This window comes from Aethalodelphis obliquidens, unplaced genomic scaffold (assembly GCF_003676395.1).
Source record: "Aethalodelphis obliquidens isolate GAN/ISIS:26980383/991018 unplaced genomic scaffold, ASM367639v1 scaffold8, whole genome shotgun sequence".
NCBI lineage: Eukaryota > Metazoa > Chordata > Mammalia > Artiodactyla > Delphinidae > Aethalodelphis > Aethalodelphis obliquidens.
Window position 1 is genome coordinate 5,402,468 of NW_020837952.1, and position 69,690 is coordinate 5,472,157.

The window sequence follows — 69,690 nt, forward strand, 5'->3', positions numbered from 1 at the left end:
CTGCAGGGGACCCTTCTACCCCCCGGGCTCATCCCCACTGCTAAACCACCACATCCTCCTCCTTCCTTCCTCCCCACCTTTCGAATCCAGCTTGTTACTTGACGACAAGGGCAGCGTCCACGGGTGAGGCAGGAGGGGAGAGGATCAAGACTCAAAAGCAGGCCAGCAGCTGGGCGGCAGGGAAATCAATAAGGGAGATAGAGTAAAGACAGGTTTCTCTCCCTTTTTTTCCGGCTGGCTCAGGGTCCCTGCCCCAGCTCCTAAAAGCAGGTGGAGGACAGAGGCCCTGGCCTCTCTCTGCCCTTCTAACTCAAACAGGTTCCTAATCCCTGGGTAGAGGGTAAACAGTCTCCGAGCACGGCCAGGATTAACCGCAGAAATGCTGCTAAGGTATTTTGGGCACAGTTCCCTACCCCCGCTCCCACCCCATGTTACTAATTAGCCCAACAGCTTGGGGGAGTAGCTAGGAATGCCTTTGTGCAGCCCCGCAAGCCCAGGGCTGAGCTCTGGACACTATCTCTGGTGCTGCACCAGCTGAGGGGGGCAGAGGGATTCCCACCCCCTCCCCACTCACTGACTCCCAGATCACGCAGGGCAGACAGCGGATTTCTCCTCTGCACCCTCCCCGAATCCCCCGGCTTCCCCTTGGCTCTTCACAGCTGGGAGGCAGGTGGGGGACAAGAGGGAGAGTGGAATCGGCTCCGGAAATCAAACGACCCAATAAAAAATTAATTGTCTAATTAAAACCATGAGGAAGCCCCTTGCCAGAGTCTGGCTCTGAGTCGTCAGGGCTGTAAAGGGTGGGAAATGAGTCTCAGCTCCTAATAAATTCCTGATTTGCAGCTTGGTCTGTCAGCGAAGGAGTAGGAGAGCTGAGCGTCCTGCCGCACTAGGGCCTCCTAGAGGTCATGCCATCCCTCCCTGTGCCCCCAGCCCCGGTGATCACACCCACACCACCACACACACCCGGCTCGAGACCAGAGACGGGAGCCTCTCCCAAAGGACAGAGAGGCCACCGCCCAAGGCGGGCAAGTATTCCCGAGACTGACCCTCAGGCTCCCCAGTCCAGGGCTCACCCCCTTCTTCCAGGTCTTTCCTCAGGAAAGCAAACATCCAGGAAACTTCTGCAACTGGAGAGTTCTTCATGTAGGTTAACCGATCGTTGTTAGAAACAGGTTGCTGTGTGGGTGCGTTTTGACCTCATCCCCTCCACTTCTGTGAAAAATAACATTTTTACATAAGTCACGAACCAACAGCTTCCCTCTCTTAAACTTGTGCTGATTTTTGCACGAATGACAGGGAACCATGCTAAGAAATGAATCCCTCTCCCCTAAAAAAGGGCTCTGCCCAGTTGGCCAAGTCCCCTGGAAGAATGAACACAGAGCTAGTCCAGAAAGGAGTGCAGAGTTAGGCAACTCTCGAGGGTAGACGGCGATCCGAACCTTTGCCCTGGATAATTGTACCAATTCTTCACTTGGGTCAGCCCCGCCTCTATTCCCCTTGTCCCTCAGCAAAAGCAAGGGCACTGTCCTCAGAGGCATTAAGTCATGATAGCAGGAGGAGGGGGAAGCAGCTAGCATACAGCCGTCAACATCCTAATACATTCTTTGATTATACAGAATACAGTACGGGATGTACACCTGTGATTAGCTTCTCTAAACAAACACGGAAGAACAAACAAGGGTTGTCCTCCAGAACAGTCACCTTAGGAGGAAATAACGCTTATCCCATCTGTACCTCTCTTGATTAAACCATTTCTGCAAAGACTGCTTTAAAATGGACTTTCTAGCCATTTTACAAAATACTCAAGAAAACCATGACTAGCTACAAATTGTTTTTTGACTGATTCCAGAGAAGCAAATGATAAAGATCTTTCACCAATAAGGACATTTAAAGACTGAGCCACAGGGCTTCCCTGGTGGCGCAGTGGTTGAGAGTCCGCCTGCCGATGCAGGGGTTGCGGGTTCATGCCCTGGTCCGGGAAGATCCCACATGCCGCAGAGCGGTTGGACCCATGAGCCATGGCTGCTGAGCCTGTGCGTCCAGAGCCTGTGCTCTGCAACGGGAGAGGCCACAACAGTGAGAGGCCCTCGTACTGCCAAAAAAAAAAAAAAAAAAAGACTGAGCCACATACCCTGAAGACAATTCCCAAAGAAGAGTTACAGAACTTTTGTCATCGTGGCCTTGTTGGGAGAAGGGGGTCGCCCCAACGTGACTACTTGGAGGCGGTGGTGCTTTCAGTTGCATTTCTCTCCGGCCACATCTGGAGTGTATTATTTATCATTCCTGATAATCATTCTTTTGCTCATCTGGTTGTCATTTTTCATCCTAAACAGTGAACTAAGAAGGAGAAAAAGGGAAGGAAACAAATTCCTGACCCCCATCTGGGTCAGGATCTCATTTCAGATTTCAGCAAATTCCCATGCACAAGTGTCACCAGGGTGGCTAGGCCTTTCTGCTTCCAAGAACCCTGAACCTAGAGGCTGGAATGTCAGCACTGATTCTGGTTCACCTCATGGTAACTGCAGACCTACTAAGTGTCACTGGGTCTTTACACGTGGGTTATTCTTTTCAATCCGGGGGTGAAAGACAGTTTTCCTTCCCCGATGGATGGAGTTTGTCATTTCTTTTCCCTGCTACTTGGCCTCAGACTGCACCCTGCTTTGTGGACCTGTTGTCTGGGAGACACTCTGGTTTCCCGGTGCCCACGTCTCATGAGGACATGACTTTGGAGACTATTTTGTCCGTCTCTCTGTCCTCGGGCAAAGCCTCATGAATATTCCTGGTCCTCAGGTTAACTAGCTTAGACTGGTAAACAGAACCCTGCCTCAAAAAGGGCACGATGGTGGCCCACCATCACCGCGCGACCTTGGGCAGCGGGGAATGCGGCGACCGTACACGTCAAATTCTATGTGAATGGCTCCACCTGGAGTTGTGCTCCAGGAGTGCGGTGAGTGGTTGGTCCCTGGAGCTGAGCAGTGCTGCCACCCAGCAGCCCAGAGATGCTGGCAATTCGGTCAGCTTCGCGCCGCATTCACAGATGAGAAACGTCAGTTCTGACAACTAAAGTGTCAACACCTCAGCCCCCCGAAAAAGGGCTCAAAGTGGAGATCCCCTCCCCTCACGGATGTCTGGGAGATCTAGGCTCAGGCGACAGCTCACCAATCTTCTCTCCAGCAACTTCAAAGGCAGCTCCAGCCCCAGGGAGGACCGCGAGGGTACAGAGCAAAGCTGATCCACCCCGAGCTCGGTGTCAGGTGATGTCGCGGGAGCACAGGTCAGCCTGGGCCTAGAAATGGCGGTGAGAGGTAGGATCCCTCCTGGCCTAGAGTTTGGGGAGGGATGGGAGCGGGTTGTGGAGCCGTGGTCACAGTCCTCACAGTGTAGAGGGAATGTTTACAATTGCCCAAGCCCCTCCCTCCTGGGCCCTCACCTGCAGGCAGAGCCGCCTTAGCCTCCTCACCCACGGCCAAGCCTATCCCACCCGGATATCCTCCTGCAACCTCTGCCAGCCCTGCCCTTCTCTCCTTCCAACCTCTTTCATACGTTCCTTGCCCAAAGAGTTTTTCTGAATAGAGCCCACCGACCTTGGTCATTTTCGCAACATTCCCGCTCAAGCATTCTCTCGACCTGCAGGGTCATTCAGGCCTCACCTCACTGGGACCGGGCTCCTTCACGTGTGTGTCCAATTCACCCGATTACGCCAAGACATCCCGACTCAGCAGTTCCCGACGCTCAGCCATCAGAGCCCCAGAGGAGCCACCACATCAAAAGCTTAGACACTAGGACTTGGAGGCGTTAGCTAGTCGACAGCCAGCCTGTCCTGAGGAGACTCCATGCTGGGCACTGCGGTCCCAAAGAGCCTCGGGTCTCACACAACCAAGAAAGACACATCCATCCCAGATTAGTAAATAACAATAATAGCCCTTACCATGAAGGTGTAGTGAGACCTTTTTTCGTTTGCTTTCGTTTGTTTCTTTGTTTGTTTTGGCCGCCCCCACGCACCGCATGGGGGATGTTAGTTCCCCGACCAGGGATCGAACTCGTTCCCCCTGAAGAGGAGGCACTGAAATTGCGAAGCCTTAACCGCTGGACCAGCAGGGAAATCCCGGGTGAATCTTGTGGACAATACATTTCAGAGGTGGGAGAGAGTGCTGTCAACTAGGGTCCCCCCAGAAGACTCCCAGAGGAGGTCAGATAGGAGATGCCCTGGTAGCCCCTCAGAGGCCTCGAGGCTGCAGAGGAATCATCGCGTGGGTTGTTTTGTTTCCCAGAAGGCTGGCGGCGGGAGAACGCGCTCCAGCTGGAAGCTGGAGCAGGGCTTCATCACCAAGCAGCTACTCTCTGCCAGGCACTGTGTGGGGCACTAGCAACCCAGTTACAGTGAGGGAGTCCATGCCTTCAAAGCTGACAGTCTAGATGGGAAAAGAAACCGTAAGCAGATCTTTGTAAGGCAGTGAAGGATGGACCTCCACCGGTGATACACCTCCCTGGCATCGTGGGGTACCACGCCCACACATAAACCTCTCAGGGGAAAGGGGAGAGGAAGGGGGCAGGGAAGGCATCCTGAAAGGGAGGCTAATGTAAACTATAAGCAAGTGGTACCCTTCTTCTCCCCACACCCTTCCCAACTGAAGGTCACCTTTCACCTTAAGAAGAAACCATTGGCTTCTTCAACCAAGGTCACAGCGTGCTGTCAACATCCCAGCACTCTCTCACCCACCTGCCCTCTGGGCAGAGTATTCAAACATGAACTGGGATTCCAGCCATATCTGGGGCACCTTCCTATCCCATCTTCCCCACTGTCCATCCCAGCCTGCCAGCATCGTGGCCAGGTGCTCTCTGATTCCCAGGACCCAGGAAGGAAGAGCCTATCGTCTCCTAGAATTACATGCTCTGCAGCCTTCCTCCTTCGTGTCTTTGGGGAAGATGCCCCTGCTTCCCCTTCATTCTCCATCCGGACCCAGCTCCCACCTCCCACAGCTGCAGCTGCTCCCTCCTCTCCCCCCTGGAAGAATGCCCCCCTCCCCCACATCCCTCCACAGGGGGAGAGTGGGAGGGAGGCAGCATATGGCCCCATTCTCCTTGGCCTGGGCAGGCTATTTTGGAAATGAGAAAACCCCCTTGTCCTGTCCTCCCCTCTGGGGAACACCCTCCCTCCCCTCTCCACATTCCCCAGAAGTTCTCAGACTGAGATCCGTCCTACTCCTACGTGCAGTTATGTGGTGAAATCACTGCTTTCCTGCCCTGAGGCGCCAAAAGCTGGGAAGGGAGCCTACTCAGACCTTTGATGTAGGCACGTTTTAAAAGGCCCACCTGTCCCCTCTCTCTCCCCAGCCCCCAGCCTGAACTGCTGGAGCCCCTCATCACAGCTTTAAATCCCAGGCTACCCCCCAACGTGGCCCGGATCAGGTCACACACATCCTCTCCCGCTGGGGGTAATCAAACCCAACCGTACTCACTTGGGGACATCTGTCTCTGGTGAATAAGGAGAGATCCCAAACTTGAGTGGTTCTGTGACACTTAAAAGCTTCAAGCAGGAAGATCTGCAATTTCTCTTGGAGCAGGGCCTGCGGGGAGGGTCCCTCTGAAACCCTCGTTTGATGTTGTGCTTTCATGGTTGCGGTTTGATCCAGATGTTCCCCACTTGTGGGATTTTCTCTTTGGGAGGGAGGGGCCCTTGGCTGTGAAGATATTTCCATTGTGTGCACATTTAGATCGAGGTGGCTGGGTGCGGGTGCTCTTCTAGTTGATAACACACCCTGCTCTGGACAACCCTGCCCTTTCCTTCGGGGATCACATCCTTTCCCTTCGCATCCAAAGACAAGAAGAGGGCATTCACGTAAGGAGGCATTCCCGGCTCCTGTAGGCTTGCTCTGTCGCTGCCTAGACAGGGCTCTACCTCTCTGTCCTTCTGGCTCCATAAAACGGAGATGGGGTTGGTTCGCAAAGATGGTTCCCAGATCATGGAAAAGAACAGGAGAGGGAATTCAAGAACCAGATTTCTGGCCAAGGAACAAACAATTATCAAAGAAATTGTGAATGGGATTTGCACTGAGAATGATGAGTCAGGGCTCCTAAAGAGGAAGTGGCGGGCTTCCCTGGTGGCGCAGTGGTTAAGAATCCGCCTGCCAATGCAGGGGACACAGGTTCGATCCCTGGTCCAGGAAGATCCCACATGCCGCAGAGCAACTAAGCCCGGGTGTCACAGCTACTGAGCCTGCGCTCTAGAGCCCACGAGCCACAACTACTGAAGCCTGCGTGCCTAGAGCCCGTGCTCCACAACAAGAGAAGCCACCGCAGTGAGAAGCCCGTGCACCGCAATGAAGAGTAGACCCCGCTCACCGCAACTAGAGAAAGCCCACATGCAGCAACGAAGACCCAGTGCAGCCAAAAATAAATAAATAAAATAAATAAATAAATTTAAAAAAAAAGAGGAAGTGGCCATCCCTCTTTTGGATCAATCCTACAAGGGTGGAAGTAAACGTCTCCAGATTCACAGACCCCTCTGCTCCCTCCGAGCTTGAAAAGGTTAAGGCCATCCCTCCCCAACGTCTTCACAGAAACCCTGGGAATCTTTCCTTCCACCTTAAGAGTCTTCAGAAGTTCTTGCTGTCCAGCCTCAGTCACTGCTTGTTGTAGCAGGAGGTGGCTTCCCTGGAGGAAGTGCCTTAGTCACACTCAGTGGTCCTCTAAGACCTCTCAGCATCCTTCTAGCTGCTTCTGCCTCATGGAATCAAAAGAAAAGCTGTCAACTCTATCAAAAATCAGGTTGCTCCCAGAGCTGTGCTGGTGACCACAGAAACACTTGGATCCTTGCCAGCCCTGTGGAGGTCACAGTCTAAACCAGGCACGTGGATGTTGAGTGATAGAGGCCAGACGGACCAGAGAAACTCCAGCCCTGGAGCTGGACCAAGGCACCAGCCCACAGTGGACCCTAAAGGACTTGCATCAGCCACAAGGTTGGGTAAGTGAACTTGCCTTAGGGGGAGGGGCCTTCGTGGGGACAGACAAAGCCTAGGAGGCTTGGTGCAGGAAGGGGACATTCAGAGGAGACAAGAGAGTGTGGGAGCCACTGAGTGGATGAGGAAGGCTCAGTGCCGGGGAGAACCATGAGAGACAGGCCAGCGGGAGAAGAGAGAACTGGTTCCCCATTGGACTGGAGAGAGGGGAGGGGTGGACAGAGAGGCGGGCACAAGAAGCACAGAGGAGGATGGGGAAAGCTCCACCCACTGTCCCACCTGGAGAATTGGGGCGGCTGTTCCCAGCTCCGCACGCTCTGTGTAACATCGGGGAAATGCATGTTCGGAGGATCAGCTTCTCCCCCACCGGAGGCCCTGAGGGTCAGTTCTCAGACCTCTCCCTCCCCTTGGACTTTGATCCAGTCACGCACAGATGGGTCAGGTCATGATGGCGAGGGGGCAAGCGGCACTGGGTCTCCCTGGCTTGAATTTTTTCTTATCCCCCCATGTCCTCTCTTTCTTAAGCAATAATTTCTCATTTTGCTTGGTCTTGTATAGCCCATATGTCTCTAGCTCAGAGAACTAAGCAACACTCCATCATTCTTAAGCTGGGCCTTGCCACCTGCAGGCCCCTCCCCTCCCACACATATGTTCACACAACTGGGGCAAGTGGTTAGCTTCCACGCATCCCTCTGGACGCTCTCCCCGTACCATCCTTCTCATCTTTCCGGCTAGAATTAGAACCTTCTCTCCTGCAGGGGGGTGGGGGGGTGTGGTCAGGGTTCTTCACAGCTGGATAGCAGCTGGGAGAGCCCCACCTGTTCTGTGCACTCACAGTGGCTCCCTGGAGGGGACCAATGACAAGGGGGAAAGGCGCTGCGAAATAGAGTGCAGGAGGGGGCACCCATGCGGTGGGACTCTCTACCTGGTCTGGTCTGGCCTGAGGGGGAGGTCAGATGCTCAGCAAGGTGTCCTGGGTCTCAGGGAGGTGCTGGAGTACCAGCCCCCTCAGGCCATCTGAAGACTCAGCCTCCCCATCTCCTTCTCCTCTGCCTCTCCCACTCACTGTTACTGTGGGATCCACAAATGCTGCCCTCATCCCTCCCTGTGGCTCCCCTTCCACCACCCTAAACCCTTTCACCCATGCCCAAATCATCCCCCTGCAGGGCTGCTAGAGTCTGACCCCAACTCTACTCCAGAGACAGCCCTGTTCCCCCACTCCCACTGCTGCTGTGGACGGAGAAACTGAGATGGGACCAGAAGAAATGCTCCTGTCTCCTCTCATGAGAGGCTAGCAGAGCCCCAGCCCGTTCCCAGAATTACCCTTCCCAGGCTGACATGAAGAAGCTGATGGGGGAAGGGCCACCATGCCTGAGACTGGGGCCAGGGGCAGCAATTCCCCCCGCTCTCTCCTTATTAGTCCGTGTAGACCTAAGGGCTTTCCCCAAATGTGAGGGTTCTGCTTTGGTGCCATGGAAGATACGCAGCACCTGCTTGCTTACTCTCCTCTTCAGCTCATCACTGCCAAGACAGAGCTGTCTGGGCAAGCGCCACCCCCAGGACAGGGCTGAGGAGTCTGGGTGGGAGGGCAGAAGTGAGAGACACTTCCTTCGTGTCTCCTGCCAACCCTGCCAGGCTAGAGTGCCACAATCTGGGCCCTGTATGAAACCCACTGGATCAGTTCACTGAAAACCTCCCTGGGGTATATGTGAGGGCTCTGGACTCACTGGAGCTGACAGGGAAGATCATGGCCAGTAAGCAACTGACCCGGAGTATCCACTATATGCTTGGCACGGGCCTGACTCTTGCTGCTAGAGACCCAGAGAAGTACGTATTACAAATCCTGGAGACCTCATGTTTGTACAGAACCCCATAATCTTACCTTCACCCCCGCTCAGACATGTGATCATATGTGGACCTCAGACATGCGAGCTAGACAGAAGAAAGAGCTTCCTTGAGCATGGGTTGTCAACGTTGTACAGTAAAAGCATCAGAAGATCTTTCCTCTTGGAAGGCGGTGAACCAGGAGAGCCCCTGCCTTGCTGCACCAGGGGTGAGGTATCCTGTCTGCAGGCAGGGGCGTGGCCGACATGACCCCTCAAGATCCTACCCAGGACGAGGCAGAGAGGTGGAGGTTCTAGTTGAGGGGCACAAGGAGGAGGGGACACACAGAGGGACAGACAGACAGAAGGAGGGACTGAGGAGTGAAGCGGGCGTGGGGAGCAGGGCTGGAGAGATGGATGGTCTTGGCTGGACGGGCGGACGACGCCAGGATGGATGGCTGCTGAGTTTTGTTTACTGGCAGCCCCCGGCCCGCCATCGCCGGGGGAGAGGGACGGCGGCTGGCACATCAGAGGGCTCTTAGGGAAGCTCATGGAGATGATTTAGATGGGAATGAATCAGCTCCATATGGATTAAGTGTCCCTGCATATCCCAGGATCTTACAGATGAGGGGACAGGGCAAGGGCGCTGGGGGGAGGGGGAGGAGGGAGCAGCGTGGAGCTGGTGCTGGGAAACAGGCCCGGAGCCAGCTGAAGGTGCCCTCCCAGGGCACGGGCGGGCCCACCTGGCACAGACGCAGTCCTCCCCAGGTCTGTTCACGCCACCGTCTCTCTGGCTTTGTACCCGGCTTTAGGACAAGTCCCTGCCCGTTGCAGCATCCTCTCTGGGTGAGTTTCTGTCTGTCTCCCCTTGCCTCTGTCTCTCTCACTTTCTCTCTGAGTCTCCATGTGTCTTTCCATCTTCATTTTTCTGTCCCTATCCCTCCCTGGCCTTCTTTCTCGCACTGTTCGTGCCTCTCCTTCTACTCCCCACCCGCCTCTTTCACTAGAGGTGTGAATGGCGTGCAGCTGACACACAGTTCCTGTTTCCTCCAGCCCTTAGCTCTGCTTAGCTCTACCCTCCCTCTGCTGCAGGCATGCTGCCTGCTCTCTTCTGGGACCCTCAGGTTTGGAGTCGGATGGGGGAACCAGGAAGGTGGTCTGAAAAATGACTTTTTGGGAAAGAGTCATTCCCACCCGGCCCTCAGCCCTTCCTTCTCCCAGTGCCAGAGGCAGCTCGGATGGGGGCCCACGCTCGGCACACTAGGGCAGGTTGAGCAGACGATGAGTCCGCGGGTCATCCGCTGGCTGTGGGGTAATCGGAACCACCAGCTCCCGCAGCCCCGCCCGTGCCCCGGCTGGGGGGCCCTGGAGCTGACTTTGGTTATGAAGCTGGCTGCCATGTGCATGACCTGGATCAGAGCACAGGGTAGTCATATATGACAATTGCTTGAAATATCACAGCCGCTCTCCCCCCACCCCCACTGGTGATCTATGGGCTGCGTGCCCTGTAAAAATTATTTATCGGGGCCTATGAGTGTCCTGATTTAGTGCTGCTGCCTCTGGGGCCGAGGGGCCTGCCTGTCCGCCGGAGCCTAAGCGTTAAACAACGCTAAAAAGTTAAACGGCCAGCGTTGGGGGCTCACTCGAGGAGGCGCCATAAAGCTGTCGGAGCTGCTTAAATCAGCAGCGAGGATTCCCGGGGACATCTTCTCACCATATGCCACAAGCCAAGAAGGCTCTCCTCACCCTTCTGCGCTCACCCAAACCCAGCGGCCCACACAGGCCCGGGCCCAGAGCAGAGGAGGTCAAGGCCGGCCTCCTGCAGGCCTTCCTCCAGCATCACCTGCGCAGGGTCCGAGAGGGTAAGAGGCCATGTGTCCAGCCCTCTGCCTCTGGCCAGCGGTTTCCTCGTTCAGATCCAGATTTTAAGGACTTCCCGCAAAAGGCAACACGGCAGCCTCTTCCAGTGGCCCGTGCGGGGCAGTGCTTCCCTGGTGTCTCACTTCAATCTGTGTTTCTGTGGAGCGAATCCGCAGGAGCTCAGTGGCTTCTCGCTCGGGTTTGGCGAGGGTGTTCTGTCCAAGCCAGCCTGTGACCTCTGGACTGCTTTGTGACCCCACCTCCTCCCACTCACACAGCTCTCGGAGGATCAGAGCCCCACTCTTTGATCACTCCCCTCAGGCTGGCACCCCCGGGTGCTCACAGACAGTTTTCCTGGCCGAACCCCAGTCCATGCTGCCACCGCCCGGCCGCCGCCAAGTGAGCAAGAGAGAGGTGGGTCTCCACAGGCTGCCTATCACGCCTTCTTTCAGCGGCAGTAAAACTCACCTCTTAAAACCTCTGCTTGGGTCCCTAATATTTGCCCGGCTATATATCTCCAGTGATATATGGACAGAAATTGCTCGTAAACGGCTATAAAACCTCTCAGTTGAGCCGGGGTGGAGGCGAGCGAGGGTGGGCACGGCCCAGACTGCAGGAGGATTGGAAGCCAAGACACTCCACTGAGCATCCCAAACGACCCCAGATCCCAGGGCCGAGGGGCCAAGTGTGAGGCCCTCAGGGGAAGGAGGGAGGGAGGAGACCCAGAGGAAGATCTTCAAGGCCCTCAGGAGGTATTATGGGGCCGTCTCACCTGGCTGCTCCAGTGATGTGCTGTGTGGCCTTGGGCACGTCACTCAGCGGCTCTGTGCCACGGTTCCCATCTCTAGGAGGATAACGATACCCACCCAGGCTCGTTGAGGAAACTCACAGAGAATTAATCTGTCCTTTGTAAACGAAGGAGGTTGCATATATTGGGCATTGCCCCCCAGGTGGCTACTACATGCTGGATCCTTCACCTAACCATCTCTAAGCCTGACCACGGCCTGCCGCGTAGATATTGCATGCTGTGGGTGCGAACCCTGAGATTCACAGAAGTGCACACAGGGAGTCAGTTCCCAGGAACCGATCCCAGGGCTGGTGCCCTTTCCACACATGAGAATGAAATCCCGGCAACAGGAGGGATAACAGCTAAGACACTAGGGGGACTTCCAAACAAGGACGTTGGGGGTGTTAGGAGGCCTTTTCTCCTGGGTCCCTCCCCTTCCCCAGGGTGCAGGCCTTTCGCCTTCTAACACTTCTAGTCCAGTCTCCCCAGGGCCCAAGGATTCCTGCTGAGTATTCCCAAGCACTATACCCCATCTCCTGGAGAAATTGCTCCCAAAGTGGAAGGGGAAACCAGGGGCTTTGTGGGAGGCCAGCGCCCTCCACCCAGGAGACCAGGAGACACGGGTCCTGGGTGGGCCAGGGGAGGAACAGCCTTCTTGGGGGCAGGTCTGCAGGTACAGACGGAGATGGCCACAGACCCGGAGTCCCTAGCCCAGCCCCCCCATCAGCCCCAGCCCCTGCACATCCCAGGCCCTAGATGCCTCTTTTCTCCGTGACTCCCAGCCCTCCTCTGCCCTCCACCCTGTGTCCCCTCTGGTTACCCTACACTCTCCCTCTCCCACAGCATCCCCCTTAGAGCCACTGCTTCCCTTCCGGTTATTCCATCCCCTGCACCCCCCACCCCAGTGTCCCTCCAGCACCCGGCCGCCCCTTCCCTCCACCATGAGCCCTAGTTCTCTTCGTCCTCTTTCCCAAGTCCCTTTAATTCCTGGTGTCTCCCTGTGGTCACCCATCCTTTCCCTCCCTCCTGGTGTCTCCCTTGCTCCCCGGATGCCCCTTCCTCCCATGATCCCCAGCCCCTACACTTCCCCTAGTGAGCCTCTTGTGTCTTCTCACCTGCCCTCCAGGACCCTCAACCCCCGGGCTGCCCTTTGTCCCCTTCTTGTGATGAAGCAGGACAAACAGTAGGAAGGCCACCCTCTGCCCCACACCTCCCTTTCCCTGGTGGCTCCCACCCCCAACCCCACTTTTCCTTAAGTTTCCAGATCAACCTTCCTCCAATAATAATGATAAAGCAGGAAGCCGGGCCGGAGGACAGTGCAGATTTTTCTTCTTGACACGGAGTTTCCGATTAAAGGCAAAAGGACATAAATCCTCCTGCGTAATTGCTGTGCTCCAGCTCGGAGCCACTCAAAGGGGAGGCTCCCACCCCTCTGCCCCTGCCCCTGGGAGCCCCACCCCCATCCTGAGCCGGGCTCAGTCCCCAGAGCCTGGGGCTGGGCTGGGAAGGGGCAAGGCAGTGGCAAGGGAGAGGCATAAACCCAGCAGGGGCCTGCCTTTCCCTTCCAGGGGTCCCAGCCCATGGCCCGCCTCTAAGCGCCTTTCCCCCGGCCCCAGGCAGCCCCTGAACCCCTCACAATGACAGCATGCTTTATATTTTGTCAAAGCTTCTCAGCATGCGTGATCTCATTTGATTCTTGTAAAGGACTTGAAAATTATTAAACAAATATCAGACGGAGGAAGGGGCCCGAGTGATCAGCCAGTGCAACTCCCCTCGGTTTAGGGAAACTCAGGCTGTTTAAGGGACTGGCCTGTGGCAGAGCTGTCCTAGCCCCTCAGAACTTGCCTTCTCACACACCAGGAGGGGCTGACACTGCTGAAGTCTATTACATTGGGGCCCAAATATCCCCCTCCCAAGGGGTGTTCTCACCCACCATAGAAGCTTTTTAAAAATCAAGAATGCTTGCTTCGGGCTTCCCTGGTGGCGCAGTGGTTGAGAGTCCGCCTGCCGATGCAGGGGATGTGGGTTTGTGCCCCTGTCCGGGGGAAGATTCCACATGCCGTGGAGCGGCTGGGCCCGTGAGCCATGGCCGCTGAGCCTGCGCGTCCAGAGCCTGTGCTCCGCAACGGGAGAGGCCACAGCAGTGAGAGGTCCACGTACCGCCAAAAAAAAAAAAAGAACGCTTGCTTCATCCCCTATGATTAGGGAAAGAAGACACTATTAGCGTGTGTGAACTGCTCAAGGCTGAGGGCTAAGGGCAGAGCCTGGAGTCCCCATACCTCCTGCCTCCACCTCCACGCTCATCCTCAGAATTTTACCCCCAGAGATTCTAACCTCTGGTGACTCTGCAGCTTGGACTCTCAGCCTGGCCAGGGAATCTGTCTCCCCCACAGTCAGAGCCGCAGAGCCCGCCCAGAGCCCTCCTCAACTCTGCCCCTCCCTTCTTTTCCATCCCACTGCCCACTCTCCTCCTCCACGAAGCCCTCCTGATTTTTTTTTTTTTAACATCTTTATTGGAGTATAATTGCTTTACAATGGTATGTTAGTTTCAGCTTCACAACAAAATGAATCAGTTATATATATACATATATTCCCATATCTCTTCCCGCTTGCGTCTCCCTCCCTCCCACCCTCCCTATCCCACCCCTCCAGGCGGTCACAAAGCACCGAGCTGATCTCCCTGTGCTATGCGGCTGCTTCCCACTAGCTATCTACCTTACGTTTGGTAGTGTATATATGTCCATGCCTCTTTATCGCTTTGTCACCGTTTACACTTCCCCCTCCCCATAGCCTCAAGTCCATTCTCTAGTAAGTCTAGCCCTCCTGATTTGAAACCCTTGCTTCTCCTCTGTTTCTCCCTGCACTGAACAACCCCTTCCAGCTATTCCTTAATCAGGTCCTAGACGTGAGTCTCTTCTCTCATCAGACTAACGGACTGGGCCTGTGTGTCCTCCCTCTGAACTGCCATTTTCCAACCCTCCCATCATCTTCCCCTCCCATACCCTCCCCCGATCCACGCCCAAAACATCTGTACGGTAGACATGTGTACAGATGTGTGTCCGGGGAACCCAGCAATCCTGTCTCCTTTTATATCAGTGGACATTTCCACAGAAGCCCCAGGATGCCCACATCAGGTGTAAACCATCATGGCTTCTGGGCTTCCCTGATCCTATGGGGCCATGCAGTCTGCTGTCCTCCCAGACCCCCCTCTTCCCCCGAATCTCAAGGGAGGAGGGTCCTTGAGCTGAGACCAAGGAAAAGAGAAGCCACATCTGTCACATCCTCATTCTGCTTACCCATCTCTGAGTAAACCTGGGCCCAACCGATTCAGGCAGGGCCTCCCAAGGTCTAACCTCTAGGCCTCCTGCTTGAGCTCCTTGGACATCCTGACAAGTTGGCAGATGACCAGGTCCCTCTCCCGGGCCCTGACATCCTGCAGGCACCACCCAACCCACATCCGTGCCCTGTGCACCCACACTTCCCTCTGCCACAGCGAAACTGAGTGGGACAAGGTCAGTGAGGGCTTTGGAGTCTGCAGGAAGAATGTCCTGTCTAGGTCAGGAAAGAAAACATGTGCAGGGGTGCAAGAACGCCAGCTTGGGAGGCTTAGGCGCCCCTGCAGAGAGCCTGGGTTGGGGTTCCTGTGCCATGCTTGGCGTGGCACTGTAGCACTGCCTGGGCCGGGTAGTCCTGGGTGTTACCATAGGTTTTGGGATGTTAGTTTCGATTCTGGACGCTGGTGTAAGGTTTAGGAGATTATGGTGGGTTTTCTGGGTTTTCTGGTAGGGTTTCTCTGGGATTTCTGTAGGGTTAATCTAAAAGGCCAAGAGCCCATGCTTCTTCCTGGGCCTGGACAGGGGAGAGAGTCAAGGCCGTAAAGGAAGCAGGGGGTGAGGTAGCCCAGGTTTCCAGAAGAGGGGGATAATCTGAGGTTGCAGGCATCGAGGCTGTGCTCCACCCCATCTTGGCGTTCAGCTCCCGAACCCTGGCCGACAGCCTCATTTATTGACAGAGAGGGCCTGGGAGTGATTGCTGGCCAGAGACGAGGCATGCTCCTGGCTTTCTGTAGGGACGAAGGACCAGGGAGAGGGGCCCCGGCAGCAGGATGGTCTTCCTGGTTGTGTGTCCCGAACATCACCCAGGATCTTGGATCCCACCTCAATCCGAGAGCCACGCTTGGGTGTTGCTGGGCAGGGGGAAATCTGGAGGAAAAAGATATAGACCCTTCTCCCTGGAGACCCCAGTCTTCCAGGGCTCATAGGCCTTCAGCTTGGACCCAGGCAAATAAATGGAGAATTGTCCTTGCAGCGTAACAATGGGAAACTTCCTGAGAGATGGGGGTGTGGGGCAAGGATTGGGCAGAGAGGTGGGAAGGGAAGGGGTCCCCAGCAGGAACAGGCGGAGGGCCATTTCAGAGAAGAGCAAGGATGAGGGGGAGCTCTAGCCCCAGAGACTTAGGGAGGGGAGAGAAGAGCCATCACTCTGTATCCATCATTCACACAGCAAACATTCAGGCACGGCACCAGGACGCACAGAGATGAATTAGGGAGACAGGGGCAGCAACTGGAGAGGTTCCCAGAAGCTTGGTTCCTCCCCTCAACCTCGCCGAGTTCTCCAGGTCCGTTCTAGCTAAGCTTCTACCTCCATGCCTCTCTAACCCTAAAGATGTCCATTATCCATAATTCTAGCTTCCTACTTCCTCAGGGTCCCACCCCTGCCCCAGCCCTTGTCATAGTCCCTGCCACTCAAATATGCCAGTCTGGGCAGACTTCGGAGCGTCTTCTGGGCCACAGTGACAGCAGGAGGGATTGGGGTTAGACATTCTAAGCACCTTCCCAAGCAGCAGGGAGGAGGAGATCTGAGGAGCCCAGCGGGAGCCCAAGGAACCGGGCCTGAGATCCTCAGGCCAGCTCTGCATTGCGCTGGGAGAGGCATCATTCATCCGCCCAGGGGCGGAGATGGGGCAGGGGGAGGGGAAGGAAAAACACCCACAGCCCATTAACCTACTTTTGCAACTTCATTAAAACAGAGTCTCCGACACGTAACCATAAATTGTCTTCCGAGGAGGAAGCCAGATCCAACATCCAGTTCTAGCGGTGAAGCCGCTGAGAAGAGGCTGGAATAACCAGGGTGGAAGGGACACTAGTTATGGGGAGGGGGCGTGGGTCACTGAGTGGCTTTGCAGGCTGGGCAGGTTGGGCTCCCTACTGCAGGATCTCCTAGGTGGGCAGGCCACTGGGTGAGGAGCAAGGAGGGGATTTTCTATAATATTATACAGCTGCTGGGCTTCCCTGGTGGCGCAGTGATTGAGAGTCCGCCTGCTGATGCAGGGGACACGGGTTCGTGCCCCGGTCCGGGAAGATCCCACATGCTGCGGAGCGGATAGGCCCATGAGCCATGGCAGCCGAGCCTGCGCGTCCGGAGCCTGTGCTCCACAATGGGAGAGGCCACAGCAGTGAGAGGCCCGCGTACCGCAAAAAAAAAAAAAAAAAAAAAAATTATACGGCTGTTGCCCTGATCAAGAACCCTCACAGCAACAAAAATGATTTACTGTATAGCACAGGGAACTATATTCAGTATCTTATAATAAACTATAATGGAAAAGAATTTTTTAAAAGAATATAGATAGTACACATATATATGTATAACTGAACCACACTGCTGTGCACCTGAAACTAACACAATATTGTAAATCAACTATACTTCAATTGAAATAAAAAAGAACCCTCATAGCTTCCTGGAGTCCCTCGTAACAAATCTAAAAGCTCCTCTCAGCTTTTCAAAGCCTCATTCAAGAAGCCCTGTTCTGCCCCGAAGCCCCCTTCTCTGAGGCGTGCCCTGAGCATTACACCGACAGCCTGAGTACAGCAGACACCAGCAGCCTCCAGACAGGGTGAGGCTCTCACCACCCTGGCTAAACAGGTGGCCTGGTCCAGCAGAACGAACACCAGCCCAGGGGTCAGTGAGACTGGGCTTCCACTCCCCAGCTGACGGATCTGGATCCGGTCCTCATGGGAGCAGTGACTGAGTGCCCAGGCCCTGGAGGGGGACTGCCAGCGGTCCAGTCTGACTTTGCCATTGCAGGACCTCGGCCAAGTTATTTAACCTCACTGTCCCTTAGTGATCTGACGGGAATGATGACATCTCATAAAATCATTGAATCTTAAATGGGATGACCCCTGGAAAACACACAGCACTTAGGACCTGGCACATCCTAGTACATTATTATGTATTTATTGATCTAGGGCTTCACGGGCCTGAAAAGGACCTTGGAGTTCATGGAATCCGATCATTGAGTTTTACAGATGAGGAAACCAAGACCCAGAGAGGGGAAGTGACTTGGGTCAGAATCAGAGCCCAGATTTCCTTTTCCCCGGTCCAAGATCTTCCACAAAATGTCCTCTCTGGGCCTCAGTGTCTCTGTTTATGTAATGAAGGTATTAGAGTAGACCAGCGGTTTCCTTCTTTTACAATTATTTATTATTATTATATTATCACTATTATTATTATTGCCTTAGAACCACTTTTCAAACACTATGCCTCATATGCAAAGGTGGACTAGGTCTGGAGAAAACAGTGCAAGAGCAGGAGGTAGTCTGGAACCTGAGCAGTGGTCCCTCCTTCTGCCCCAGCAGCAGCCCCAGAGGCCCGCCAGAGAAACAGGGGGTCACAGAGCCCAAGCCAAGCCCCTGGCTGGATGACCTTAGGGCGTCTGCCACTGGCACTCTGGGAGGCTGGTGCCCCAGAAAGAGCAAGAACCCTTTCAAGCCCCACTGGGAGAAGAGACGGGCCTGAAAAGAGACTGTGGTGATAAGGTTGTTTCTACATCATCTCCGCGCAGAAAAAGCATGGAGGGAGGGATGCAGGGAGTGGACCAGAGGCCCAGGTATACCCCACGCCGAGTACCTCCACCCTCTCCATGCCTCCCAGCTCTGAGCCCCCCCCCGCACTCCCACAATAGCTGCAGCCCAAGGAAACACGGTCATAAAACAGACATTTGCTTTAATTTTCACTTGAAGGGGCAATTTAGCACAGGCTGTTTGCAAGCTGTCGGAATTCTTTACGAGGTTCTATCATGTTTTCCCAAAATGGTCCCCCCAAGCGGCTTCCTGGGGTCAAAGTTCATACATAACTATTTAGGGGGAAAAGGGGTTGGAGAGAGCATGGGAAATTGTGAAGAGTGGAGAATATATATTTTTAAAATCAGATCAAGTGTGGCTGGGAGGGACTTCCCTGGTGGCGCAGTGGTTAAGAATCCGCCTACCAATGCACGGGTTCGAGCCCACATACTGCGGAGCAACCAAGCCCATGTGCCAAAACTACTGAGCCGGCGCGCCACAACTACTGAAGCCCGCATGCTCTAGGGCCCACGTGCCACAACTACTGAGCCCGCGTGCTGCAACTACTGGAGCCCGTGCTCGGCAACAAGAGTAGCTCCCGCTCACTGCAACTAGAGAAAGCCCATGCACAGCAACAAAGACCCAAAGCAGCCAAAAATAAATAAAATTTAAAAAAAAGAAAAAAAGAGTGGCTGGGAAAATAAGAGCAAGAGAAAGCCAGGCCAGGACAGCCGCTGATCGGAGGCGAGTGCTGTGTGACTTTGCCCAGCCCTCTGTCCTCTCTGGGCCTCCCACAAGCAGAGGCCAGTCCTGTTCATAAAAATGAAACACTGTGACTCAGCCCCTACCTCGAGGGCCCTCACACACTTACTCATAATGACATGGATACTCGATTCACAACCAAACCAATCTCGCTGAGACCTGATTGGCATTTCTGCTTCGGGCTCTCGCCAGCTCTTACTCCCAGAAACTGCAGCCCCACACACTGCTGACCCTACTCTGTCCTCAGGGTCCCCCTCTTGGTCCCCGTCTCCCACTGGTTGTCTAGGTCCTTTTTCCCAAGGAGAAAGTGCTAGATTTTGCTAGATCCTCCCAGCTGCTCCAAGGAGGGGAAAAGTCACTAACCCAACTCCTCCCAAAGCTGGACTTGGTTCCTCTTCCTCAATTTTCCCACAGTCCATCCCCTCTTCCCTCAAGAGCCCTGAGCTGAGAGGCATCAGTAGGAATAAACCTCCCACATCATAAACAGAGCAGCTGCTCCCGGGTCTGCATGCACGGAGGTCCTTGGAGATCACAGAGTGGGGAGGGGCTGGGAAGCTGGACCCTGGGATCCCCTGAACATACTCCAGGTCCCCTTCAGCTCCCTGTGAAGAAAGTTTCCTGCCTCTAAGGTCTTGTAGAGGCTGGGGCACGGGGGTTTGGGGGGCGAACTCTGGGGCCTTCATCCAACCCTCTCCCAGGGGTGACATGGGAAGCGAAGAGGAGACGGAGGCCATAATGTAGGACAGGGGTCTCTCCTCACTCAAGACCCCTCCCCCTTCCTCACACTTCTGAGGAATTTTCCTGGCCACCGTAGACAACTCCAGCCTCAGTATTCCCAGGGAAGGGTGATGAGGCAACAGGGACGTATCTCAGGCTGGGAGAGATCCCAGAGGTCAGGTCAGATTGGGGGCAGGATGGCTTGGAGACTATGGGAGCCCGGGGTGTGGGAAATCCTGCCATCCCTGCATAGCGGCATTTGCATAGGAGACTCCCCCCGAGGAGCTAACTAGAAGCTCACCCGGCATTCTGCAGCCCAGACCACCCAGCAGGGACCCAACTAAAGCCTGTTGCCAAGCACCCCCAGCTGATTGCAGGAGAGGTGAGCAGGGGTTCTCCCAGGCAGTAATCAAGGAGAGAAGAAACAGAGCAGAACCCTCACGGGAGGACCTGAGAAGGGGAGAGGACCCAGACACAACACTCCCCAGACAACTGAGTCCCTAGATGTACTGTGTGTATGAATTAAGCTTCCACAGACTTAATCTTCTCTGATGCCAAAAAGAAGCCTGAAACATCAATCCTATTTTTCATATAAATAAACTGAGGGTGCAAGAGGTAGAGGAAGTAGTCCAAAATCACATGGATCTGTCTAGACCTGACACCAACCTGGTTTCTCCCTGGGTCAGGAACTCTCTGGACCCTCGAGTTTAATTGCCATTGAGTTAGTTACCACCCTCAGCCTCCTTACCGTCTATACTGGAAAGGGCTATATGTGCACCTACCTGAAGATGTTTATCTCCATCCTCACCACAGCAGAAATACAGAATCTTAGAGCAGGGAGGTCTAACCTCCTCATGGTACAATTGGGAAACTGAGAGGACAAGCTGCTTGGAGGTCTAACCTCCTCATGGTACAATTGGGAAACAGAGGACAAGCTGCTTGGAGGTCTAACCTCCTCATGGTACAATTGGGAAACAGAGGACAAGCTGCTTGCTCAGGGTCACAAAGTCAGGAAGAGCCAAAGCAGGAGCTTGATCCAGTTTGGATGGATGCTCTTCCCCAGAGCCAGGTTCTCAGCTGTTTACACACAGATTCCAGGTACCATGTTGGCACCAGGGAAATAAAGGTGGATAAATACAGGCCCTGCCTGGAGAGGCTCAGAAGTGGGGAAAAAGGGCCCTCCCCCCAGCCTATAGAAAGACTTATCCTCCAAATGTCAAGGACACGCTAAGGAAGAAGTTGCTGTAAGCTGGCCTTGAGTCAAGAAGGCCTCCTGGAGGAGGTGTATCTACCCCAGCAGAGATGTGAGTGGGAGGAGGGCACGTCCCCCGGTGATCCTGGAGGAAATGTAAGTGCGTACGACCTTTCTTTCGGAAGATACTCCCGTTGGAGGATTATGGGAGACTGGGCTGGGAAGTCAGGCTGGGACCAGATCAGAGAAGACCTTGAATGCTAGGACAGAGAGTCTGAGCCTCACCCATGGGCACCGGGGAGTCATGGAAGGTTTTCACCCGGGTTAGGAGGGGGGGACCCACGCGAGGGAGTTTCTTAGTGAATTTACCCTGGAAGCAGCTCACAGGGCAGACTGCCGGAGAAAATGTGTCAGTGTATCTGTGTGTTGTCTCTTGGGATGAGTGTGTGTGTGCATGTGTGCACATGTTAGTATGATGCTAAGATCAGGAAAACCTAGTTTCAAAAACCGCCCTGGTCTGCTTTTGGGGAGATGATGGAACACCGGCTCCCCGCCCCTTCCGTCTCCCTCGTAAGCCGCCCTGAATGGGCAGAAGCCTCGCCACCTCCTCCAGACACTCCTCGAGCCTGCACCCAGCAGGCCCAGGAAGAAACCCTCTGAGAAGCAGACACACACCCAGGAACAGAGTAAGCATCTCCTCGCCTGAGACTTCCCCCAAATCTCACAAAAGTAGTGAAGGACACCCGGGACACTAGGAAAGGGCAGGGGAGGGGGAGGGCTGACTGTTCAGCAGCCCATGAGCTCAGAAGGGCAGGGAGAGTCAAGTGGTGGGGGACAGTTCAGCCAGCAGGGACCCATGTAAACACAGAGAGGAGGGACATGCTCTGGAGAGAGAGAAGTAGAGACCCCTCGGAAGAGGGGTCACCGGAGGCATTGGCAGCCCACCTGCCCCTCGCCTTCCTGCACACCATCCTCACTGCAGGCACTGGCTGAAGCAGGAGGAAGAGATGTCTCACCAGGACAGCTGTTCTGTTTTGTCCTCCTCTGGAACCCAGTGTGCCAGCGGCTCAGCCTACCTCTTCCCCCTGTTCCCTTAGCTGAGAGACCCCCAGTGGTGTGGGGACCGTGACTAATGAATCCCAGGGGGGCTGTCATTACTGAGACCTGCAGTATCCATTAACAGTGATCAGCGATTATCACAGCCACTGCCCCCAAGGGGAGGGGGCTGGTAGCCAGGATTCCTGGTGCTATTCACCAGCTCTGCTCACCCTTCCCAGGTTTCCCTTCTGGAATCCCACGGAGAATCCTAATTTGGGGATTCACAGGATCTCGGGGTCAGGACAAATCTTGGAGAGGTCCCATTCCCTCTGTAACCACCTGTTTGCCCACCTCTGGCCCAGGCGCTCGAGCCCACCAGGCATCCCCCGCACTGGCGATCTGTTAAAATGTGCATCTGCCCCCTAAGACCTTGGTGCCGCTGTGGAGAAGCCTGACGGACCTCTTCCCCATGCCTCCCCAAGCAGGCCCAGACACAGAGCCTCCCACGTTGATCTATGATAAGCTCTTCAACTGCCGAGTCCAGGGTCACCCAATCCCCCCCTCCGAGAAGCCCTTCCAAATTCTACCTCCAGCCCAGCTACTCTAACTCCAGCCTCCTTCTTCTGCAGCTGTTTTCTGTGAGCCTCCCACCGGGCAGAAAAAGGATGATCTCATTCGCCTTCTAAGAAGTCTTCCAAATCCCTGCCTCCACATTTCCGACTTTTGTGCAAGTGTTTCTTGTCCCTGACTGCCAGAAAGTTCTCCTCGATATTTAACTTGAACCTTACTCTCGGTGGGGCAGACGTGGAGAAAGGTCGTTTATTCAAAGTATCCCAGCTTCCCAGGTCACTGATGTTATAGCTGTGATGTGCTTTCGTTCCCTCTATCAGCCTTCCAGAAGCTCCCCGCCACTCCACACCCCCACCCAGTGCCCCCCGCACGCCCATCACCCCAGAGCAGCTCAGGGACTGCCTGCCTCCAGGCCTGGCTCTAGCGCAGGAGGTCAGCCCCAGCCCCAGTGGAGCGAGCGAGCAGGGAGCCCTCGTACAGCCCAGCCCTGCCCCCAGCCCAAGCTCAAGAAGGAGGTAATTAGGAGCTGTGCAGTCCCTGTCCCCCAACAGGTACAGCTGAGCCGCTGCATCCATCATGGGGGGGGGAGCTGCCAGAGAAGGGGAGGGTCACGTGGCTCAGCAGGACCAACAGGAGGGCGGGGGAGGCCGTGGGGGCCAGGGATTGGCTGGTCTGCAGCGGGGGGAGTCAGGGCTGTCGGGGATAACCTGAGAATGACCTTGTGGGGACTTTAGCTCCCAGTCTCTGCTCCTCCCTAGACGCCCCCCACCTTTCCCCAGTTCCTAACCTGCAGCCCTCCCAGCTGCCCTTGCCCTGGCATTTTCTCTCCTCCTTCAGTACCACCTATCTAGGGTGCAAGGGCCCCTCTCTCTTTTTTTTTTTTTTTTTAAGGAAAATGGCCTCTTGGGTGCTTAATAGATCTGAGAACGCGTGTGGGAGTGGGAGGCGGTAGTTTTCTGGCCTGAACAGGGGCTGGTGACTCTATGAGAAACACTGTGGATAGGGTTCGAAGGGAGCAAGGAAAGGAGGGGGAAAGGAGAGAGGGGCCCCTGCTTGGATGGAGGAAGTGTTGGTACAGGTGCATTTTTCTCCAATTGCCTGTGTTGGTGCCAGGGCGTGAGTGTGCAGGCGCATCGCGTGGGTGCAGCCTGGGACGTGTCTTGCATACTTGTGCTGAGCCGGCTACCTTACCATGTGCTGCAGTGCACTTGGGCAGAGGTGGGTGGGTTGACCTTGACCTTCTCTCTGTGCATGTGCCCAGGCTCCTGTTCACAAGTAGCTGGGTCCCTTCGAGCACACTGCCACAATGGGCTCTCACCTTGCCTGTGTCTGACCCAGAGAGGGGAACCCCCTGCAATCTGTCTGTGCCTGGGACCCCTCAGCACATCCCCCAGCCAAGTGGGCAGGGACCCTCACGCCCACCCCCAGAGCTACAGGTCAGGGTGGCAGCTGGTGGGAGAGAAGAAGGGGAAAGAGAGGAGGGGCAGCTTCCCCAACACGTGTGAAGGTTCTTCGTTATATATGCAAATGTCCTCATTAGAGATGCAGAGCGCTTCCCTGAGCTAATGGCTGCTGCAGCCATTTCTGTGTGGAAGTGCTGAGCGGGGGACTGTGGCTGGGGGAGAGGAGAAGGGGCAGGACCACTGCCCTCTGGCTGAGTAGGGCCAAGGCTCTCATTCCGCAAGCCTGGTCCTGGGCAGCCCTGGGGGCGCGGGGGGAGCCCGTGGGAGGGGCAGGCGGCGCAGTATCAGAAAGCACAGCTCTGACACTTGGCACTGCCTGGTCCCCTACCCCCACCCTGAGCCAGGACTTGCCAGCAGGGTCCTCTGAGGAGGGCCGTAGCCCAAAGCCCCAAAGCCAGGGTCCCTGTAGGTCTGGGAGCAGGTGACCCTGGCTGCTGCTCTAGGACACCAGGCGCCTCCTCCCTCCTACTGGTGCAGCCCGACACACAGACAGACTTATGCTCAGCCTGCTTCCTAGGCCTCACTTCCTGCCCCCTGTGCCATCGGACCCTGGAGAAAACGGTCTCCTTGTCGTCTTTTTCTGTCACCCAGCCATAGAGAAAGGAGCCGGATTCTAGTCCAGAGCTGCTGCCTCTCAGCCCCATTGCACATCCATTTATAGACGAGCCACTCTTCGGGGCTGTCTTGTGCTTATTCACCTCACTGCCACCAACGTGGCACCAGAGACAAACACCAACACACAGTCAGCTCACACATGCCCTCGGAAACATGCAGTCACCCTCATCCCAGGGGCACACGCCGTGTGACTTAGGTGAACTTGCCCTCAGACACACACCCACACCCAGCCTCCGCCGTCCTTGAGCACACGCGTCACCCCACCTTGGGGACAGAGTCCACAGACACGTCCCACGCCCTACCCCCCACCTCTCCTTTCCCTGCTTCTCTCTCCCCCTCCTGCCCTCCTCGCTGGGCACCCGTTTGCCAGGGTTATTTATAGAAGCAAGCGATAAATTCAGTGTGTTTCTCGGCGCTCAAAGCTATAAATAATGGCACAGATCATTAAACCCCGAGAGCAGGCCCAGCCGCCCCGCAAACAAGATGAACTGCCAACCACCACGTGAGAGGGAGAGAGGGAGGCTCAAGGCAGGGGGCCCCGGGCCGCACCCCTCAGCCTGGTCCCCATGAACTTGGGCCTCCAAGGGGCCTGCCTGGGTGGGCACTCGGGGAGGGGAGAGCGGAGCTGGGGCCTGGGCTTGCAGGCTGGCGAACAGGCTCACCTCCACCTAATTTCCATGCTCTCCCTCTCTCCCTCTCTCCCCCTTTCCCATCCCCCTGCCCTCTGCTTCTCTCTCCACTTCCCTCACTGTTCTTTCATCTTTCCAGTGTTTTCTGCTTCTAGTCTCTCCTCTTTCCCACCTCTCCTCTATCCATCCTCCTTCCTCTCTCTTTACCTTCTGCCCTTCACCTCTCCCTCTCCATCCGCTTGTTCTCCGCCCCGGCCCTTTCTTCCCCCCATCCCGAATCCCCAGGCCCCGGGAGGGGCCCTGATCCCACCACAGAGCCCTCAGAGGCAGAAAGTCCCCTGTCAGCAGAACGCTGGGGCTGCCTGCTGATTCAGTGTCTGTAATCTCCCAGGCGGAGGCGGCCATGGCAGGGGGGCAAGGAGGGGGGACGGGGAAGATGGATGAGGGGTAGAAGAACAAAATGGCATGGACACCAGGGACGGGCTCCAGGCTGAGGGAGGTTCTGGGGAGCGGAACCAGAGCCCCGAGCTTCAGACCAACCCCACCACCGCCGGCTGGTCCAGTGGGGCGAGAGAAGTGTTTTCTGGTACGAGAGACGGCACCACGGGAAAGATAAGGCAAACGGACAGGAGCAGAGGGGAGCAGGCAGGGGTGGCCGGGAGGTGTTGCAGAAACCAGAGAAAGAGGGGTCAGAGAAAGCCAGAAAAACAGGGGGCATTGAAAGAGGGTTGACTCCGTCCAGGCCCAGCCAGCCCCAGTTCCAGCGTGGACCCCGGGCAGCCACCGTGTGGAAGGTTTCAGCGTCCTGACCGTGGCTACCACAGGCCTCCCCCCTTCACTTTTAGGAAGTGCCTCTATCCTTTGGGGCTCACCCAACTTGACTCGGACTTACTCGGGGGAGGTCTCCCTCAGCCCCCGCTCTAGGTCACCTACCTCCTGGAGTCTTTCACCCCTTCCCACTGAAAGTCCTACCACTTCCTGCCTCGGCTTGAGCCTCCTTCTGGAGGGCAGAACATAAGCCCAATATGTGTCATATGGTGCCCCAGAACACCAAGCAACGCCTGAGTCTTTGAAGCCTAATCAAACCCAGGAGTGGTAGTCGGCTCTCTCCTTCCCGAGCGAACAGGCAAATAGACTTCAGATGCGGCAAGAGGACCAAGATTAGACATCAGCCAGAACCTGGGGGTGCTGGGGGCTGGGAGATGCCTCTGAAAGTTAAGGGGGACCCACGGGCCTGAGGATGGCACGGCCTGGCCTTGTGGCCAGGGGTGGACGAGAAAGCCTCGGAGCATTCCCCGCCTGCCCCTGTCCTCCGCACCCCATGGCCAAAGCGGCCATCTGCTCCCGCTTGCTCCCCTGTTGGCCGCTTTGATGCAGAGCTCCGTGATCTGCCCGGGAATTTATAGTAGGAGCCAGGACGGCAGCTAAATCCCCCAACCACAGAGGTAAATCAGCTGCTGCGATGGGCCGGAACGCGGGAGCTGTCGGGCTGCGAGGAGGCACAGCAGGGCTGGAGAGGGAAACACTTGTCCCTGCTCCCTGGGGGCAGCAGCCAATAAATCCCCTCGGGCACCGATTAGGGCTGGCGGCCTGACCAGATCTCGAGGGCTGTCAGTGCTGGTGGCAGAGATTACACCACGGCGGGCAGTGCCCACAGAAATAGGCTGCAGCCCAGGGCTGGGCCACGAGGACTTCTTAGAGCAGCTGGGTGAGTAACAGTGGTTGGGAAACCAAAACCGGGTTTCCCAGGAGCTGAGTGGAGCAATGTCACCACCTAGGAGGGCAGGTTCTCTAAAGCCCAATTGCCTGGGCTCAAATCCTGGCTCTGCCACTGATTACCTGTGTGAAATGGGCAAGTTACTCACTTCCTTGTGCCTCAGTTTTTCCATCTGTAAAATGGGGCTGATTAAATGAGGTGACAGGCATACAGTGCTTGGAGCAGTGCCTGACAGTGTAGCGTTAGTTGTACCGTCACACAGAACAAGCTGTCCAGGGTGGGTTAGATTTGGTCTTGTGCAGAGAAAGGAGAAGGGACCAAAGGACCTTTGGAAGAATCTGGGGGTGCCAAGATGATGTTTAAAGAAAGAGGGCTCTCTTAACCCCAGGGAGAAAGTGCGAACAGCTTCTCCCAGTGGATTCCTGTGGGTAGGGGCACAGGCTCCTGGGTCACACAGGCTGGCCTTCGAGTTTCGACACCTATTAACTATGAGAACTTCAGCAAGATATTTCACTTCGCTGTACCTGACTGACCCCATCTGTAAAATGAGGCTGATAATACCACTCACCTCACAGGGTTATTGAGAGGATTACATGAGATCAGACATAATTGAAGTGTTCAGTGGTGCGCTGTCCATAGTAAGTGCTCAGTAAATTTTTGTTTTGTTATTACTGTTATTTCATCAAGGGAATGATGGCTACACAGTGGATCCTAACTCCAAGCAGTGAAGCCGACAGGGAGAGAAAGGAGGAGAGGGGGTGAAGGCTGGGGGTGGGGGCAGGGGGTCAGTAAGGAGAAAAGGGGCCGGACAATGGAAAGGGAAGATAAGAGCAGGCAGGTAAAGATGTGAGACTTGGAGGCGGAAAGAAAAAAGGGAATGGCACAGAGATGAAGGACAAGGAGAGATGGGGGGGAGTTGGAGGGAGACAGAGGAGAACCCTGGGGGTGGGGGGCTTGTCCAGATCAAGGGGACAAACGGACGGGGCCTCAGAGCAGGAGTCGGGGAAGTGGGAGGGGGAGAAGAGGCCTGTGGGGAGTACTGAGGGGCAAGGGAAGTGAGGAGAGAAGAAAGAAGAAAAGCAATGGGAGTACAGGCCGAGAGACAAAGGAGGAGGAGCAGTATCTGGAGAAACAGCAAGCCGGGCTGGTGCAGCTCATTACGCAAACATGATTCCAGGCACTGCTCAGCTGCCCCCTCCTCGGCTTTCATTTTCAGCTTGGCTTCCCCCTGGCCTCCCTCCTGCACCCTCCTGCCAGCCTCTACCTTCTCAGCACCTCGCCCGGGGGCAGATGCGGCAGCAGAGGGGTGGGCTCTGCTCCCCAGGCGGTGAGGAGGAGAGGAAGGAAACAGTCCCCAAAGCAGAACAGAACCTGGGGGTCCTCCCCGGCTTCTGGCGGCTTCCCCCTTCATCAGCATAAATACAAGACAGTGGCCGAAAGCAATGCACGAATGGAATAATAATAACAGCAGCTAAAGCATTAGCAGTCTGCAGTTTACAAAGTGTTTTACAAGCCCGAGTCTCCCAGCACCCCTTGTGATGTAGGCAATATCACCCCCATGTATTACTATCATTATCATCAAGGATTCTGTAGTGCTCCCAACCTGCTAAGCACTATATTCTCTTACTCCTGACAACAACTCTATTATCCCCATTTTACAGATGACAAGCTGGGGCCTAGATCCTCTGCCCCTACCCCTTTGCCTCATCTCTGATCTCTCCCGGCTTTGCTCAACCCTCTTTTCTATTCTCTCATCTCCTCTTGCCCTCCCTTGATTCCCCTCTTCCAATCATGCTGCCTCATTAAACTTCAACTTGGCATTTTGTTCACTCTCCAGGCACTTCCCCCCTCACAGTGACCTGCAGGAACTGGTGTGATTACAGATGACTGACAGCCCCTTCATTGGGAGGGGCCACCTGACAGGGAGGGACAAAAAGGAAATCACATGGTAGTGGAAGTGAACATGACAATGTCTTCAGAGCTGCTTTTTTTTCCCCCACATTCTTCTCCAAAAGACCTGAGAGGATCTAGCATGTAAGACACATAAAACAGAAAAACACACATGAAAGGGCTTCCCTGGTGGCGCAGTGGTTAAGAATCCGCCTGCCAGTGCAGGGGACACGGGTTCAAGCCCTGGTCCGGGAAGATCCCACATGCCGCGGAGCAACTAAGCCCATGCACCACAACTACTGAGCCTGCGCTCTAGAGCCCACGAGCCACAACTACTGAAGCCCACAAGGCACAACGACTGAGCCCATGTGCCACAACGACTGAAGCCTGCGTGCCTAGAGCCCATGCTCCGCAACAAGAGAAGCCACCGCAAGGAAAAGCCCACACACCGCAATGAAGAGTAGCCTCCACTCGCCACAACTAGAGAAAAGCCCGCGCAGCAGCAAAGACCCAATGCAGCCAAAAATAAAATAAATTTTTAAAACCTGTTTAAAAGAAAACACACATGAAAGAGTAAGACAAGATCAACAAGTCGGGGTGAGAGAATGTCCCCCAAAAAGGAAACCTAAGGTTGGAGAATTATCACCGAGGAAACAAAAACTTAGCCCTCAGCTCTCTAACACTGAAAATAAATGAAACCAGGGAATAGGTAAAATCCTCCGCCAGAATCCCTTCACGTGTTCACTGGTCATGAACTCAGCACCCACTGTGTGCCACAGATCAAAGACGTGATCTACGCCAAGGACGTGGACTTTTCACTCTACAGGTTCAAGGAGGTTTTACCTGAGACGCACTGGGTGCAGTTGCTGTAGAAGAACTGACAGGACTCTGGGCTGAATGAGGTGGAGAGCAGTGAGGACTGCAAAGGTCAGAGGCCGTGGGACGCAGGGAGAGGAAGGGCCCACACAACGCTGTCCCAGAACTGAGAAACCGAGGCTGGGGTGTGTCAGTGGCAGCCCTGAGTTTCCTGCCCCTGAGCCCTTTCCTGAGTGGCCTGTTGGGATGAGGTCCCTGCCAGCCCGTTAATCCATCCACCTTGCACACCACGCTGGTGATGGCTGCTCCTGGCTACTTCTGCTCGTTAGCGCATCAGCATGGGAATCATCAGGAATGAAAATAAATCAGACGAAAATAATATTCCATGCTCTCCCACAGAAACAAAATCTGCCCTCCGTGTTGGCACAATTTCCAGCCTGCGGGAAGGGTGAGCACAGTGAGAGTGACAGAGCACAGGGGCATGCAGGGAGGAAAGACATGGACCCCTGTCAGGGAAAACCCCAGATCTGTGCGGGGGGGCACCCTTCCACAATCACAAAGATGCTACCCCTTCCCCAGCAGCCAGCAAAACAGGGCCTACACCCACACGTGTCTGTGGATGAAATACATACGTGGTAAACTTAAAAGCTGGTTCTTAGGAAGGCTGACACCTGGCCTGGGCCGCGCTGGAGGTACCTAAGTATATGGCACTGGTGATCCGCCCGGGGCACCCACTCCAATGTCTTAAAATGCTTCGAGGCGTTGTGAGTGGCTGGTGTGGCTTAAGACCGAAGCACAGTCCTGGGCAGGTAGGTGGTGCCGAGCGTCCACCAGCTCGGAGCACGCATGCTTCACCTCTCAGCCACCATGGAAAACCGGCCTCCTTTTTCCCCTCCCGCTCCCTTTCCTGAAGCATAGTTTGTCCTCATCAGGGACTCCTGGGTAAAAGAACCTGGAGTTAGGACAGAAGATCATTAAACTTCCCACAGAACAAAATTAGCTCTTTCCCACAGTGGGGGAAAAAAACACCACCACCCTCAGCTCCTCCCAAACCAGGCACCACTGTCACCTTCAGAGCCTGACCAAGCCTCCAGCGAGTAACAGAGACGAACAAGGCAACTCCCAGAGCAGAGTCCCTCCCTGGTAGGCCAGGTAAACCAAGAGATGGCAAAGCCTTTCCTCCAAGCACCTCTTCCAATACACGGACCTCCCTTCCACGGCTCCCTAACGCATGCAGAATAAACCTGCCTTCACGCCACAGCGCTGATTCCTCAGACCAACATTTAGAGCCCTCCTTAATACAGACCCATGCTGAGCTCCTACAATTTCTGCTTCCTCCATCACCTCCCCCCTCCCCAGCTGCTGATCCCGATGTGCTTCAAGGAACATGTCCTGAACCATCCTGCTTCCGGCCCACGTTGCCTGGAATGCCCTCTCCACCACTTCCTGGAGCTCCCGTATGCTCATCAAAGCTCTCCCCACCCTCCTCCAGGGCAAGTGCAAATCCCACCTTCTTCCACTCACGCAAGTTGTCTCCCTGCCCACTAGACGGGCCTCCTGGCTCTTGTTCACCCATATGCCTGGTACTGAGAGGCAGTCTGGGGAACGTTCGTGGAACTGAGTGAAAACTCCAAACCTGCTCCCAGCCGAGCTTTCTTTTCTGGGACTCACAGTGGTCTCAGAAATAAGGAGGCCAATCAGGGACGCAGAGGTGGCTGATGTCTCTAGAGCCCCATTACCCCGAGTCAGGGTGGGACCCTGGGGAGACGGAGGCTGCTGCGGGAGACGTTACAGGTGCTCCTAGGCTTCCTGAGACCATTGGGACAGGCACTGCTGAGGGGCTCTAGGGGCCGTTAGACCAGCGGTGGAGGGTTTCCTTTCTTCCTCTGGCTCCTCTCTCTGTCACTCTCTCTCAGTCCCTCGCAATAGTCATCATCCTCTCTTTCAACTAGACAGGGGCTTCCTTCTGCCCGAGAGACACCTCCCCTTACAGCTCTGCTGCTCAGAATGTGATCTGAGAACGGCAGCAACAGCATCGCTGAAAATGTGCTAGAAATGCCAACTCTCAGGCCCCAGCCCAGACTGGTCAGTCCCATCCTTCAGTTTAGCAAGATCCCCAGGTGGTTTGTGTATATATTAAAGTTTGAAAGGACTCATTTAAAGAACCAGAAAAGCTAGGCCCAGGGACCAACAGGGAGGCTGAATGCTTCAGCTGTTCATTCATTTATCCTTTCAATAAATATTTAATAAGCACCTACTGGGTGCAAAGTGCGGTGCTAGGCACTGGGGAGGAAATGGTGAATGATTCAGCCCCGGGTACACAGGCTGGAGGGGGTGAGATCAGTGCTCCCCATCTGGTTGTCCCAGCTCCCCAGAGTTGGGGGGCTTAGATCAGGAACAGGGGTGCATTCCACTGGAGACTCTCTCAAGACCCTGAGGCTGGTAAGGGATCCCTCCCACTCCCTAATACAAAGACAGAGAATCAGTCAGAGAGATGGAAGGGAAAGAGTGATGAGAACGAGGGAGAATGCTGAGCGGGAAGAAACGGAGGATGGAAATGAGGAAAAGTGAGTCCACAACAGCCTCTCTGAACCACCCCTGCCGGCCACTGCAGAGACACACTCGGTCTTACTTCCCAAGCTCCCTGTTGAGTGCCCCCTCCAGGACGTGCCCCATCCCAACTCCAGGCAGATGGCCTCCCACAACAGGGGTCCTCAGTGGTCCATGAACGAAGGACAACCCCAGCCCTCCAGCACCCTCCACCCCAGGGGCTGAGAGGGGAGAAGATAGGTCACACCCAGAGGAGAAGTGTCCACGGCAGGGGGACTGGTTGAAATGGCGTAGGGATGGTAAGAAGCACACAGACTCAGGAGACAGGGTGGGGCCCCAGGTGAAAGGGACTGCGGTGTCGAGAATGAACTCTAGGGAGGCCCATCGGGGGCCCCTGTGCTCAGCAGTGCAGGCAAGCCAGTGTCTTGGCTAGAATTGTACAAGTGGAGATTGTGAGATGTGGTCAGATCTGGGATCTCCTTGGATGATAAGGCTGACAGAACTTGCATATGGATTCAGTATGAGAAGCGAGGGAAAGAGAGTTAACGAAGATGGGCCTGAGCTACCTGTCAGATTAGGGTAATCCAAGGTGATCTGGGAAGGGTTCCAGAAGAAAGGGTTGGGGCAAGGTTTGGAGGGAAGGAAAGACCTAGGGCATAAAGTGGGGAAGAAGAGAGTCCCTGTTGAGAAGTCATAAGGAATGAGAGTGAAGAGATGGGAAAAGAAGGGAACAACTATTCAGGGGTCCTTAGTTCAAGCTTTTCGAGGGCAAGAATTGCATCATCTGTTTCCACTGGATCCCTTAGGGTCTTCCATTGATATTCTGCACATGGCAGGTTTAATCAGGTACTCAGTAAACATTTGCTGCTTGTTGAGAAGTGACCCAAAAGGCAGGGTAGGGTGGTATAAAAAGCACTCAACTATGTCTTGGGAGCCCTGACCACCTTCTGGCAGAGGGACCTTGGGCAAGTCACTGTCTCTCAGGGTCTCAGATCTTCAGTCCTTTCTCACCCCAATCCTCTTTCCTTGGCTCTAAGACCAAGAGTCTGGAGGGGCAGTCTGGAGGGGAATGAAGCCGAGACCTAGAGAGTGGGTCGGAACCATCTAGATATGGGTCAACGAGAGTTCACCCACCAGGGTAGCTGGGAATGAAGAAAGATGATCAAGCCAAGAGCCCCACACATGCCATGCCCACATTTTCCTTGCTGTGATGTCTCAGCATTTGGGGGGAGTTTTTGCAACTCCACAACTTCTAAATATTGAAATGCTTGGACTCAGTCATTGGGTGCCCTTTATTTTCTATCTGTTCTCACTCCTTAGGGGATCTCATTCAATGACACTGATGACCCCAAATTTATATCTACAGCCTGGACTTCACCACGAAACGCAGAACTGTGCATCCCTCTGCCTACCAGATGCCTCCGCTTGGTTGCCTAACGGGCATCTCAAACCTGCCATGTCCAAACTGACTCCCCCCAAACCAGCTCCTCCTGCAGTATTCCCCAAATCTCCATGGTTCTGGTCACTCAGGCTAAATCCCTTGGTCTCATGCTGACTCCCCTCTTTCTCTCACACCCTCCATCCAGCCCATCAGCAAATCCCTGGGCTCTCTGAAAAGTACATCCAGAATTTGACCACTCGTCACCAGCTTCACTGCCACCTCCCTGGTCCAGGCCACCATCATCTCTTACCTGGTTCTGCAATAGGCTCCTGCCTGGTCCCCCTCCCCTCCGCCCTTGTTTTCTCAATCGAGTCTCAACAGAACAGTAAGAATTTTCTATACAAATACAAGGCAGATCATGTCAAACCTTCTGCCCTGCTCCAAACCTTCCAGTGACTCTGCATCTTACTCAGAGCTGAAGCCAAAGCCTCACGGTGGTTATTAGTCCCCACGTGATCTGGTTCCCATTACCTCTCAGTCCCACCATTCACTCTCTCCCTTATTCTCTCTGCTCCAGCTGTTCTCCAACAGTAGACACGCTCGCACCGGGGCCTTTGCCCTTGCTGTTCTCTTTGTCAGGAATGCTCTTCCCCCAGAAATCTGCATGGGCCATAGCGTCTGGTAAACGGCGGGCTCCGTATGTTGGGGGCCTGAGCAGGGATAAGAAAGGGCATGAGGAGGAAGAGGAGATGATAATGGAGTCTGGGCCCACACAAGAAACAAAATGGTTCATCTTGCTTTCTGTCTTCCTCCTTATGGGGAACTTGCTCCACCCTGGCTCCTCAGGAAGCACCCCACTCTCCATCCCACCCTCAGGAGGGCCTCAAGCTCCAATGGCACCACATCCCTCCAGGAGTCGTGGACCTCCTGAAAAGGAAACATCTCACTCCCCTGACGCTGAATGGGACAACCCTCTCTGCTCTGCTCCCAGAGGATGTGGGGAAGAACGGTCTCATTCAATCATTCACGCAGACACACTTATCTCCACCACCGTCCTGCCCCCTTCTTTTTTTTTTTTTTTTTTTTTCCGGTACGCGGGCCTCTCACTGTTGTGGCCTCTCACTGTTGTGGCCTCTCACGTTGAGGAGCACAGGCTCCGGACGCGCAGGCCCAGCCACTCCACGGCATGTGGGATCTTCCCGGACCGGGGCACGAACCCATGTCCCCTGCATCGGCAGGCGGACTCTCAACCACTGCGCCACCAGGGAAGTCCCCCGCTCCTCGTCTTCTTAACCTCTGCTTACTTTCCCTCCTCGGCCCTGCCTTGCTACTCCCAATCATCAGGGCCCCATTAGCACACATCGGAGGCAGGCTGAGGCGTGAAGGCTGGTGTGATGAGGCCAGAACAGCCCGGCCACGGGCCTCCAAGTCGTGGGGGAAGGCAAGTAGACTTGAGGGGAAGGCTTTGGGGGTGGGAGGCTGCAGAGGCCAGAGAGACAAGGAAACAAGCAAAGAGAATCAGAAGCTGTGATGAGATGGTGATCCAGAGGGATGCCGAGAGGGCATCGGCCAGAAAATGGGGGTCACACTCAGAAGCAGAAATGGGGAGAGAAGCAAGAGCTGATAGACGTCAGGAGCTGGAGACAGGGGGTGCGACAGAGAGTCTGACCCCCAGAGACAGACAGACGGACAGAGACAGACCAGAGGAAAGAGAGAGACGCAGGAGCTAGACCGCTATAGGCGGGGAGGGACGGCGGCAGAGGCTACCCAAAGAGATGGAGAGATGCACGGACAGACCAGAAGGCTGCAAAGAAGGCGAGAGAGAAGAAAGAGCGGAGGCGGGAGTGGCGGGAAGCGGCGGGCGCGGGGCGGGCGCAGCGGAGCGGGCGCTGGCGCCGGGAGCCGGCTCGTAAAAGCCGCGCCGAGCGGGGAAATTGCCGCCAGAATCGCTGAGCTCCACAAAACGCTGTCCGCGCGGCCCGCCGCCACACCCGCTCCAATCTCCAGACTCATCGCCGCGCGGGCTGGTTATGCATTTAAATGTTATTTAATTGGATTGCGGAGGAGCTGGGGGCCAGAGCGGCCGCCGCCCCCGCCCCGCACACGCCGCGCGCAGGGGCTGCTGCCTCCACCACAAATCTGTATTCCGAGTCACAGATTGCAGAGCACCCCCTCCCTACCTCCTCCCCCAGCCCGACGGCTCCCCTCTGCGTTTGGGGTCCTTCTTCTGTTCCCCCCTCCCAAACGGAGCCAGAGGACACTCAGAAAGACACAAGTCCCCGGAAGATGCGTGAAAAGGCAGGGGCTACATAAAAAGACTCCAGACGCACAGAGACCCAACGGCAGCAAAAATGGGTCACACTGAATTACACGAGTGTCCATCTGGGAGATTTTTCAAAATGCAGAGACAAGGAAGATCCCCAGGGATCACAAAAGTACACAAATGCATGTAATACACTGGAGACCCACGCTCTGTAGGGAACACATCACCGTACCCCTTGGAATGGTTCTTACGAAGTGACACGACCACACAGGGGGGCAAGATCTTGCTAACTCAGTGACTTTCATAGCCCTTCCTAAAGCTAGGTAAGGAGTAAAACACACATTCACTCTCACACTCAGGGCCACCATCACACCCCAATCGCTCCACTGCGGTGCCTTTCCACGGCTGGAAGGCAAACCCTTTCTTCAAAGACTTGTTCCTCTCCCAGTGCACAGCAGAAGGCATCATCGGATGAGGTTCTGAGAGGCCACTGCATCAGTCATCAAGTTTCCTAAAACCGAACAAAGAAACAAAACTGAGCCAACATCACAACAGGTAGGCTTGAGGACAGACACGGGGAAGGCCTTCCTCAGAAGACAAAGTTTGAGATCCCAAGGGGTGAGACTGGGCTTCTCCCCTATCAACTGCAAAAAGAGACCCATTTCTGCAGCCTGGACCAGGAGTCAGCACCATCAAGGTAGATGGAAGGACAAAATGACCTGCTGAGGCATGTCCCCCACACACTCCCAACCAGCCGACAGGGAATTGCTGGCCTGAAATGATCAGGGTCAAGATGCTTCAATTAATGAAAATGGAAATGGCAACCCGGCTTGGCGCAGGCCACCATGGAGGACTGTTCTGGGCTCTCAGCCACCCCCTCTGTGAGCTGGGCATAGAGACTGACATCAGGCTGAGATCCTTGAGGAGGAGTTAGGGGCAGAAGAACAGGCAAGAAGATGTGCAGGAAAATTCTATTGCAGTTGTTTTGTTTGTTTTGTTTTTGACAGAATGAGGGCCAAAACAAGGAGAGAAAAGAAAAAGGGAGAGAAAGTTTCCCCCAATACATAATTCAACCTTGACTGGTAAGCTTGGGCTGTGGCCAGGCTGGCATAAGGACGTCTGAAGAAGAAAGCAATTCAGCCTCCCCCAAAGCAATTTATTTCTGTATCACCTGATGGTCATAGCTGGGACGTTTATCCATGTGTCTAACCTCAATGTCTTATGCTCCCACTGAAATTATTTCCTTCTTTGGGGCATTAGGAAAAAATAGAAAACAGCTGGCCTACATACTCCCAAACAGGAATATTTGGAGAATTGAGACCTAGTCTGGGCCGGGCCACAATCTCTATTCCCTCCCTCCATTCCACTCATCTTCTCTGCCCGGCAATGCCCAGGCTGAGTTTCTGGCCTTTTTTGCTTCAGCACCTGGACACCCCCTGACACAGCTATTGCTGTTTTCCATCCCAGAGGTTCACAGAACAAGAGATCAAAAAGGAAGCCCCATTTCCCATCTCCCATAGAGCCACGCCCAACACCTGGTTCCGGCCAATCCTGGCCCCTGAGCCCCTCCCCGCAACCTTGCAGCTGGGGCTGAGAAATTCTTGGGGCAATCTGACACCATTGGGTGTTCTCCTTTTCCGAACACCCATGCCATGGAGGTGGCAAGATTGAGCAAGTGATGAGAGAAGAACTTTCCAATCACTGCCCTCTCTCAGTGGCACACAGCCTCCTATCCACACTGAGGGCTAATCCCTTCCTCAGTCAGTGTGCCCAGAGCACTGTGTTTAGAACTCGCTCACAGCACGTTTTCTGTTTGATTTATACTATAATTATATGCTTGTATCTCCCAGCACCAGACAGTGAGCAACATGAGGGCAAAGAATCATCTAATTCACCTCTGTCACTCCCTACAGTGTCTAGTGTGGGGAATGGCACATAGCAGACATCAATAAATGTTTGTCAAACTGGGAAAGGAAAGTCAAGGACCACACAGTGGTCAAACTCAAGACTCAATCTTGGGTCTTCCCTGGTGGCTCAGTGGTTGAGAATCCGCCTGCCAGTGCAGGGGACATGGGTTCAATCCCTGGTCTGGGAAGATCCCACATGCCGCCGAGCAACTAAACCCGTGCGCCACAACTACTGAGCCTGCGCTCTAGAGCCCGCGAGCCACAACTACTGAAGCCCACACGCCTAGAGCCCGGCTCCGCGACAAGAGGAGCCACCGCAATGAGAAGCCCGTGCACCACAACGAAGAGTAGCCCCCGCTCGCCGCAACTAGAGAAAGCCCGCGTGCAGCAACGAAGACCCAACGCAGCCAAAAATAAATAAATAAATAAATTTATTTTTAAAAAAAGACTCAATCTTGCTTTAGGCCATCCTGTTTCAGTACGAAAAAAAAAACAGGAAGAGCCCCTTTCCTCCCCAACACACTCCATCCTGCAGGTCTCAGAAGCACTCCCACCCCGAGCACAGCTTGGTTTCTATCAAGTTGAGTGTGTGTAATTGTGTGCGTGTGTGTGCGCATACATACATGTTGGAGCGGGACCTTGAAGACCCCATCACTTCTCTGAACCGGAATTCGCGTCACCATCACTGGGCAAACACAACAAACTCGAGATACTCATGTTACTGGATGGGCTCCCTGGGGTAGATCTCCAAACCCAGATGCGAGCACCCAGATGTGCATTTGTCCTGGACACCTACTTTATGCCAGGTGTGGGGTTACATACGGGGAAAGGAATATGAGGCCCTCTCCTTGCCTTCAGGGCATCCAGGGCAATCCTGCCTTCACCTGGGCTGCATATCCACAGCACAAAGAGAAAAATAGATGCGAGGCTACACTTCAGACCTCCCTAATTAACATCTCTTAAAGTGGAGCTGGGATGCTTGCCTTTTTTAAAACCTCTACAGGTGAACTGATTCACAGTTCTATCCAACAGAACCTTCCAAGAGGATGGAATGTTCTGCATCTGCATCGTCCAGTCAGTAGCCACTAGCCACGTGTGGTTACTGAGCACTTGAAATATGGCAAGTGACTAGAGTTGAATTTTTTATTTTGCTTAATTTTAATTAAACAGCCACACATGGCTAGTGGCCAACATATCAGACTGCAAAACTCCTGATGATCCCAAATCACTTCAATTTGGCTTTAAAATACTTCTCACAACATTGTGTGTGTATGTGTGTGTGTGTGTGTGTGTGTGGCGGGGGTGGGGAGGTGTTGCCACGCCGTGCGGCTTGCAGGATCTTAGTTCCCTGGATTGAACCCCGGCCCGGGCAGTGAAAGCACCTGAGTCCTAACCACTGGTCTGCAGGGGAATTCCCTTACAATATTGTTTGGTAGCAGCTGACATCACCATGCCCTTTGGCCCACGAGAAAACAATGAGCTTCCCCTCCCTAAGGACACTCTCACTTGTACTGAAGAAACTGTTCTAAAATGGACTGGGGGGTAGGGGCCAGGCTGGTATTTTAAGGCCTATTAGCCAGCTAAGCCACCACACCAGCCTCCATGCCCAGAGTGGAGGAAAGGCATGGAGTACCCATTCGTTAGAGGTTGACATTGGTCAGGGAAGAAAAAGCGGTGACATGATTTTAGGTGCCTGTTATGGACTGAATTGTGACTCCCCCAAACTCCTATTGAAGCCAAGTTAAACGAGGTCATAAGGGTGGGTGGCACCTTAATGCAATACGACTGGTGTCCTTCTAAGAAGAGAGATACCAGGCAGGTGCACACAGAGAAAAGACCATGAAGGGCACAGCGAGAAGGCAGCCACCTGCACACCCAGGAGAGAGGCCTCAGGGGAAATCAAACCTGCTGACACCTGCATCTTGGACTTCTAGCCTCCAGCACTGTGAGAAAATAAATTGTTCAAGCCCCCCAGTCTGTGGCATTTTGTTATGGAAGCCCTAGCAGACTAACATGGCGCCCTTGGGAAAAAGCAGGCCCAGGACCCTATTCAGCCTCTCCCTGAAAAGATGCACCCCAAGAATTGAGGGCAACAACCCTCTAGAAGCCAGATCCAGCAGTGACTCTGACACACCTAAGCCTTCAAGTCATCATCTTGGTCACTACTATTCAAGAGCCTCTATGCACTGCCCAACCCTACCTCCACGACCTCGTGATTCTCACCCCAATGCTAGGCTTTCACCCCAACCAACTCTATCCCCCTGAGACATCTTCCCTACACACTAATCCCCTCCCTTCCCATTCCTGACCCCACTGCACCTACACTGCCTCCTGTATGGCTTGCCCCTCCATCCCCCATCTGTTGGGTGTTTTAAGTGCATGTTCTGTGCATCTCACTTCCTTCACTGGACTGCAAATTCTCAAAGATTAGTCTAGCATTCAAGACCTTTCACAAGCTGGCCCCAACTTAGCTCTCCACCTTGTTCTCCCAACTGGGCCAAGTCAACATCAATCTACTCGCCAGCCCTTGAACAATGCTCTTCACTAAGCTCTCCAAAACTTTCCCAGTCTCTAAAGCCATCTGAAATGCCACCTCCTCCAGAAAGCTCTCCCTGACTACCTTGGCTAAATACATAAGAGAACAATGGCTCTTATCTCTGTGCAATTATTCCAGTGCCCAGTTCTAGTGCTCTAACTGGGGCAATAACTACTTAGAAAGAGAGGAAAGGAGTCTAAGGAACATGGGGGTGCAAAACTGTAATGTAATTCTGATGCCAACCACCCGGAGTTAGCACAGACCCCTCAGGTTTAAGGGCAGAGCCCCCAACAAGACTGCCCTCACTGTAGATGCCAACTTCAAGTTTGGAGGTCCCCAGGCCACCTGCACTGCTGACTAACTGGCTACAAATTCAAGGGTTCCCACACCCTCCTCAGGCTCGATAACTTGCTAGAATGACACAGAACTTAGGAAAGCACTCCACTTACAATTACAGTTTTATTATAAAGGATACAAATCAGGACCAGCCAAATGAAGAGACACATAATGCAAGATCTGGCAGGCTCCCAGTTTCCACGTCCTTTCTCCCAGAGTCAGGACACATCACCCTCCTGACACATCCATGTGTTCACCAACCAGGAAGCTCATGGAAGCTTCCATGTCCAGAGTCTTTATTAGGGTTTCATTATGCAGGCATAAGTGATTGAAATCATTGACCACGTGGCTGAGCTCAGCCTCCAGCCCTGCCTCCTCTCTCTGGAGGGCAGGCTGATATCACCTGGCTTGAAGCCCCAGCCCTCTAATCACACTGTTGGTCTTTCGGGCATGGTCAGCCCTCCTGAGTCAAATTTCAGCACAACCTCAAGTGCGGTCTGAGGGTCCCACCATGGATGACAAACTCCCAGCACTTGGGAAATTCTGAGGATCTAGAGGCTCCCTCCCAAGAACCAAGAATGGAGGCCACTCAAATTACTTATTATACAATGGGGGGGACACACATTAAAAATCTGATTTATTGGGCTTCCCTGGTGGCACAGTGGTTGAGAGTCCGCCTGCCGATGCAGGGGACACGGGTTCGTGCCCCAGTCCAGGAAGATCCCACATGCCGCGGAGCGGCTGGGCCCGTGAGCCACGGCCGCTGAGCCCGCGCGTCCGGAGCCTGTGCTCCGCAACGGGAGAGGACACAACAGTGAGAGGCCCACGTACCGCAAAAATAAATAAATAAATAAATAAATAATCTTATTTGAGAGCTGGAGATGACCTGTCCTAGGAGCTAGAGTCCAACCATGTGTTCCTTATTAAGCTGGTCTCTGCCCCCAACTGAATTCACTCTCCCAGCCCTCACTAAAGGGGCAGCCATTCAGCAGACATAAGAAATGAGTCAGCTGGAGATACCAGGCTCCCATCCACCCATCACAGTGCCCCAAGTAGCAGACAAACCACTGGACAGGGCCCTAACAGAGACCCTACAGCTTTGGTAAGGCAATTAGAGACTGTTCATACCACCCCCCGGTACCCAAGAGAACCCTTTGCAAACAGGAAGAGGTAAGAGATGGGAAAACATAAACCACCTCCTTCTACACCTGACACGCAGGAGGGAAAAAGAGCCAACACAAAAGGGTTTAGGAGCTTTTAATGCTTAGACGGAAAAATCACAGGCTGGGTTTGTCATAAACTCATTAGTCCATCTCTGGTGGGGCAAGAATCTGCCCGTCACTCAGGCTACAGGTGGAGGCCCAGACCCCTACCCCCACCCGGGTCTTTGGGTCAGAGGGGCTTCCTGTGTAGTGCAGTGCAGTGCCTCCCCAACCTGGGGGCAAGAAAGCTAGAAAAGGTGTAAGGAGCACCCACGTGCCAGGCATTACGCAAGGCACTTTTAAGGGTTACCTCAGTTAATCCCCACACCAGCCCCATGAGGCAGGGACCCCATTTTATAGATGAGGATCCCGAGGCTTGGAGAGGTCAAGCAACTTGTCCAAAGTCATAAAGTTCACAAGTCTCAAAGCTGGGATGGAAATCCAGGTCTTCTGGCCGTTCCCACGCTGCCACACTGAACTGTCTCTCTCTGACGCAGCCTCAGTCTCCCATCAGAAGCTCACTCTCAGCAGCCATGACCCACGCTTTGTCCTGGTCCCTGTGAGGCAAGGGGTGAGCTGAAGGAAGCCGTTCTAGGACGGGTGGGGATCCTGGCAGAATCTTTTGTCTAAAACGGCAAATATGACCTCGGAAGTCACTGTTCAGGTCACTCTCCGCCGAAGAGAGGCTCCAGGGAAACACTGAGGTGGAGCAGTTTGCAGGTGCTGGCTCTCTGTGGAGCTGGGTACCACACACCAAAAAAGCAACGCTCAAAGGAAGGTGAGGCGGGCAGGAATCGGGAGGGCAAGCAGGAGTAGTGTCCAAACTGCCGCGGCAGGTCCCAGCAACCAGGGAGCCGAGGGGGACCTTGTCGCTCCAGTCCAGGAGGCGCACGGCCATCTGCTTGCCCCGAAGGACCCAGGGGACCTTGAACACATCCTGTGCAGGCCGCAGGGGCGCTCACTTCGTTAACAGCGGCAGCAGCCCCAGCTCGTTCAGTCTCTCCTTGGCCACCACCTCCCAGCCCTTGTTGGCCTGCGGGTTGCGAGGGGACGGGTGCAGGAGCCCCTCCACCTGGACCTCGGGCATCAGGCTGGCCAGAGCTCGCCGCGCCCGCTGCTCGGCCAGGCGGCCCACGCCCACCACCAGCCTCACCCCCAGCAGCTGCACCTGCCGGCACAGGGCCGCATCACAGACCCCAAGGAGCTGTTCTCGCTGCTTGGCCGGCAGCTCGGCAGGGGTGAGGTTGCGGCCGCTGGGAGCCAGGAGGAGCAGAGGACACAGGTTGTGGACGAAACAGTGACGAAAGAAGACCTCGGGCTGTCCACAGAGGTTCCGGAAAAAGCCCCAGAACCGGGCACCACTCACCTCGGACTGAGGGCACTCCAGTCCCAGCACTGGTCGCTTGGGGTGCTCTTGGGGAGGGGTCTGCACAGGCCCCCCAATGCCCAACCAGTCCCGGACTACACTCACTTCCCCAAAGGGCACCTGTGGGGAAGGAGAGACACACCAGGGCTTCAGACTGGAGACCTGACGCCTGGGCTCTGAACCAACCAGCCCCTCTCCACCCTCCAGGAGGATCTAGCTGCACCCCACTCACCCCCCACTCCAACCACCTTCACCCAAGGGCCTGAGACAAGGATTCCTGGCCCTTGGTTTGAGCCTGTCCCTCTTTCTCCAATTGTTCGTGTGGCTTGCGGTCCAGGAGGATCTATTTGTTTGCCTCTACCCCACGAGCCTTTGGGACCAGGTACAGGAAGCACATGGGGGATATGTGATCCCACACAGGGCGTGATGGGTAGCAGGGGGGACAGACACATGGCCCGAGACAGAAAGGCGGCCAGAGCTAGAGGAGGCACAAGGACAGGGCTGACCACTGCTCTCTGGGTGCCCTCTCAGCCCCAAGCCTCAAGCTGTCGTTTCCATCGATCATCATGGATCACCTTTCAGCCCCCAGTTGGGATCAATAAAAGCGATTGAGCCTCCTGCCCTGAAGCCTCTTCCCCTCCCCCACCTGCCGAGCACCCGCAGGGGGGCAGTCACTCATCTGGAGGTCTGCAAGGGAAGCAGGCAGCCCTTGAGTCTGCTCTGTTCCGAAGCTCTCCTCAAGCTGAGAAGCAGAACCCGGGTTGCCGGAAAGTCCTGCATCTCTTCCCTACCCATCCCGGTCAACCAGTCTCCCCACGGACCCCATAAGTCCTGGTCCCTCTCCTGAACTCAAGCACGCTCTAGGGAGAGGGGAGATCCGGCAGGGTAAGGAAAGGATGGGGCTGACGGAAGGAAGGGCTCTCAGAGGCAATTAGTGGACAGCTCACAGGGGAAGCGGAACTACCATTAATGTGCTTGGTTAACTAGGGGCAGCGAGGCCGGGAGAGTGTCTGAGACCACAGGAGCCAGTGTGTGGGGCGGGGGGGCCCACACACGTCCACAGCCGCGCACAGGCTCCCCACAGCCCGCGCAGCCAAGCATCCACCCTGAAGCCTCCCCCTCCACCCAACAGAGGAAGCCGACCTCTTTACCCCAGTCTGGGCCATGCCAAAGGGTCCTGGGTTCATGCCCAAGAAGAGCACTTGCTTGGGCCCCTGGCAGTAGCGGGTCACGTAGCTGCGATGCGGCTCCCACGCGTACTCCACAGGATTGTAGATGATGCCCACAGGCTCAGAAAACTGCAGCTGCTTCAGCTCAGCGTTAAGCCGGAGCTCCTCCTCCAAGAAGCCCTCGGCCGAGCTTCGAGGGGAGGGCTGGGGCTCCACCAGAGCACCCCCCTCATGGAGGGGCCCCGGCGGGAAAGCCTGGGGCACAGCCATGACACTGTCACCTGGAAAAGAGATGGACAGAGGCCCCAACAGCCCCAGTCACAGCGTGGGAGAGATCCAGGCTGGCCAGGGCCCCTACTACCACTTCCTGAGCTCAGAAGAGACTGTCGGGCTTCCCTGGTGGCGCAGTGGTTGAGAGTCCGCCTGCTGATGCAGGGGACACGGGTTCGTGCCCCGGTCCGGGAAGATCCCACGTGCCACGGAGCGGCTGGGCCCGTGAGCCATGGCCACTGAGCCTGCGCGTCCGGAGCCTGTGCTCCACAATGGGAGAGGCCACAGCAGTGAGAGGCCCGCGTACCGCAAAAAAAAAAAAAAAAAAGTAAAAAAAGAAGAGACTGTCAGTCACCCCCAACCTCCAGGCAAGCTCTCACTCATCTCAGCTCCTGGTAAGGAAGGGCCCTTCCTCTTCTGGATTCAAGTATCCTCCCTCTTTATATATTACCTGGTGAGCACAACCCATAACCACCAACCATCCCCCACTCCAAACCTCCTTTCCATCAGGCACAGGTTTTGAGTCACTGGTTCCTAGGCCACGCCTAGGTTTTCAATAAATATTTACATGGCAAACTTGCAGCACCTAAAACAAGCCCAGCCAGGAGGGACTGTGTCCTGGAAACCAATGTGCTAAAGGGTGGGATGCAGGTGCACAGCCACAGCCCAGAGACTAATTACGGAGCTGATTACAATAGCTTCCAGGTGGCGAGCAACTGCTCCGTGCCAGGTACCCCTCACTGATGTGCACAACAACCCCGCGAGGTGGGTATTACTGTTCCCGTGTTACAGGGGAGAGAACTGAGGCTTAGCAAGATCAAGCAACGTGCCCAGGGTCACGCACTTAGCAAATAACGAAGCTGGGATTTGAACCCAAACCATCTGACTCAAGGCTGTGCGCATCACCATCCACACCCATCTCGCTTTAGACGGTTCGATCGGCCACCCTGCTAATTCTACAGCCCCGCAACCCCAGCCCAGCTTCCTGCCCACGTTCAAGAATCCTCAGTGGTGAGTGAGACGATTACCAGACTCACACTAGACTCCTACAAGCTAGGTAACCCTGGCCGGAGCCTCAGGTCTCCTCACCCAAATACTAAGAAAAACAATATCCACTTAACAATATTGATATAAGAAATGGAATGAGATATTGTGTGTAAAGGGTGGCCCGGGGGAGGTAAAGGGGAAGGGAAGAGGACGAGAAAGAGGGAAGGCGGGAAGCAGGAAGAGGGAGCACCCCAGCGAGCTCTGTAACCCACAGAGGCCATTCCTTCCAATCTTCCTTCTAATCACTCCCATGCAAACCCAGTGGTCCAAACTGACCTTTCCATTCACACTTTCAAAACGCCCTTCCTACCTCAACTCCCCAAACCTTGCACATGCTATTTCTACAAACCCAGTTTTTCACAGACTCCTCGAGTGAAGCAGGACTGTGAGTCCCTTACTCCTCCACACATCCAAATCATACCTCCCCTTCCAGATGCAGCTCGAACTACCCCTTTGGTAAAGCCGTCCCTCTTCAGGATGCTGCACCATTTGCTGTACCTTCCCAGCCTTGCCCAACCCAAGTACGGCTGGCATGAGGCCTGGGAACCTGTATTTTAAACAGGCTTCTTCAAGTGATGCTGATTGTTGGTGACGGCTGAGAACCACTGCACGTCACCATGGTTAGCTGCTTCTTCATGAATTCACACCTGGCCTCTCAGACTAGACTTGAGGCAGATCAGAGAGGAGACCCTGTTTAATTTTCCTCCATAGCTCCAAGGTCCTAGCTTTTATTAGGCAGTCAACAAACACCTGCTCAGCTGTATCCATACCATCTTTTTTCAATCCTGTTTAAAACTACCTTCTGGGAGTTCCTGGTGGCCTAGTGGTTAGGATTCCGGGCTTTCATTGCCATGGACCAGGTTCAATCCCTGATTGGGGAACTGAGATCCTGCAAGCTGTGCAACACAGTCAAAATAAATTAAAAAATAAATAAAACTACCTTCTACCCAGGAGCCTTTCCTGATGGACTCCTCTCCACTTCTACATCCTGAGTCCACTCAAGGCTCAGCTGCCTGCTTTGCCCTCTGCTTGCTTCTGAGGGCTTGCCAGGCTCTGGCATGTTTCCATCACATCTGGGCCTCCCACAGGGCAGGGACCATGGTTCTTCTCCCTCTCAACCCCTTGCCCAGGTCAAGAGTAACCTCTTCCCCGAGATGGGACCTCAAGGTTGACACAACAGCTTGATCCATCAACCTGTTCTCTGACCCTAGCCTAGAGAAAGTGGGAGAGAGAGAGAGGAAAAAAATCTTAAATCAACTATACCCCAATATAAAATAAAAATTAAAAAAAAAATCAGGGCCAAACTTAGGAAATCCTTCCCTAGACTGATCTCAGAAGTCTTTAACTGATCTGTCTGGGTGGCTACCCACGGCCAATTGAACTCAAACAAAAGCTGAGAAGGGAGCTGCGGAGAGCTCAATTGTCTCAGGGGCCCTTGATGTGCATCTCCCCACACACTGCCAACATTAGTAGGTTGGCTGCTCCAAGTCTGGAACCTCTCTCAGGCCTTAAGTTGAGCCTACCTTTGATCTTTAGGGACCCATGCTGAAGACAGCAAGGCTGGGGGTACACAAAAGAGTGACAGGACTTATTTTCAGTGTTCCATAATTTCAAAGCCTGACCGGATGGCAAGAGCTGCAGGCTATGTGTCAACTGACTCAAATTCTAGTCCTGGTTTTATCTCTAAGGTTCTCTTAAGTCATTTACCTCTCTTCTCTATGAAATAAAAATCACAAATTCCATCCAACCTACCACGAGCTGTTAACTCATTTATACTTTTCAATATTTATGAGTCTCTTACATGAGAGGCACTGTGGTAGTCTCCTGGTGGGGAAGAAGTCCAAAATGAATAAAATGTAAGCCAGGTTCATAAATGACTGTGACAAGACAGATAAACAATTGTTATACACTGTGATTCCAGCTTTAATGTCCTGAATAAAACACCATGAAAGCCCACCACAGGAGAAACTTGGATGTCCTATCGAAAGTGACCCAGGGCCACAGACTTAAGAAAGGCAGATACTTTCTAAATGACAGTGCCTTATTACATTAAGTGCGAAGGAAACGGAGGGTGACCTACCGATAAGTCTGGCCACCCAGGCTCTCTGACACTAAACCCACCAAGTGCAGAAGGAATCCAAGACACTAACCACTCCCCTGTCCCTTGGGGGCACTCCAGGAATCCACAGGGACAACCAGCAAAGCCTTAAACCAATAATGATAACAATAATAATAATGGAGCATGGACCCCGAAACAACATTTCAGCTCTCCTCCTAGTTCCGAGGGGGCTGACGGCTAAGCTCCACAAGAAATCTCGACCTCCGCCCGCGGGCTCCGCCCGACGGGAAAGCCTCGTCTCCGCAGGCCTTCCGGGCGGCTCCATGGGCTCGGCTCTCCCTGCGCCGGGCGAGCCCCTGACGGAGCGAGGGGCCCCGAAACACAGACACCCCGACTCCCCGCCTGCCACCCACGGGGAGCCCGTGGAGCTCCCAGCCCGCCCCCAAAGCCCCAAGTTCCCAGACTCCCACTTCCCTACCTGGTACAGCGCCCCATCCGGTTTCCGGTTCCTTTCCCCCGCCCCTGGGCGCGGAGGGCTGTGGGAATTGTAGTCTACTTTGTTTAGGGAAGGCGATTGGCGTAGCTGCGGCCACTTCCGCCGGAAATACTAAAATTCCCGGAAGGTGTGCTAAATTAGCCCTAAGTGACGCTGGGGATTGTAGTTTATTCTTTACAGCGGGGCTAAATCCTGCAGACTTGAGAAGTGAGAAGCCAAGCTCTGTAAGGATCTTGGAGATCCTGGATTCTAGCCGTAAAGGGCATCACCTTTCCAAAAGTTCATCCACAACACTTTTCCCAAAGGGATTGTCAATCAAGGAGCTTCAACTATCCGCAGTCTCTCAACTCACCTGAGGGTATTAACAATGGCTACAGACCATTTCCAGCCCTCCTTCTGCCCCAGGTATAAGAGACCTCTCCTTTGCAGCTCTCCAAGGACCGTATATAGAACATCCACGGAGGCACTTCTGGCATCTCTAACAACTCCTTAGTAATGACTTTGAGACTCTTGCATCCCCCATTACTGTCCAAACCCCTGTCTCCATGGCTTTACCATTTCAGTTCTCTCCCTACTCTGCTCTGCTGTCTACCCAGCTCTATGACCTCCCATCCTTCCCAATCCTCCCCCTCGAATACTCTGTCCAGCACACCTTCCTAGACCAATATCATGGCCTCATCTAACAGTTCATTCCCTCCCACCTCCCCAACCCAATACTAATATCCAAAGCTGTCCCACTCCTAGCTTTGTTCTTGTCCTGTCTCTGGATCTGTTTCTGTGTCTTGACTATAATATTTTCATTAGACTGTAAACACCATAAGGCCTGTTATCTTGTAGATTTCTCCCATCCCCCTGCCCTGAATACTCCAGCACAGCCATGACTGAGACCAGGGAAAGCAGTCTCCCTGCAGGTGGAGACCAATGAATCCCAGAACAGGAAGAGGTGAGAGAACAAGGATGCTACCCCCTTCCCTACCCTCCCCTGCTCTCCTACCAGCAGACAAAAACTTAAAGGATGCAGGAGGAGCTTCAGGGAACTGTGAGCAGTGAGCCTCTGAACCACAGGTGAGAAACCACCCCTACCCTGGCAAGACTTCGGAAACTGAATTAATCATCCACCTCAACAAATTCCATTATTTCCTGAGCTTTCATTTGTGCTAGATTCTCTCCCTCTCTGTGTCTTTGACTCTCTCTGCCTATGTAAATGTATCTCTATCCCTAGTCTCTTGTATAGCTGTGTATCTGTGTGCCTCTCTCTCCCTCTGTGTACATCTACCTCCCTATCTCTGCTTTTTTCTCTGGAATGAGTGAAATAAGAATATCCTGGGGACTTCCCTCGTGGCGCAGCAGTTAAGAATCTGCCTGCCAATGCAGGGGACACAGGTTCGATCCCTGGTCTGGGAAGATCCCACATGCCACGGAGGAGCCAAGCCCATGCGCCACAACAACTGAAGCCTGCGCTCTGGAGCCTGCACGCCGCAACTCTTGAGCCCGCGTGCTGCAACTACTGAAGCCCGCGCGCCTAGAGCCCGTGCTCTGCAACAAGAGAAGCCACCGCAATGAGAAGCCCGTGCACCGCAACGAAGAGTAGCCCCCCGCTCGCTCGCGCAACTAGAGAAAGCACGCGCTCAGCAATGAAGACCCAACGCAGAAAAAAAATAAAAGAATATCCTGAACTAGCCAGGTCCCTGCTCAGGCTCCTCTCTCTCCATAGATCTATGCATTTGTGTGTTTCTAAACAAAAATTAGGAGGGAAGGGGAACCACACCGGTGGTGTTATCTCATTGCTTAGGAATTATAGGAGGGAATTCCCTGGTGGTCCAGTGGTTAGGACTTGACGCTTTCACTGCTGTGGTCCCAGGTTCAATCCCTGGTCAGGGAACTAAGATCCCTCCAGCTGCGTGGTGCAGCCAAAAAAAAAAAAAAAATTCTAGGAGCCTCACCAACCCTTTGACAACCCTCCTGCCACCCCAGCCTTTGTCCCTTGCTGCCAAGCACTATCAGGTTATCATCACGGCAGCCCCTCCACACTCCAAGTCTGTTTACAGGACAGTAATGAGTGAAGTGAGTGACAGGCAAGCAGAGATCCCCAGGACCCCCACCCCCAATTCCAACTTCCTGGAAGTGTTGGATAAATGTTTCTGTCCCTGTAAGACAGGGACCCCAGAGACGGGGAGTCCCAACATGGGAGAAACTGAATCTTGGGCAACCCCCAGTGAGTGGCTGTAGCTGATCCCGTAGGGGCCTGGGGGCCTTCTCTGTCTCTAGTCCATGCTACTCCTCCCCACTTGGTAAGTCCCTCTCAGGGAAGATGGAGGTGATTAGAAAGAGATCCATAGACTTTCAAGAGATGGAGGCTGAGAGATGAAACTTTGGCTGGGATGGAGCCTCCCAGCCTGCCTTGTCCATGTCTCAGTCTCCTAGCCCTCTGGGAAGTCTCCAGGGGGCTGGCTGACTGGGATTTACAGATAAAGCTTGTGGGGAAGCAGCAGAAGCAGACCCAGGCTGTGGCCTGGACAGAGCCTAGAGAGTTGGGTCACTCCCTAGGGGCCAGCCAGGTCTGCGGCAGCGCCCTCAGCTGCCCACCAGCCTGCTTCTGGGCCTCTCACTGCTGTGGCCTCTCCCATTCCCAGGCGGGAAGGGGTTAACCTGCTGGCTTGTTTTCCTTTGGTTTCCTTGGGCTGCCTGGGCTGTATTGGGCCACGAGCGCCATCTATCGGCCTCTGGAGGTCCTAGCCCAGACTCCCAGATCACTTGGGCTTCTAGGCTGATCTTTAGCCCTTCCCCTGCCTCCAGGCTCCTAGGGGAGGGAAGGGGAGCTGTCTAGCACAGGGCTCCAGTGCAGAAAATAGATGTGTGGGTTGGAGAAGGTGAAGGCCATGTTTCCCACTCCCCAAGTAACAGGTATCACCCTGTTGGCTCCTGCCACCTTTGGGAACCCCAAAGGGCTTCAGGTGTTTGTCTGTCAGTGTAGCCGTGTCCCGCTGCCCCACCACAGTGGGCGCTGTCTCACTTGTCCTCTCTCAGTCAGCCCAATAAACATTCAAAGAGCATTGGAGAGGAGAGGCGATGTAGCAGAGGCCTTTAGAGTGTGATCTCTGGACTCTGACCACCTGCCTTTGAATCCCAGCTCTGCCATTTACTAGTGGTGACCTGAGGCAAGTTATTTAACTTCTCTGTGCCTCAGTTAACTCAACTGTAAAATGGGATAATCATTGCAATCCAAGTCTTCTTTTGTGATAATTAAGTGACTTAATTACGTAAGGCTTAGTACCGTGGGCGGCCCAGGATTGGGGCTCCATAAAGGTTAATTGTGTTGCTGTTATGGCCATGTGCCAGGGTCTCAGGCAGATGCTAGTCTGAGGACCCCAGATCCAGGCCATAGAGCCACATCAAACACACAAGCATGAGGACAAGACCGGGCAACTCGTCCCTGGAGATTTCCACAAAAACAGTGACCCATGTGAGCTAGGTTTGGGGGCTGGAAGCTCAGGATTGCGAGGAAAGTGGTTTCAGGCCTGCAAGGTCAGCAGGAGATGGGATGAGGGGAAGCTGTAGGAAGGAAGGGCGTTAAGGAAGAGACATTAACAAGCTCTTAAAAGGACCTTGAATTAGGGAAGTGGCAGGGAGTCCCTGATGCACGGGGCAAGCAAGCATCCCAAAGACACGTCCTCCTTGGTAAAGTCTCAGAAGTCTCAGGATTTGATCAGGCTCCCCACGCCTCCAAAGATACATCATATCACAGCCGCAGCCCAGAGCTCCGCGGGGACTTAACCCTCGATGTCTCTCCCCCAGGCTGGTGGGGAGGGGATTCATAAATGGAGAAAGCTATCTGTAAGTCCTGCAGGTCCCGCTCCCACCTCCTTCGTATACCTGGAGAACCAGGGGAGGTAGGCTGTGAATTCATGCATTTGTTTCTTTCTTTTTTTAAAAAAATAAATTTATTTATTTATCTATTTTTGGCTGCATTGGGTCTTCGTTACTGCGCGCGGGCTTTTCTCTAGTTGTGGCAAACGGGGGCTACTCTTTGTTGCGGTGCGCGGGCTTCCCACTGCGGTGGCTTCTCTTGTTGTGGAGCACAGGCTCTAGGTGTGTGGGCTTCAGTAGTTGTGGCACGTGGGCTCCAGAGCACAGGCTCAGTAGTTGTGGTGCACGGGCTTAGTTGCTCCGCAGCATGTGGGATCTTCTCTGACCAGGGCTTGAACCCGTGTCCCCTGCGTTGGCAGGCGGATTCTCAACCACTGCGCCACCAGGGAAGCCCCATTCCATTTATTTCTTAACAGGTTCAGGCATCTCCCTGTCTCTGTCTTCTCTATCTCTGCCTTCATCTACCTTACCGGGAAATGGGTACGTAGGATTCTTCTCCAAGGGGCGAGAGTGAGGTGCAGAATGACGCCTTCTCAGTTAAGGCAGAAATGCAGAGCCAGTGGGGCCCCCGTCCCAGCCTTCCCACCCCACTGCCCCCTCCTCAGCCCAGAGGCAGCACAGACCAGCTTTATGGATTGGTGTCCTTTACTTAGCTGGAGGCAGGCGACGGCTTCCAAAGTCTCTCCAACTCGGGTGTTCTCCCTCTCCTGGGGCCTGGACGCCTGGGTTCCCAGGAGAGGAGCGGGGACTGGCTGGATGGGCTGATTTGCATCGCTTGCTTGGGAAGCAATTATCGGAAGAGCTGTCAGCTCAGCGAAGCGCTCTCCTCGCTAATCGGATTTCACCAGAGCCTGGGGCTTGGGGGGGCTGAGTACTTTGGCTTGATGCAGTGGTGGGAGATGTCGGGGCCAGGAGGCCGGACAATCTGTCTGAGTGGTGTTAGAGTTGTCCAGAGCAATTATCCTGAAGGGACCACACAGATATCAGACAGACAGACAGCCAAGTGGACTCGTCTGATAGCTAGGTCCTGCAGCAGGAGGATGAAAGTTACACTTCGGGCAGAGTGGGAGGTGCATCTCCTACAGATTGAGCCAAATTAAGCAACTGAGAAGTCAAGATGAGTCTGGAAGAGGGTCCAAGTAGCCAAGTGGGAAGAGGACCCAAGAACCCCAGCCTCCAGCCTACCCACCACCCAGGCCCTCCCCTGCCCTGCCCCGCTCTGCCAGCAAACTGGCCCCAGAGCAGGGACCTGACCAAGGCTGAGTCTTCCCAGCCCAGCTCCTCCCCCTACAGTGTTTCCAGACCACACTTTCCCTGCCCCTGCCTCTGGCTCTGTCACTTGTCTTCTCTGGTCCCTGCAGCCTTCTACCTGCCCCCTCCTTCCCACCCACGCTGCCACACTCCATCTCTCCCCACGTTTTGCAGTGGACTGCTGACCCCTCTCCCTGCCTCTGTCTTCCATCCCATACCTTTCAGAGTAGTGACGAGGCTGAAAACAAGAACGAACCTTTACTGAGCGTTCCTTCTAGATGAGACAGCACCCTAAGAACCTTATGTGGAGTCTCCCATCTAATCTTCACACTAACACCGTGAGGGACATGCTCTCGTATCTGCATGTACTGATGAGGACACTGCCGCTGACCCAACTTCCTAAAGGAGGGACCTCACCTGAGCTTGGCATCCCAAGCTACCAGGGCAGCCCTGGCATATGGTTCATGTACAATAAATCTCTATTTACTGAATTCATGATTGAATGAATGATTTACCCTCTCCTCTACTTCCGGCTGACCTCCAGCTGGGTAACATCCACATCCCAGGAGTGGCCTCCCAGCTCTCTTGTGTCCTGACCCCCCCCTTCCCTCACCATCACAGCTTAACCTCCCTCACACCTCTCCACACATTCCGTGCTCCCACACGTCAGAGAGCTTGACTCCCTCATCCTCTCCTACCTTTGCGCCACGGCCCATCTTGGCCCCCTCACCTGGAACATTCTTCCCTCCCCATCTCTGTCACTGAATACATTCTACCCATTCCCCAAGGCTCACATCAGATGCCACCTCCCCCTGCAAGCATTCCCTGATCCTCCCTTTGCTTGTACCTCCCTGGTGACCCTTGTCACCAACTGTTCAGTTTCACTTATTGCTAAAATGCTTATGAACCTTGCTAGACTGTATATTTTGAGAGATCAATCTTTAGTCTTCTCTCTTCTGAGCACAGGCCCACTGCCTTGGACCAAGTAAGTACTCAATAAACACCTGCTGAAAAGATGACTATCTGTTCTCTAGTTTTATCTCATTCAGAGATGCTCTTATGGTGGACTGAAAGCATCACCAAGCTTTCAAGGAACCTCGGAGCTGAGGGTCAGGCACTTACCAGCAGTGTGACCTTAGGAAGTTCAGCACCTCTCTGAACCTTGGGCCGGCCATTTCGTTCTTCACCTAGAAGAGAAGATGCCAATGCCTTACCTCGCAGGACATGTGAGGCATCCTCATCTTATCTGCGTACCTGTCTCTGAGCTGTGGGGATCTGTCTCTTTCCATCTTTCTGCCTCACTGCTGAGCCTCTGCCTCTCAGACTCCCATCAATTCGGGTGCATAGCCCAGGAGTCCTACCACAAAGCTCCCTCACTGTCACTCAGGCGTGTCGATTTTCCTGATGCTACCATTCCCAACGGGGAGAGGGAGTGGTCTCGCCCTTTCCTAGGGAGCCCAGAGGGACCAGCCTCACCTTGGCTTCCTCTCCCGCTTAGCAAGTGAGACCTTGTGTTCTCCCTCTGAAAATATTAATAATAAAGAAACAAGGCACTGGGCATGGAACGGGATGCAAATTGGCCCCAATTCTCAGTCCAAGGAAGAGAATGCCTGAGCTATGGACGCAGAGAAATCCTGTGCTCATTTGCATGTCATTTGCATTGTATTTACATGTGATCAATTTCATGTTCAAATGCGCAATCCTCCCTCCCCAGTTTTCCCCACCCAGGGTCCCCTCAGCCGCTGTCCGCATCATTCCCCCCAGCCCCTGGCCCCTACCACAAACTTCTCCATCCTTTTCCTCCTTCCTACCAGGGTCCCGGACTCCCCCACCTTTACCCTCAAGGACCCACTTGCCCAACACCCAAAATAGATTCCTCGGGTCTTATCCCTCAGTTCAGGAGGGGCATCCCTGCCTGTCCCCTCCCGCCCTGAGCCGGGCGGGCACAACAGACAGCAAGCGCGCCTCTCAGCAAATCCCAGCCCCATTCAGCCTCATGATTAATGGTGCTGCCCTCCCCATGAACCTGCCTTTAATACTGAGGAAGTTATGAAACCGCTATACATCAGCAGCTCCGTCCCCGCTGCCCCCGCCCGCCTCCTCCTCTCCTCCACCCCCCACCCTCCAGCTCCCTCTTCAAAATCTCATTTGGGCTCCTGCTGCCTGGGCCCACCCCTCCTCCGGCCTTTGCTGGGAGGAGGGGGTGTCTGCCCCTGCCGCCATCCTGGTGAAGACCCACATCTCATTTTCCCTTCCTCTCTCCCCCCTGCTCCGCCCTCTCTCCCTCCCCGCCCCCCAACCGCCCCCCACCCCCACCCCATGGCTGCATCTCCGGACCCATTTAGAATTGCTGACATTTTATCTGCATTACATACATCACTCCGTCCCCAGCAGCCATCTCTCATGGATTGTGGGGGGGGGCGGGGGGCGGGGTGGTCCTGAGCTTGGGAAGATGGTGGGGAAACAGGGTAGAGGTGGGGAGATAGATAGATAGCACTTCCTCTATGCCACTTTCCCCGCGGACCCTCTCCCCCGGCCACCTGGGAAGTTGCGCAGGTGGGACCCTAGGGTAAGTTGGTACCCTAGCCTCCTCATGTGAGTGCCTGCTACGTCACAACAGCAGAAGACCTTTTCTTAGACTGCACAGACTAGGGAAGGCCATGTTGCCCAACACCCCCTCCCATGGGGCTCCTCCGCAGGAGATTATGAAGGTGGTTGTTTAATCTCTTTTAGCTGACCTGTCATAATATTTCCCATACCTGTCTATTGGGAAGTCCTTCTGAATGTCTAACCACTGTGCCTCATGCTGCAATCGTTATTTTCTTCTTGCTTTGTCCTTAGAAGTTTGAAAAGCAGTATTACGTCTCAAGTGAATTAAACCTTTTGTTCCAGTGCCTGAGCAATCGTAAATACAGTCACTGGCCCACACCTCTGAGTCTTATAAGCAACATAAGAGGCAGAGGGTGGGGCCACCCTAGAAAGGAGGAAATTGAAACCCAAATTCAAGAAGAGGAAAGGCGAGAACCTGTCTGAGACCAGAAGGCAAGGACCCAGGGGTCCCACAGTCCCAGTGAACAGTTTTCTCTCCATAGAGAGATGGACGAGGCAGAGGGCAGCAACAGATAGAGAGACAGACAGACCGACAGACAGACAGCAGAGGGGAAAAAAGGGGGAGCTGGGAGAGAGACAGGTAAAAAAAGAGACAAACAAAGAGCTAGACAGACAAAGGGACCATCCGCCTGGAACAGGCAGACAGGTGAGAGGAAGCCAACAGAGGCACTGGTGCAGCGTGTCCCAGGCTGGATACATGAGAAGGGCTCTCTCCGTCTGCCTCTGTCAGTCAGGGTCTCTGGGGCTTTTCGCCCACTGGGTCCGCATCTATCCATTTTCCTGGGAATGTGTGTTCTCCTCAGGCCTCTCCACGCCCTGTCCCTTACCCTTCAGTCTCCCCAGCCGTGCTCCATCCCTGTCGCTCCTTCTGTCCCAGGTCATCTCTCTGACCTGCCCTTCACTCGCCCTCTCAGAGAGATTCAGACACTTCCTGTGGGCTTTGGGAGTCTCCCACAGGAACCAGGCCAATCCTCCAGGGATGGACAGGATGGGCAAGGGCTCCAGCTTGGCGGGGGACAGCTCCCAGGCCTGCAGAAGGGAAAGAACAGCATAGCATGTGTCCCCATGTCTGGCCAGGCTTAGCCAGTGAGGCAGGAGGAGCCCTGGCAGGGAAGGTGAAAAGACCCTCTGCCCCCACCTCCTCCCATGACTCAACCTCAGACCAAGCAGACCTAAGGCAGTGGGTCTAGGGGAGAGCGGCTGATTTACATGCTGTTTGCGTCGCGTTTGCGTGTCCCTGATTCCCAGTCATCCCGCAGACCCTGTCTCTCCAATTCAAGGCTGCCTCCAGCTTAGTCTGGTCCCTAGGAGGGCGGGGGGCAGAGAGAGTGTGGGCAGGAGTGAGGGTGGGGCTCACACGCTGGTGCCCGTGAGTCTTTCTCCAACACCCCCTGCCAGCACAAGTCACATTCCTGCCCTGCCAACAGGCAACTTCCCTCCTACCTTAGAGCTAGCCTCTCAACCCCGTTCGCCAGCCACACATTGTCTTCCAGACATGACTTTCACTGTCCTGCCTCTGACCTTTGTCCCCACATTTCCCCCAGCCTTCCCACTCCTGTCTGTTTAGCTCAATATTAGCATCCTTTAAGAGCAGGCACTAAGCCCTCCTCTTCCATGAAGACCTCCCTGGTCACACAGCCCAGAGTGATCATAATACTACAGTTCTCAGTGCTGGAAGGCACCTCAAGAAACCCCACTGATTGTCTTACCCGTCTTCAGGTAGATGATGCATCACTACCCCCATTTTATAGATGAGGCAACTGAGGCCCAGAATCAGTTAAGTAATTTCCCCAGGGTCGTATAGGCAGCAAGTAGGGAGGAAGTTCAAGCCCAGCACACTCTTCTCAATGTCCCTTGTGCTACCCTCTCCTTGTCATTCATTTATCGGGGAGCAACGCCCTGTTCTGGAAGAACCCTCCTGTCTGGCCGGTGAGCAAACCATTATATCTTGTTGCTTAACTTCTCCTGGATTGGGATTTTAGTATCCCAAAAGCTCCCTGAGAATTACTACAGCAGTCTCCTGAATTCTCCTTTCCCCTTCCTAGCAACATGTCTTTGCCCATGGTGGATCCCTCTGAAAGGTCTGTCTTTCTTCCCACCCCCTTATGAATCAGGAAGACTCCAGCTCATCCCTCAAAACCCAGCTCAACTATCACCTCCTCAGTGAAGCCTTCCCTGATTTTCCTCCATGGCTCCCCAGCACCACATTTAAGCCTTTGAGGAAACACTTGTCACCTGCTGCTGACGCCCCAGCCTCACTCCTTAACTGAGAGTCCTTCAAGGGCAGGGATCACCACACCCGTTCAGCTCTTTCCTCAGAGCACACATTGTTTAACTGGACCGGATTTCATTACCACCTTCCTTCCCCAGCCCAGCCCATGAACAGAAGCATCAACCTCTTGGGGAGGTCAAGAAAAAAACCCAAGAAGTCGGAACCATATGCAAGAGAAGTCCCAGGAGATGGTCCAGGGGCACAGGATGTGCACTTCTTGGTTTTCTAAATAATCCCTTTCACCTAATTTAATGCTGCATGGAGAGATGAAGTTGGAAGAACAGAGGAATAGAGCTGAGGGGAAAAGGGGGAACAGGAAGAAAAGAGGTGGGGCAAGGGACAGAGGGAAGAAGGGTCAGAGAAGGGCAGTGAGGAAAGTGGGGAAGAGCCTCAGGCACATCCAGCAGAGACCCCGAGCTTTGGGCCCTAGTATCATTTTGGGTCCCTTTCCCCCATCCGGGCACTTCTCTCCTTCTCCAAGAACAAGTGAGCCTGGAGTGGGGGTGCGGGTGGGGGACAGAAGCACCTGCTGTGCTGTGAGCCCTGAGGCCCTTCACACACAGTCTCACACATCTCGCCTGAGAGGCAGGAGTGCTTATTCTCACCCTACAGATGGAGGCACTGAGGCAGAGAGGTATGCCATTTGCCTCCATGCTCTGGGGTCAGACTCCAAAACTCTGCTTTCCCCACAACCCCAGGGCCCTCTTGGCATTGAAGACACACAAGAAAGAGGGGCAGGGCTTCTCTGGTGGCACAGTGGTTGAGTGTCCGCCTGCCAATACAGGGGACACAGTTTCGATCCCTGGTCCGGGAAGATCCCACATGCTGCAGAGCAACTAAGCCCGTGCTCTAAAGCCCGTGAGCCACAACTACTGAGCCCGCGTGCCGCAACTGTTGAAGCCTGTGCGCCTAGAGCCCATGCTCCACAGCAAGAGAAGCCACCACAATGAGAAGCCCGCACACTGCAACAAAGAGTAGCCCCTGCTCGCCACAACTAGAGAAAGCCCACGCGCAGCAGCAAAGACCCAACACAGCCAAAAATAAATAAATAAAATAAATAAATTTTTTAAAAAATAAGAAAGAAAGAGGGGCAGATGACATTTCACACCCCATTTGGAAAGTCGAGGTGCTGAGGACAGAAGGGTACCAGTCACCTCCACACCCCACGGAAGACTGTGAAGTGCGGGCCGTCTCCCACTCCAGGAAGGGCCCCCCCACCCCGCATCAATGGAGTCTTTGCCTAGTAGGTTGATGACGTTCAATCTGCTCTGTCATTTTATCCTTCCCTCTGCCAGTGATCACCAGCCAGTGGAAGGAGTGAGTCAGGTGTTTTCCTTTGAATGACCCCTCACAGGTCTCTTCCCATCCCCAAAGCCCAAGGATCCGGCAACATCCATGGTTCTCTGAGGCTCGGAGATGCCCAGGGGCAAGCCATTGTACCCAGCGATCCTCTCTAACCCACACTAGGGAAGTAGAGCTGGGAATGTTGGATCACAGAGGACTCTCCCCAACCCCACAGAACCAGAGCCTCACCCCAGATGAACAGGCAACTTCCCTGTGTTTAGCCTCCCTCAGATACCAAGCCCAGTGGCTCATGCCCCTCTTGGTTGGGAAGTCCCTCCTGATGTCTAGCTTACGTATTTCCTGCTGCTGCCTATCCTGTCCTTGGCTGTGACAGAGCAGAATCTGCACTCTAATGGTCAGGCGTTGTGGAAGAAAATAACTTCTTTACTTTAAGCCTGGCAAAGGGAAGAGTAGTAATGCAAAAAAAAAAGGAGAAGGAGGGGGGAAGGGTAGCTCACTCAGCCCCATCTCTTCTCCCTAGTAGCAATAGAAATGGAGGGTAGACAGCTGAAGACTTCCTGACAGAATAGGATTATGAAGGCAAAGGCAGTGTCCCCCTCCGGTGGCCTCCCAGCCTGGCAGAGACCCTTTAGTGGCAGCTGCAGGAGGATGGCCCGCACTCCCAGAAAAGCTCGGGGTGCCTGCCCTGCTGGGAATCGCTGCAGCTCCAGAGGAAAGGAGGAAAACTTGGTCCCAGAGCCCCCTTGTGGCCACATGCAGGCAGGACAGGCAGCTCTGCCTCCCGCTGCCCCAAAGGAGGGCGGGGTTGGAGACCCCGGAGCCCTGATCCAGGGAAGCAGCCCCCAGTGCCCCACCTTTGGAGAGAGGCCCAATCTGCAGCCCTGAGCTCATCACACCCACCAGCTAACCCCAGGGACAAAGTGGGGACAGAGACCAAAGGGTCTCCACAGCTCTGGGGCAAGGGCTGATGCAAAACCACAGGGGGACAGCCAGGCATACACACACATCCACGCACGGCCATGCACACCCCTGGCTCCACAGATGTAACAACACACACACACACACAGATCTCCTGAGAGGCAGCTCCTGCAGACTCTCTGTTGCTCCCATCCTGAGAAGGTGAGGGAGGCTGCAGTGGGTGGTGAGAGCACAGGTCCCAGAGCAGGGACGATGGCCAAGGCCAGGGTGGAAGTGTGCCCCAGCCCATCCTTCAGAATCAGTGGAGCCCTGAGGAGCACATGACCACTTACCCCCCGACACACACCAGTGTCCATTAAGAGGTCAGAGGATGGGTACACAGCCACCCCAACAGGGGCTTGGGGGGTGTGGAGAAGAGGGAGTGGGGAGAGGGAGAGGGTCATAAGCCCGGATAGAGACCAGGCTTCCCCCAGGGATCCACGGCCTCCTTTCAGGACTGTTCCCTTTAGCTAGTTGGAAGTCCTTCCAAGCATCTAACCTCGATCTTTCCTTCTGGGATCAGAGAGGATTCCTTCCTGAGGATTACTCTGGCTTTTTGCCCCTGTTATGAACCAAACAAACACTTCTGAAACCTGAAGAGGAAGTGAGGCGGGGGGCAGGGGGCACTGGCAATGGACGAGAGGGAGGGCGCAGGAGGCCAGGGGGAGTCAGGTGGGGCAGGTGACGGTCAGGACGGTGATGTTTAGGACTCTCTCTCCTCCCCATTCGTGAGGAAGGAATGGGGATTATGAACTCCCCTTGGAGGGGGGACTCGGGGCAAATGACAGGGAGGACTTCCGAGAAAAGGACTGATGAGTCTGAAGTTATTTTAGATTATTACAAACTGGAGATGACAGGGAGAGAGAGGAAAGATAGAGGAAGGGAAGAGGTGAGGAGATGGAAAAGGAAAGCATCTCTTCCATAAAAAAGAAGAGAAACCAACACGGAGTGGAGACGAGTGCCACAGCCCTGCAGTGATGAGGACCTATGATAGGACTGTTGCCCTTAACCACTCTGGGCTTCCGTCTACTCCCCTCTCACCAAGATGGGAGCAACAGTACCTGCCTGTGCTCTAAATGAACGCAGCCCAGTGCCTGGCACGGTGGCTTCCTCCCAAGTGCAGGCCGGCGACTGGATCAGAGCAGGAGACAGGAGGGGCCCTGGGAGGCCCCGCCGCCTTCCAGCTCCACTCCCATCACCTGGCCATCAAACCATGGCGAGCTCAGGGGAACAATGTAGGTCCTGACCCAGAGCTCCTGGGTCAGAGGGACTCAGGAGTGTGAATTCTAACCAGCCCACAGGTGATTCTGAGTTGGCACCTGAGAACCATTGACTTAGCCTCATGCTGTCATTTTTCAGGGGAGCGAAATGAGGCCCGGAGAGGCCGAGCAAACTGTCCAGGTCGCCATCTGTACACCGGTCCCCACACGTGCAGGCAAGGAGAGCTTCTCTCTTCTGTTCAGGCTGCAGACTCCAGGAAAGGTCTTCCTGGCCTTGCCTCTCAGTCCTGTTGCATGGGGGCCTCCGTCCCTCTCTCTGGTCCGTGTCCAGGGCCTCTTTCTTCACCAGGACCTGAGCTGGGCCCAAGTCTCTGATGTCCACCCCAGCACCTAACACATGGGAAGTGTTCAGTAGACATCTGTAGAATGAATGACTCCATCAGTTAGCCCCTCCCGGCCTCCACCCAGGGGTCAGGAACTTCCTTGGAGTCCCTGGGAAAAGGCCAAGAAGAAAGCTGCTGGCATCTCCTGCCTCCAGTCTAAGTCCTGGAGGGAGGTGGGACCAGCTCCCTTGACCCCCAGTCCTTTCTCAGCCAGCCCCACCTGGGGCAGGGAGCAGCTGGTCTACTCATCCTCTAGCTAAACACGTGAGGTCAGGAGACCGCTCGGGAGACCAGGCAGGGCTGGTGGCATGAAAAGACCAAGGGTTATGCGTGCTCCACCACCCCCCGAGCCAGAGGCCAAGAGAGAGACCAACCTGAACGCCACCGCTCGGGGCAGGGGTGAGGCGCCGGCGGCCCTGTCCAGCCAGCTTCTGCAGGAGGTCCACCCGTAGCCAGGAGGGTACCACCTTCTTGTTCTAGCCCCCCCCCTCAGATAGGCAGGTCCCGCACTGTCAACCTCAGGGGGTCTGTCCACCCCAAAGGTCTCCTGCTGCAGAAGGCCAGGCGGGCAAAGACCGTGGGAAGATCCGACTGAGCAGGAGAAACAGAGAGTGGGGCGGTCCAGGCCAACTGGTCAGAGCCATTCACAGTCACCCCTGTAACCACGTGCTGGCAGGCTGGGAACAGGCGGGAGAGAGTCAACTAGAGATAGGGTGAGCTTAGGGACACCCAGGGCTTAGCAACAGCAAAAACAACAAGGGACAGAGATGGGGAGAGAGGAGAGAAAAAGCAAAACAGACATGACGGCACCAATGCAAGGAGGGCAATCTGCTTCCAGCTGCCTCAGTTTCCCCTTTGACGCCATTACCCGTAACAAGGACTCATCACGCAGCCTTGCAAGGGACCCCCCAGCCCTGCCAGTGTCCAGTGGCTGGGCCTCCCTGTGGATTCCTAGAGCACCCAAGACCCTTTGCAGGAAGAGTACAGGCCACCTGACAGAGGCAGGAATATGGGTTGTAGTTCAGGATCTGCCATGAATGTGCTTTGTGACTTTGAGAAAGAACCCACCCCCACAAGGGCCTTAGTTTTCCCAGCTGTTAAAAACCAGGGAGGAAAAAAAAAAAAAAAAAAAAAAAAACCAGGGAGGGACTTCCCTGGTGGCGCAGTGGTTAAGAATCCGCTTGCCAATGCAGGGGACGTGGGTTCGAGCCCTGGTCCAGGAAGATCCCACATGCCGCGGAGCAACTAAGCCCGTGCGCCACAACTACCGAGCCTGCGCTCTAGAGCCCGCGAGCCACAGCTACTGAGCCCAGGTGCCACAACTACGGAAGCCCGCGTGCCTAGAACCCGTGCTCCGCAACGAGAGAAGCCACTGCAGTGAGAAGCCCACGCACCACAACGAAGAGTAGGCCCCGCTCAACGCAACTAGAGAAAGCCTGTGTGCAGCAACGAAGACCCTATGCACCCAAAAATAAATAATAAATTAATAAATAAATATTTTTTTAAAAAGACTGGGCTTCCCTGGTAGTGCAGTGGCTAAGAATCCACCTGCCAATGCAGGGGACACGGGTTTGAGCCCTGGTCCGGGAAGATCCCACATGCCGCGGAGCAACTGAGCCCGTGCGCCACAACTACTGAGCCCACGTGCCACAACTACTGAAGCCTGCGTGCCTAGAGCCCGTGCTCCGCAACAAGAGAAGCCACTGCAATTAGAAGCCCGCGCACAGCAACAAAGAGGGGCCCCCACTCGCCGCAACTAGAGAAAGCCCATGTGCATCAACAAAGACCCAACACAGCCCAAAATAACTAAATTAATTAATTAAATAATTTTTTTTAAAAAAAGACTGATTTAGGGCTTCCCTGGTGGCGCAGTGGTTGAGAGTCTGCCTGCCAATGCAGGGGACACGGGTTCGAGCCCTGGTCTGGGAAGATCCCACGTGCCACGGAGCAACTGGGCCCGTGAGCCACAAATACTGAGCTCTGTGCGTCTGGAGCCTGTGCTCCACAGCAAGAGAGACCGCGACAGTGAGAGACCCGCGCACCGCGATGAAGAGTGGCCCCCGCTTGCTACAACTAGAGAAAGCCCTCGCACAGAAACGAAGACCCAACACAGCCAAAAATAAATAAATGAATAAATAAATTTATAAAACAAAATTAAAAAATATAAAAAGACTGATTTTAAAAAAAATAGCGGGCACACCAGGAGGTCTTTAAGATCACCTCCACCGCCACTCCAAGAGACGGTGATGCCAAGTGCTTAGAGATGGTATAATGCAGTGGTGAGGGAGAGAAAGAGCCTGAACTGAGAATCCAGATTCCTACAAGCCTCTTCTTCTTCTCAGATGGCGACACTGAGGTCCAGAGAAAGTCCATTATGCCAGGACCAGGCCTAGCCATAGACCCTTAGTGATCGACGTACGATCTGTGCACCACTGTAAAGAGCTTATAGACTTGCAGCATCTCAGGCCTGACCCCAGACCGACTGGACCAGAATCTGCTGTTTTTTTTTTTTTGGCCGTGCCAAGTGGCTTGTGGGATCTTTTGTTCCCCAACCAGGGATTGAACCTGGGCCCTCGGCAGTGAAAGTGTGGGGTCCTAACCACTGGACAGCCAGGGAATTCCCGAGAATCTGCATTTTAACAAGATCCCCAGGTGATATAAAGTTTGAGAGCACTGCACCACCAGTGGATGGCCAAGTGCATGGGTTTCATGGACCCACACAGGCCTGGCTCCTCTGCTTACTGACTGAGCTTCCATTCCCTCCTCTGCAAAGTGATGATAAAACCTACTTCGCAGGGTCATCATGAGGATTGGAGTCCACTTGGAATGAGAAGTGTTGGGCACAGTGCTTGGCCCGTGGTGAGCCCTCAGTAAGCAGTCAGGTTACTGGAACTTGGGCTCGCACCATCATATGATACATTATCCTGAGCGCTTGGAGCTTCCTTGGGACAGCCTGGTTACCCGCTGGCTGTGTCATCTCAGGCAAGGCACTCAACCTTTCTGTGCCTCCGTTGCCTCACGTGTAGATTGAAAGCAGTCAGAGTGCTTCCCTTGTAAAGTTATTGAAAGATTAAGTAATTGAATGAGCTGATGCATGTGGCAATAACTACTCGACAATTTTTTTTCATTTTTTTATTCGCCAATTCTTTTTTTGGCCACTGTACGGCATGCAGGATCTTAGTTCCCCAACCAGGAATCGAACCCGTGGCCCCTGCACTGAGAGCACAATGTCTTAACCACTGGACCGCTAGGAAAGTCCCTTGACATATTTTTACTGTTATTATTGTGAGAGCTCTGATGTCCAGAAACCTAGCTTTCTTCACCCAGCTGAGTCATGAGGAAGAGGCTGGGGCAGAACCTCTTGGAAGGGGAGCCAGGAAGGGGAGGACAGGACCACTTCCAGCAGGCAGCCACCGTGCCTGGGGACTGAGCAGGCACTTGTTCTGAAGCCCGTTTCTGAATGAGACTGTATGTGCCCCTAGATCACGCTGGTACACCCACTAGTAATAGCAACGGGGTAAGAGTCTGAAAGCTCTGCGGCAAACTTGCTGTGCAAACCTTAACAAGCAGCTTGCTCTCTCTGTGCCTTAAGCCTCCTCATCTGAAGAAGAGGATTGGACCATTACACAATCTCTGAGTCCCTTTTGATTGTAACATTCTGATTCAGTGGTTCTGGTACATTGAAAAACATACACCTGCCCCCGGGGAATGTCACAACATGGGTAACCACAGAGCAGGACACTGCCCTCCCCACCTCACTCTCACACACACACAGAGGACCAGGGGCACGAAGGAGACACTCTGGAATCAGCCTGGCGGTGCCACAGACACACAACCTCTGGGCTCTCCTCATGGCCCTCCTTGGCCCCTGCCCTCAGCAGGGCCAGGTGAGCTGGGCACACCCCTTCCCAGGCAGCACAGTCAAACGTCTGCTGCCCCCTGCTGGCTAGAGAAGGTATGGCTCCCTGGCCCGCAGAGCCGCCCTGGGGGCCTGCAGGAAGGGGAGATAGAACGTCCAGCAGGCACCCTTCCTTTAGAGTCAACTCCCCCTCAGTTGCTTCCATTCCAGGATCCAGGTGAAGGCTGTGAGAAAAGATGAGGACAAGAAAACCCACTGGCTAATTCGGATCCCTCGGCAGGGAACAGAAATAGGAAACAGAAATAAATACCAGACACACTAATATTTATTATATTAACAGACAATTAGATAACACTTCATATGGGCCCGGCACTGTCCTAGGTGCTTTACAGATATTACCTCATCTAGCTTCTGAGATAGGCACTAGCGTGCTTCCCCATTTTACAGATGGGGATCAAGGCAAAGGAGTCGCATGGTTACACAGCCAACAGGCTCACACAAGGGTTGAACCACCCTCAGAGGAAGGAGCTGAGAAGGAGCAAGTCGAGGTAAAGACACATGGACACAGCTACAGAAACGTAGGAGAGGAGGCGGGGAGGGGAAAGGAAAGAGCAGCAGGATGGCCGGGAGAGGGAGGGGAGGGAGGCGGGCTCCCCTTTGACCCCAGGGCCCCAAAGATGCTATCAGGTCAGACCAGGCCGGAAAATCCTTCCTGGATCCCTCCACATTCCAGCCTCTGCGGGCTGGTTTTACAGCCTTGCGGTGCTGCCGGACACTGTTTATGGCAGCCCCATTCTCCAGCCCTTGTCTCCAGGCCCCAAAGGCATCTGGCCAGGCTGAGGGAGGCTCGTGGGGGCAGGGGTCCCCCCCGCCCCCGCCCAGCCTCCCAACCCCTCCTTTGAACCCTGCTGGGCGCCGGAAGGAGGGAACTGGGTGGGCGCCACAAGGGCCCCTTCCAGGCCCCTTCCAAGCTCCTTACTGAGTGTCTGGGGGGAGGATGCAGACTCCCAGGCATGGGCCACCCCACAGGGACCGAATCCCAGGACCGAATCCCAGCTCTGCCAGTTCCTCCCTGTGTGACCTTGGGCACATGATTTAACATGATTTAACCTTCCCCAGCCTCAGTTTACCATTATGTAAAATGAAAATAATAGTACCTCACGGTTATTTTGAGAATTTGACATGTTATATATAAAGTGTCTGCCCCAAATTGTAGCTATTATTAGCTATTACAGAATTTGTAAATAAGGCAAAGAACTAGAGATTCCCACCCCATTTAGTGGTCCTAGAAATTTTCCACTAATTCTACCCTCAAGCCAGTCCCTATGCTACAAGCTGCCTCTGTCCCACCTCTCACCGCGGTGGGCCCCACCCCAGACCCTTCAGCCTCCACACCCTCTGCCTGGGCTTGGGTGTGTTGCCCTTGCCCTCTGCTGGCAGTGGGCAGAACTGCAGCCTCCTCTCCCCTCTGGGGCCTAGAAACCTGAGGCTTAGGAACGAAAGAAGAGCCAGGGAGGTGCAGAGGTTCTCCCCAGTGCTCCAAGTATCAGGGAAAACCTCTGTGGAACCCAGAAAAGGACCAAGAGCAATAGGGCTCAGAGAGGTTTCACAGTACGAGTCAAGGACTAGAACGTCTGTGTTCTAGGGAAAAGTTTGGGCAGATGAAACTGAATGGAAGAGGAGGGAGGAAGGAAAGTCTTCTAGAAGGGCTTCCCAGTGATGCAGGGAGAGAGGGTTTAGGGGAAGGGAATGAGAGAAAATGTAAGACAGCTCCTTTCCAGCGACGTGCCCACCTGACAAAGACAGGGCCGGTGGGGGGGGGGACATGGATTGGGAGGGATGTATGATGCCCCCAGAGACGCTAGGAAAGGCGGGCACTAGGGTTGGGAGGAGGACGCCCTCGCGCGCTCTCCAAGGATGGGAGGAGGTTAATTGAGTCTGTCTGCAGACAAGATAAAGACACCGGCAGAGCTGGAGCTGGTTCCCTGGAGTGTCTTCCAGATAACACTCAGAACCCGGCTGAAGATGAACAACTCCCGGGGAGGGTTGGGAGAGAAGAGCCAGGAACTTGGCCTCCTCCACTCTCCCTCCCCCCTCGCCACGCCCCCAGTCCCTTACCGAGGGAAACGAGGAAGTCGGACAAGAGGAAAAACTTGTAACCTCAGCTGATTGCACTGCATTTCCCTTCCTGGCCCCCAGGCACTGCGAATCCACGGATCTCCCCATCCTCTGCTCATCCACCCATGCCCACCACTGGGCAATTTCATAAGAAGGGAGGTCAACCTTCGGGGACTCTAGGTGCTAGTCATCAGCAACGAATCCTTGAGCAATGTCAAGGGCTGCAGGGCCGCAGTCCCTTTTGTCTGCATCCCCAGACCCTCCAGGAGGTCTGCTCTCCCCCCTCCAATTCCTTTCCCGCCAACGAGCCCCTCCCCACCCCACCACCATCCCAGCTGTCAAGAATTCCAAACAAGAGGCTGGGTTCCAGGCCCTGTGTTTGTGTTTATCTCAGGACAGGCTCTGTCTTGTCAGAAGCTGCCCCTGCGCCTGACCTCCTGCCCTGCCCCCACGGCTCTGCTAAGAGGATACACTGAACAGGGATGCCCCGCAGGCAGGCCCTCCCCTGGCCGGGGCCTCAAGAGTGTGGGGTTCATATCCTCACAGCAGCCTGAGCCCCAAACAGGTGGAGCTGGGCCTGCGAGAGCCCCCGCCTCACCCCTTTCAGAGGAGGGTCTTGAGGAAGGGCCTACAAAGAGGGCGGGCGGGAGTCAAGAACAGGAATAAACACAGTGCATGGGAGAGAAACTGGAGATGCAGAACCGAAACTGACCCTAAGCAGGTCATAAACAAAGCAGGACTATGGCAAATAAAGAGTGAAATTCACCATAAACAGAAGGTGAAATGGACAATGACAGAGGGGCCTGGGGTAGCTAAAAACATGATCACTGACCCCTTCCCAAGTGAGCCATGACGGGAAGGGGACCCGAGAGCACCTGGCCCAGGGAGAAGGAGGCCCAGAGAAGGGACAGCCCGAGGGACAAAAGCTTACTGCTACCTGACGGGGCACCACACAAGGATGTGAGATGATGGAGCAAGAAGGATGGAGGTGAGACTTACAGAATGATTTCCTGGTGTCAAGGGCCAGAGTCATCTGCCACCACTTCACCTTTTCTGTTTGTCCTCACATCTCCCCTCCCTCCAACCCCACAGGGCAGTGGGCAGAGTCCCAGGAAGTAGCCAAGGGGAAAGATTCAGAAGCTGAGGCCTCCTCCAAACCTCAGGAGACACCAGGTCCTGAGTAGGGTGGGTGGTATGGAAAGGAAGGTACAAAAGGAATCATCAGACACCCCGGCAAGAGCAAAACACGGACTGCTGGAGCCAGCAGAGTTCCAAAGCCAAAGGTAAAGAACCAGCCATTCACCTTCCCTTCCTCCCTCCTCCCTTCTCCTGACTGTCTCACCTTCCCTTCCTCCCTCCTCTGGTCTCTACCTCCTCTACTTCTCCTCTCCGGTGGCATCCACCCCGTTCCAAAGCATCAGTTTCAAAGGCAAAACTCTGAGTCCATCCCAGCATCGTTCTTCTATATCAACTGACCAGTCAGACTGAGATTGTGGGGACACCTGGCACATTTAGGACTTGCCTCTGTCTCTCTGTCTCTCCACACCAGGTCCCTCTCTCTTTTCACCCTGTCCCCCCTCCACACA

The 69,690-nt window shown here is 54.5% G+C and overlaps 1 protein-coding gene and 2 long non-coding RNA genes across 11 annotated transcripts in view; 1 reads left to right on the plus strand and 2 right to left on the minus strand.

Moving 5' to 3' along the window:
* LOC113620544 (uncharacterized) overlaps positions 1 to 6,186 on the minus strand; it is an 11,351-nt gene extending 5,165 nt beyond the window's left edge. The window contains exons 1-4 of one of the 5 annotated variants that reach the window (XR_003432823.1): positions 5,463 to 6,186; positions 2,135 to 4,415; positions 1,077 to 1,215; positions 1 to 169 (exon numbers count right to left, since the gene is read on the minus strand). The exon at positions 1 to 169 is cut by the window's left edge and continues 5,165 nt beyond it. This is a non-coding gene — a long non-coding RNA (uncharacterized LOC113620544). Of the gene's footprint in view, positions 170 to 1,076; positions 1,216 to 2,134 lie in introns of all 5 variants that reach the window. The other 4 variants (XR_003432824.1, XR_003432822.1, XR_003432821.1 and 1 more) reach the window with 4 other exon arrangements.
* Positions 6,187 to 18,592: 12,406 nt separating this feature from the next.
* Positions 18,593 to 40,843, plus strand: LOC113620546 (uncharacterized). The gene is made up of 3 exons (XR_003432825.1): positions 18,593 to 18,605; positions 32,249 to 32,251; positions 39,590 to 40,843. It is a non-coding gene; the product is annotated as an uncharacterized LOC113620546 (long non-coding RNA).
* A 1,050-nt stretch (positions 40,844 to 41,893) lies between these two features.
* SMUG1 (single-strand-selective monofunctional uracil-DNA glycosylase 1) lies at positions 41,894 to 48,262 on the minus strand. Of its 5 annotated transcripts, XM_027106520.1 has the most exons (5): positions 48,245 to 48,262; positions 47,509 to 47,584; positions 46,648 to 46,919; positions 44,373 to 44,671; positions 41,894 to 43,341 (listed from the first exon to the last, which is right to left on the minus strand). In XM_027106520.1, the coding sequence occupies exons 4-5, from the start codon at positions 44,658 to 44,660 to the stop codon at positions 42,814 to 42,816; spliced, it is 816 nt and encodes a 271-aa protein (XP_026962321.1). In that variant the 5' UTR covers positions 44,661 to 44,671; positions 46,648 to 46,919; positions 47,509 to 47,584; positions 48,245 to 48,262; the 3' UTR covers positions 41,894 to 42,813. The 5 variants fall into 5 exon arrangements, with proteins under 5 accessions (XP_026962321.1, XP_026962318.1, XP_026962320.1 ...); XM_027106517.1 differs by lacking the exons at positions 46,648 to 46,919; positions 48,245 to 48,262 and adding an exon at positions 47,788 to 48,230; XM_027106519.1 differs by lacking the exon at positions 48,245 to 48,262 and having other exon boundaries at positions 47,509 to 48,228.
* Between the last annotated feature and the right edge of the window lie 21,428 nt (positions 48,263 to 69,690).

Bases quoted from the DNA above. Each gene is read 5' to 3' on its own strand.
- SMUG1 (XM_027106517.1), bottom strand. From the start codon at position 47,578: ATGAACCTGGCTTACATTTTATTCATTTTGGACTTCTTCCCCACCAGG. The intron at 44,672-47,508 runs GTAAGAGACTCA...TCTCTTTTCCAG, and splicing joins ACTACCACAGTGCCTCTCAT to GTGACAGTGTCATGGCTGTG. The intron at 43,342-44,372 runs GTAAAGAGGTCG...CCTTCCCCACAG, and splicing joins TTGGCATGGCCCAGACTGGG to GTGCCCTTTGGGGAAGTGAG.